The sequence below is a fragment of the Macaca fascicularis genome, chromosome 3 (assembly GCF_037993035.2).
Source record: "Macaca fascicularis isolate 582-1 chromosome 3, T2T-MFA8v1.1".
Lineage (NCBI taxonomy): Eukaryota > Metazoa > Chordata > Mammalia > Primates > Cercopithecidae > Macaca > Macaca fascicularis.
This window is the reverse complement of record NC_088377.1, coordinates 191677638-191744111: the sequence shown is the minus strand read 5'-3', so window position 1 is coordinate 191744111 and position 66474 is coordinate 191677638. Positions and strand designations below refer to the sequence as shown.

Below are 66474 nucleotides of genomic sequence, written 5' to 3'. Positions count from 1 at the left end.
TGAGGCAGGTTAGCTTGTGCTGTCTACCCCTACAGTTCCTCCACATTCCTCCACCCATATTGACTTTGTCTCCAACCCCACCACTCTCACCCACAGATTCCAGCTCATCTCTTTGGTGTTGCTCTGTAATTCCAAACCTCTCCCCTACAGCATCTACCACCCATTGCATTCACAGCCAGAGAGACCCAGGTTACTGATGGCCTCAATGACTGAAGAGACAAGCAAAAAGGGAAAATAAGCTGCAACACCTGAGCTCATGCTGGAGAGCAAGCACACAAGTCCCTCCTGGAAGCCATTGCACACATCAACAGGAACACCAGTGCCAATTGCTGAGACTTGACATTTCCTCAGCAGCAGGGGCTTTTAGGGAGTTGGTTTAGGGAGTTGTGAACAGATCTTAGCAGAGGCCTTGGTAGGAAATCACTTTTCAATATACTCTTGCCACGAACAAACAGAGAAAAGTTCTGCCATTGGCAGCCTGAAGAGAAAGGGAATGATCGTTGATGAAAATAAGTGTGAAAAAAGAATAGCAAAGTGCCCATTGTAAGCAGTTGAAGGTTTTAACCCTTGACCCAAATCAAGTGAGAAAAACTAGATTCTTGCTCTTTGGTTGAGGAGGAATGGGCCCAGACAATTCCTAAGGGGCAGTGACTCAGCTGGTGGGAATGTGGAAGGAGCACTCCAGGAATCCCAGAGAGGAAGTTGATTATCTGGTTCAACTGACACCCAGCTAGGGCTGAATGCAGGACCTGCTAGGGAAAAGGGTGTGTTTAGTATGCAGTGTGTTACAAGGCTGTCTGTAAGTAGTGGGATATACACAAAAGGATAAAGGATGTCATGAAAAATACCTGAAACAAATTAATGGGTAAAAACAACCTACAGTGCGGAGACAACTGTATATCCACATACGAAAGAATGTTGAACCCCCTACCTCACACTATATGCAAATATTAACTCAAGGCAGATCAAATACCCAAATATAAGAGTTAAAATGATTAAAGTCTTAAAAAGAAAACAGGTGTGTAGCTTCATGCCCTAGGACTAGGCAACAGTTTCTTAGATATGACACCAAAAGCACAAGCAACCGAGGAGAAATAGATACATTAGGTTTTCTGAAGTTTTAGTAAGGTGTACTTGACAAATAAAAATTTTATATACTTAAGGCATATAATTTGGTGTTTTGATATGCATATATATTGTAAAATATCACCACATAGTTACCTTTGTGCGTGGTGAGAACACGTAAGATCTACCCTTTTAGCAAACTCCAAGGACAGTAAGGAATTGCTTAATGACTGGTATGTGTTCGGAGATATGCATTATTAGGCAATTTTGGCATTGTGCAAACATTATAGAGTGTATTTACACAAACCTAGTTGGTATAGCCTACTACATACCTGGGTTATATGGCATAACCTATTATTTCTAGGCTCCAGAGAGAATGGAGTCCTCACTCTGTAGAGAAGGGAACAGAGGTGGCACACCTTTGAGAGATATATCAAGCTCTGCTTCCATCATAGTGTAGGGTTATATCCAGATTTCTCACCAGAAACCATGGTGGCCAGAAGTGACACATTTTTCAAGTGTTGAGAGAAAAGGGTTGTACAGCATGTTACTGTACCGAATACTGTAGGCAATTATGACACAATGGTAAGTATTTTTGTATGTAAACACATGTAAACATAGAGACATAGAAAAGGCATAATAAAAATACAGTATAAAAGATAAAAAATGGTACACCTGTATAGGGCATTTACCATGAATGGAGCATGCAGGACTGGAAGTTGCTGTGCGTAAGCTAGTGAGTAAGTGAATGGTGAGTGAATGTGAAGGCCTAGGACATTACTGTACACTACTGTAGACTTTGTAAACACTGTACACTTAGGCTACAATAAATTTATTTTTAAAATAAAGTAATTGCACTATGATTTTATGACAGCTAACATATTACTAGGCGATAGAAATTTTCAGCTCCATTATAATCTTAGAGGACAACCATCATATATGTGATTCATCATTAATTGACCAAAACATCATTATGCATCACATGACTACAACACTGTTAACTATAGTCATACAACTTTGTTAACTATACACATGTTAACTATAGTCACATTGATTACATTAGAGCTCCATAGCTAACATTTTTCACTCTTTGACCAATATTGCCATATTTTTCATTTGCTTTAGCCCCAGGCAACCACCATTCTATGAGTTTGACTATTTTAGACGTCACAAATGAGTAAGACCATGCACTATTTGTCTCTCTGTGTTCAACCTATTTCATTTAGCATAATGACTGGATTTCTTCAAAATTAAAAAATTTCCCTATCAAAGAATGCCACTAGGAAAATGAAAAGACAACCCCTAGAATAAAGCAAAATATTTGAAAATAATATATCTGTAAAGACCAAGTATCAGAATATATAAAGAATTCTTACAACTCTAAAAATGACAAATACTTCAATTTAAAAATGGGCAAAAGATTTGAATAGACATTTCTCCAAGGAAGATACAAAAATGGCCAATAAACATATGGAAAGATGCTCATTATTATTGGTCATTAAGCAATGCAAATCAACAACCAAAATAAGATGCCACATCAGATCCACTGGGATGGTTATAATATTTTTAATGAAAAAATTAACAAATATTGATGAGGATGTGGGGAAATTAAACCCTTATACATTTCTAGTGGCTATATAAAATGGTACCACTGCTGTGGAAAACAATTTGGCATTTCTACAAAAAGTTAGACATAGACTTACCATATGACTCAGTAATTCCATTCTTTGTATGTGCCCGAGAGAAGTGAAGGCATACGCTCATACAGAAACTTCTACATGGATATTCACAGCAGCACTACTCATAATAACCCCAAAGTGGAAACAACACAAATGTCTATCAACTGATGAATGGACAAACAAATATGGCATATTCATACAATGGAATGTTATCTACCCATAAAAAGCAATGAAATACAAGTACATGCTACAATATGAATGAACCTTGAAAGTATTATTCTAGGACAAAGAAGACTGACACAAAAGATCATATAAATACATTATTCCACTGACATGAAACCTCCAGAACCAGGGTGGACTCATAAGAGTGTTCTTCAGAGGATTTTAACTTTAGTTTCTTGCATTCTGTTGACATTTATATTCTGCTTCACTTTTTAAGTTTTTCTCTACTCTTATGGTTGAATTATGTTCCCCGCAGAAAAGATATATTGAAGTCCTAACTCCCATGCCTGTGAATGTGACCTTTTTGGAAACAAGGTCTTTGCAAATTTAATCAATTTAATCAAGTTCATATTTAGTTGAGTTAAAATTAAAGTCATAAGAGTTAGACTTAATTCAATTTAATAGGTATCTTTATAACAAGAGGAAGATTTGGACAGAGACACATGCAGAGAAAAGACAGCCATGTGAAGTCGAGGCAGAGATTTAGAGTTTTACTACCACAAGCCAAGAAACACCTGGATCTATCAGAAACTGAAAGAGGCAAGCAAGGATTTTCCTTCGGCGGCTTCAGAGGGAGCACAGCCTTAACAACACCTTGATTTCAGACTCTGGACCTCTTGAATGGTGAGAGAATCAATTTTTATTGTTAAAGTCACCAAGTTTGTGATACTCTGTTATGGCAGCCCTAGGAAACCAGTATATCCTCCATGTTGAGATTCTCTAGTTAATCCTGGTCAACACTAATAATTATATGTTGATGCCATTCCGGGGATGAAAGGGAGGGTAGTATATAAGTGTGGGTAGGCAGGGCAGTGAGGGGAATACAGGCTGCCTCCAACCACCCTCCTCTGAGAAAAGCACGATGGTAGCAGCAGTGACCAAGGGAGCACATTGATCCTGAAGGACCAGGTGATGACCAAAACCAAAGCAAGGCAAGGCCCACTATAGAACTAAGGGACATTCAAGCACAAAGTGATCCTGGAGAAGCAAATACACAAGGAAAAACTTAAAAGTCCTATGACACTTATACTCCCGACACATAAATATATTGGGATGGGGAAAAGGTGCCTAAAATCTGTAGAGAGAGAACAGAGGTGGCACACCTTTGAGAGGTATATCAAGCTCTGCTTCTATCATAGTGTAGGATTATATCCTGATTTCTCACCAGAAATCATGGTGGCCAGAAGTAAGTGACACAACATTTTTCAAGTGTTGAGAGAAAAGGATTGTCAACCCCAAATCCTATAGCCAGAGAAAATATTTTTCATGAATAAAAGAGGAGTCAAGGTATTATTATATGAAAAGAAATTACGAGAATTTGTCACCAGCAGACCTCTCTGCAAGACTAAGAGAAGTCCTGTACACAAATAGGAAACAATGCAAGAAGGAACTTGGAACAGTAGGACGGAAGAACTCAGTAAGCAACAATATGAAGAAATGCAATAGATGTTATTCTTTTGAGTTTTCTAAATTATGATTGATGGTTGAATAAAATATTACAACACTGTCTGGTGTGGTTCTAAGTTTATGTAGAGAAAACATTTATGATAATTTATATTGTAAATAGGAGAAGTTAAAGGGATGTAAAGGAAAGTAACATTTGTGTGTTTCACACAAACTGGTAAAATGATAGCATCAGTGGACTGTGATACGTTATGTATCTATATTTTAATACCTAGAACAACCACTTAAAAAGTTACACAGAAAAATACATTGAAAAAACATGATATATGGGGTAAGCATACATAATTATCACTTGTCAATTGAAAATAAATTTTAAGGCTGGGTATGGTGGCTCATGTTTGTAATCCCAGCACTTTGGGAGGCTGAGGCAGGCATATCATTTGAGACCAGGAATCTGAGACCAGCCTGGGCAACATGGTAAAACCCTGTCTCTACAAAAAAAATAAATTAACCAGGCCTAGGGTTACATGTGTGTGGTCCCAGCTACTTAGGAGGCTAAGGTGGGAGGACCACTTGAGCCTGGGAGGTCGAGGCTGCAGTAAGCCATAATTGCACCACTGCACTCCAGCCTGGATGACAAAATGACACCCTATCTCAATAAATAAATAAATAAAAATAAAATTTAAAAACACTGTATATTAATCAAAATAGAATTCTAAAATGTATTCAAGTAACCCATAGAAAATGTAGGAGATATATAAAGAAATGAAAATCAGAGAAAAATAAACTAAAATTCCAGAGAAAAATAAACTAAAATTCCAGACTTATGCCCTAATACGCCAATAATTATATTAACTATAAGGTGTCTAAATACACCAGTTAAAAGACAAAAATTGGTAGCATAGATATAAAAATATGACCTGATTCCATGATTTTACAAAAAAAATGTTTCTAATACAATGATAGAGATTGAAAATAAAAGGATGAATATATATATTTAATATATGCTATTTGAATAATATATATTATTCAAAAGAAAAAAATGAATGCTTATATTAATATCAGATATAGATAAAGGAGACTTCAGAGCAAATAAAATTACCAGATACAGAGAGAGACATTTTATAGGCCAACCCACCAAAAAGACATAGCAATTCTAAATGTGTGTTACCAAACAACAAGCTGCAAAAGATATGAGGCAAAACTAATAAAACTAAAAGGAGAAATAGACAAATCTACAACTATAATGGGAGACTTTATACTCCTCTCTCAGCAATCTGTAGAACAACTTCACAGAAAATGAGCAAGGATATAGAAGAATTCAACAACATCATCAACCAACAAGATCTAATTTTTATTTGTAGAACACCCCTCCCAACAATAGAATACACATTATCTTCAAGTGCCCATGGAGCATATACCAAGATAGACCATATCCTGATTTTTAAAAAAACTCAACAAAATTATAAAAATTGAAATCATACAAAGTATGTTCTCTGACCCAATGGAATTGATAACAAAAATAAGAGAAATATACAAACACTTAGAAACTTAACAACACACTTCTAAATAATCTGTAAGCCAAGAAGAAGATCTCAAAAAAATAAAAAATTATATCAAACTCAATAATGTGAAAATAAAATATATCAAAATTTGTAGGACACATCTGAAGCAATGCTGAGAGGGAAATCTATAACACTAAATGCATACATTTAAAAAGAGGAAACTTCCCAAATTAATAATCTAAACTCCCATCTCAATAACCTAGGAAAAGAAGAGCAAAATAAGCCTCTTGCAAGCAGAAGGAAGGAAATTACAAATGTGAGATCACAAATCCATGAAATAGAAAAAAAAATACAGAAAGTCAATGAAACAACAAACAAATTTCTTGAAAAGATCAATAAAATTGAAAACTCTGTAGCAAGAGTGACCAAAAAAAGAAGATACAAATTACCAATACAAGTAATGAAACAGGGGCTATCATTATAGACCCTATAGACATCAAAAGGATAATAAGAGAATGCTATGAACAGCTCTACACACATAAATTTGACAACTTAGATGAAATGAGCCAATTCCTAGAAAAAAAGAAGGTGCTGCAACTCATTCCACTTGAAATGAGTAATTCGAATAGCTTTATAACAACTAAGAAAATTGAATTCATAATTTCAAAATACTAAAAATGACATCTGCATGTTCAAATGGCTTCACTGGAGATTTCTACCAAACTTTTAAGTAATTAACACAAATTCTACAATCTCCTCCAAAAAATACAGAGGAGAAGACCCTCTCTCACTCATTTTGTGAAACTAGTGTTAATTATTCTGATATTGAAGCCAGGTAAAACTAGTACAAAGAAAGAAAACTACAGACCAATATTCTTCAAAGATACAGATGTAAAAAAAGGTTAACAAAATATCAGCAAATAAAATCCATCAACAAATAAAATTCAGCAGTATATAAACATCATGAACGAGTGGAGTTTATTTTAGGGATTTAAGGCTTATTCAATATTTTAACATCAATCAATATGATCCACCACATTAGCAAGCTAAAGAAAATTATATAACCATATTAATCAATGAAGAAAAAGCATTTGATAAAATTCAACATTTAAACATAATAAAAACTCTCAAAAAATAAAGAGTATCTACCAAAAAAAAAAAAAAAAAAAAAAAAAAAAAAAAAAAAACCCTTACAGTTAGTATTCTACTTAATAGTAAAAGAATGAATCCTTTCTCCCAAGATTGAAAACCAGACAAGGTATCTACTTTTGCCACTCTTAGTGCTGGAAGTTTCAGTCAGTGCAATAAAATAAGAAAAAGAAATAAAGGGAAAACAGACAGATAAGGAAGAAATAAAACTGCATCTATTTTCAAATGACACCATTGACTATGTAGAAAAGGTCAAGGGACCTATTAAGAAAATCTCCTAAAACTAATAAGTGAGTTCAGCAAAGTCACAGGAAATGAGATAAAAATGCAAAAATAAATTGAATTTCTATACACTAACAATGAACATGTAGAAACTGATATATAAAATACAGTACCATTTCTAATTGCTTACAAGCATATGAAATACTTAGGTATGAATATAAAACCTGTACAAACTTTTTGTACACTGAATACTACACAAAACTAATGAAAGAAATCAAAGAAAATTAGGTAAATGGAGAAACATACCATTTGCATGGATTGGAAGACCCAACATAGTAAAGAGATCAATTCTCCCTAAGACACAGCAATATTTTTGTAGATACAGATAAGATTCTTCTACAATTTATATGCAAAGGAGAATGAAGTAGAATAAATGAAACAGTTTTGAGAAAAGAAGAATAAATGGGAGGAATCAGTCTACCGAATTTCAAGATGTATTATATAACTATAGTAATCAAAACTGTGTGGTATAAACAAAGAGACAGATACATAGATCAATGAAACAGAACACAGAATCAGAAATAGATTCTCACAAATATTCCAGACTGATTTTTGGCAAAGATACAAAAGCAATTTATAGGAGGAAAAGTAGCCTTTTCAACAAATGGTGCTGGAAAAAAATAAATACCAATAGGCAAAAAATGACCTTGAAGTACATCTCACACCTTATACAAAGATTAACTCAAAATGTATCACCAACCTGAATGTAAAATGTAAAGCTGTAAAACATTTTTTTTAAAGAAAGGAGAAAATCTTCTGGATCTAGGACTAGGAGAAACGTTCTTAGATGATATACCAAAAGCACAATCCATAAAAGAAAAATATGATATACTGGACTTCATCAAAACTGAAAAAAATATGATCTGCAAAAGACCTCCTTGAGAGAATGAAAAAATAAGCTACAAACTGGGAGAAAATATTTGCAAAGCACATATCTGACAAAGAAACGGTATCTAGACTAAATAAAGAACTGTCAAAACTCAACAGTAAAACAACAATCCAATTAGAAAGTAGACAAAACACATGAACAGACATTTCACTGAAGAGGATGTATAGATGATTTTTTAAAGTGCATGAAAAAATGTTCAATATCATTAGCCATTAGAAAATACAAGTCTCAATAAATTCAAAAATCAAAATCATATCTAGTATCTTCTCAGACCACAGTGGAATAAAATTAGACTCAATGCCAAGAGGAATTCCTAAAGCTACACAAATACACAGAAACTAAACAACTTGCTCCTAAACAACTTTTGGGTAAAAAATGAAGTTAAAGCAGAGATCAAAAAAATTATCTGAATCAAATGAAAATAGAAACACAACATAGTAAAACCTCTGGGATACAGCAAAAGCAGTGCTGAGAAGAAATTTCATAGCATTAAATGCTTGAATCTAAAAGACAGAAAGATCTCAAATTAATAACCTAACGTTGCACCTCAAGAAACTGGAAAAACAAGAATAAACCAAACCCAAAACTAGCAGAAGAAAAGAAATAACAAAGATCTGAGCAGAACTAAATGAGACTGAGACCAGAAAAAGGTTAATTTCATTTATCAAAGGTTTAATGAAATAAGTTTAGTTCTTTGAAAAGATAAACAAAAAATGAAAAACACTTTGTAAAACATTTAGTATGTAACTGCTGTTTCTAACATATAATAAATCCAATTATTGCAGACTTACTTTGTTTTTCACAATCTCTCTGTTATATGACTGCTCCTTTGGTGCTTAAACCTCAACAAGACGCATCTGGAGAGGTTCCAAGATGGCCAAATAGGAACAGCTCCAGTCTACAGCTCCCAGCGTCAGCAACAACACAAGATGGGTGATTTCTGCATTTCCAACTGAGGTACCGGGTTCATCTAACTGGGGCTTCTCAGACAGTGGGTGCAGGACAGTGGATGGAGCCCATGGAGCATTAGCTGAAGCAGTGCAAGGCATCACCTCACCAGGGAAGTGCAAGGGGTTGGAGAATTCCCTTTCTTAGCCAAGGGAAGCCATGACAGATGGCACCTGGAAAATTGGGTCACTCCCACCCTAATACTGTGCTTTTCAAACAGTCTTAGCAAACGGTACACCAGATTATATCCCGTGTCTGGCTCAGAGGGTCCCAGGCCCATGGAGCCTCCCTCATTGCTAGCACAGCAGTCTAAGATCAAACTGCAAGGCGGCAGTGAGACTAGGGGAGGGGCACTCGCCATTGCTGAGGCTTGAGTAGGTAAAAAAAGCAGCCGGAAAGCTCAAACTGGGTGGAGCCCACCACAGCTCAAGGAGGCCTGCCCACCTCTGTAGACACCACCTCTGGGGGCAAGGCATAGCTGAACAAAAAACAACAGAAACTTCTGCAGACTTAAACGTCCCTGTCTGACAGCTTTGAAGAGAGTAGTGGTTCTCCCAGCACAGAGTTTGAGATCTGAGAATGGACAGACTGCTTCTTCAACTGGGCCCCTGACCCCTGAGTAACCTAATGGGGAGGCACCTCCCATCAGGGGCCAACTGACACCTCATACAGTCGCGTGCACCTCTGAGATGAAGATTCCAGAAGAATGATCAGACAGCAACATTTGCCATTCTGCAATATTTGCTGTTCTGCAGCCTCCGCTGGTGATACCCAGGCAAACAGGGTCTGGAGTGGACCTTCAGCAAACTAACAGACCTGCAGCTGAGGGTCCTGACTGTTAGAAGGAAAACTAACAAACAGAAAGGACATCCACACCAAAGTTCCATCGTACATCACCATCATCAAAGACCAAAGGTAGATAAAACCACAAAGAAGGGGAGAAACCAGATCAGAAAAGCTGAAAATTCTAAAAATCAGAGTGCCTTTTCTTCTCCAAAGGAACGCGGCACCTCGCCAGCAACAGAATAAAGCTGGATGGAGAATGACTTTGACGAGTTGAGAGAAGATGGCTTCAGACGATCGGTAATAACAAACTTCTCTGAGCTAAAGGAGGATGTTGGAACCCATCGCAAAGAAGCTAAAACCCATGAAAAAAGATTAGATGAATGGCTCACTAGAATAAACAGTGTAGAGAAGACCTTAAATGACCTGATGGAGCTGAAAACCATGGCACAAGAATTACATGACACATGCACAAGCTTCAGTAGCTGATTTGATAAAGTGGAAGAAAGGGTATCAGTGATTGAAGATCAAATAAATGAAATGAAGCAAGGAGTGAAGTTTAGAGAAAAAAGGGTAAGAAGAAATGAACAAAGTCTCCAAGAAATATGGGACTATGAGAAAAGACCAAATCTATGTCTGATTGGTGTATCTGAAAGTGACAGGGAGAATGGAACCAAGTTGGAAAACACTCCGCAGAATATTATCCAGGAGAACTTCCCCAACCTAGCAAGGCAGGCCAACATTCAAAATCAGGAAATACAGAGAATGCCACAAAGATACTCCTCGAGAAGAGCAACTCCAAGACATATAATAATCAGATTCACTAAGGTTGAAATGAAGGAAAAAATGTTAAGGGCAGCCAGAGAGAAAGGTCGGGTTACCCACAAAGGGAAACCCATCAGACTAACAGCAGACTTCCCAGCAGAAACCCTACAAGCCAGAAGAGAGTAGGGGTCAATATTCAACATTCTTAAACAAAAGAATTTTCAACCCAGAATTTCATATGGAGCCAAACTATGATTCATAGGTGAAGGAGAAATAAAATCCTTTGCAGACAAGCAAATGCTGAGAGATTTTGTCACCACCAGGCCTGCCTTACAAGAGCTCCTAAAGGAAGCACTGAATATGGAAAGGAACAACCAGTACCAGCTGCTGCAAAAACATGCTAAATTGTAAAGACCATCAATGCTAGGAAGAAACTGAATCAACTAATGAGCAAAATAACCAGTTAACATCATAATGAAAGGATCAAATTCACACATAAAAATACTAACCTAAAATTTAAATGGACTAAATGCCCCAATTAAAAGACACAGACTGGCAAATTGGATAGTCAAGACCCATCAGTTTGCTGTATTCAGGAGATCCATCTCACGTGCAGAGACACACATAGGCTCAAAATAAAGGGATGGAGGAAGATCTACCAAGCAAATGGAAAACAGAAAAAAGCAGGGGTTGCAATGCTAGTCTCTGATAAAACAGACTTTAAACCAACAAAGATCAAAAGAGACAAAAAAGGCCATCACTTAATGGTAAAGAAATCAATTCAACAAGAAGATTTAAATATCCTAAATATATATGCAACCAATACAGGAGCACCCAGATTCATAAAGCAAGTCTGTAGAGACCCACAAAGAGATTTAGACGCCCACACAATAATAATGGGAGACTTTAACACCCCACTGTCAATATCAGACAGATCAACGAGACAGAAAGTTAACAAAGATATCGCGGAATTGAACTCAGCTCTGCACCAAGTAGACCTAATAGACATCTACAGAACTCTCCACCTCAAATCAACAGAATATACATTCTTCTCAGCACCACATCGCACTTATTCCAAAATCGACCACATAGTTGAAAGTAAAGCACTCCTCAGCAAATGTACAAGAACAGAAATTATAACAAACTGTCTCTCAGATGGCAGTGCAATCAAACTAGAACTCAGGATTAAGAAACTCACTCAAAACCGCTCAACTACATGGAAACTGAACAACCTGTTCCTGAATGACTACTAGGTAAATAACGAAATGAAGGCAGAAATAAAGATGTTCTTTGAAACCAATGAGAACAATGACACAACATACCAGAACCTCTGGGACACATTTAAAGCAGTGTGTAGAGGGAAATTTATAGCACTAAATGCCCATAAGAGAAAGCAGGAAAGATCTAAAATTGACACCCTAACATCAAAATTAAAAGAACTAGAGAAGCAACAGCAAACACATTCAAAAGCCAGCAGAAGGCAAGAAATAACTAAGATCAGAGCAGATCTGAAGGAGATAGAGACACAAAAAACCCTCCAAAAAATCAATGAATCCAAGAGCTTGTTTTGTTAAAAGATCAACAAAATTGATTGACCACTAGCAAGACTGATAAAGAAGAAAAGAGAGAAGAATCAAATAGATGCAATAAAAATTGATAAAGGGGATATCACCACCAATCCCACAGAAATACAAACTACAATCAGAGAATACTATAAACACCTCTATGCAAATAAACTAGAAAATCTAGAAGAAATGGATACATTCCTGGAAACATACACTCTCCAAGACTAAACCAGGAAGAAGTTGAATCCCTGAATAGACCAATAACAGGTTCTGAAATTGAGGCAATAATTAATAGCCTACCAACCAAAAAAAGTCCAGGACCAGACGGATTCACAGCCGAATTCTATCAGAGGTACAAGGAGGAGCTGGCACCATTCCTTCTGAAACTATTCCAATCAATAGAAAAAGAGGGAATCCTCCCTAACTCATTTTATGAGGCCAGCATCATCCTGATACCAAAGCCTGGCAGAAACACAACAAAAAAAGAGAATTTTAGACCAATATACCTGATGAACATCTATGCAAAAATCTTCAATAAAATACTTGCAAACCAAATCCAGCAGCACAGCAAAAGCTTATCCACCATGATCAAGTGGGTTTCATCCCTGGGGTGCAAGGCTGGTTCAACATATGGAAATCAATAAATGTAATCCATCATATAAACAGAAACAAAGACAAAACCTACATAATTATCTCAATACATGCAGAAAAGGCCTTCAACAAAATTCAACAGCCCTTCATGCTAAAACTTCTCAATAAACTAGGTATTGATGAGATGTATCTCAAATCAATAAGAGCTATTTATGACAAACCCACAGCCAATAACATACTGAATGGGCAAAAACTGGGAGCATTCCCTTTGAAAACTGGTACAAGACAGAGATGCCCCCTCTCACCACTTCTATTCAACATAGTGTTAGCAGTTCTGGCCAGGGCAATCAGGCAAGAGAAAGAAATAAAGGATATTCAATTAGGAAAAGAGGAAGTCAAATTGTCCCTGTTTGCAGATGACATGATTGTATATTTAGAAAACCGCAACGTCTCAGCCCAAAATCTCCTTAAACTGATAAGCAACTTCAGCAAAGTCTCAGGACACAAAATCAATGTGCAAAAATCACAAGCATTCTTATACACCAATAACAGACAAACAGAGAGTCAAATCATGAGTGAACTCCCATTCACAATGGCTTCAAAGTGAATAAAATACCTAGCAATCCAACTTACAAGGGATGTGATGGACCTCTTCAAGGAGAACTACAAAACACTGCTCAATGAAATAAAAGAGGACACAAACAAATGGAAGAACATTCCATGCTCATGGATAGGAAGAATCAATATTGTGAAAATGGCCATACTGCCCAAGGTAATTTATAGATTCAATGCCATCCCCATTAAGCTAACAATGACTTTCTTCATAGAATTGGAAAAAACTGCTTTAAAGTTCATATGGAACTAAAAAAGAGCCCGCATTGCCAAGACAATACTAAGCCGAAAGAACAAAGCTGGAGGTATCACGCTACCTGACTTCAAACTATACTACAAGCCTTCAGTAACCAAAACAGCATGGTACTGGTACCAAAACAGAGGTAGACCTATGGAGCAGAATACAGCCCTTGGAAATAAGACCACACATCTACAACCATCTGATCTTTGACAAACCTGACAAAAAGAAGAAATGGGGAAAGGATTCCCTATTTAATAAACGGTTCTGGGGAAACTGGCTAGCCATAAGTAGAAAGCTGAAGCTGGATCCCTTCCTTACACCTTATACTAAAACTAATTCAAGATGGATTAAAGACTTAAATGTAAGACCTAAAACCATAAAAACTCTAGAAGAAAACCTAGGCAATACCATTCAGGACATAGGCATGGGCAGGTACTTCATGTCTAAAACACCAAAAGTAATGGTAACAAAAGCCAAAATTGACAAATGGGATCTAATTAAACTAAAGAGCTTCTGCACAGCAAAAGAAACTACCATCAGAGTGAACAGGCAACCTACAGAGTGGGAGAAAATTTTTACAATCTACCCATCTGATGAAGGGCTAATATCCAGAACCTACAAAGAACTTAAAAAAATTGACAAGAAAAACATCAAGCAATCCCATCAAAAAGTGGGCAAAGGATATGAACAGACAGTCCTCAAAAGAAGACATTTATGCAGCCAACAGACACATGAAAAAATGCTCATCATCACTGGCCATCAGAGAAATGCAAATCAAAACCACAATGAGATACCATCTCACACTAGTTAGAATGGGGATCATCAAAAAGTCAGGAAACAGCAGGTGCTGGAGAAGATGTGGAGAAATAGGGACACTTTTACACTGTTGGTGGGACTGTAAACTAGTTCAACCATTGTGGAAGACAGTGTGGCGCTTTCTCAAGGATCTAGAACTAGAAATACCATTTGACCCAGCCATCCCATTACTGGGCATATACCCAAAGGATTATAAATCATGCTGCTATAAAGAGATATGTACATGTATATTTATGGCAGCACTATTCGCAATAGCAAAGACTTGGAACCAACCCAAATGTCTAACAATGATAGACTGGATTAAGAAAATGTGGTACATACACACCATGGAATACTATGCAGCCATAAAAAGGGATGAGTTCATGTCGTTTGTAGGGACATGGATGAAGCTAGAAACCATCATTCTGAGCAAACTATCACAAGGACAGAAAACCAAACACCACATGTTTTCACTCATAGGTGGGAATTAAGTAATGAGAACACTTGGACACAGGGTGGGGAACATCACACACTGGGGCCTGTCATGGGGTTGGCGGTGGGGAGAGCATTAGGAGAAATACCTAATGTAAATGACGAGTTAATAGGTGCAATACACCAACATGGCACATGTATACATATGTAACAAACCTCCACGTTGTGCACATGTACCCTAGAACTTAAACTATAAAAAAAAATTAAAAGTACTCACATGGTATCATTGAGATGAGCTCAGATAAGAAGATCCACAACATATAATTTCTTGTTACTAAATTAAAGTAAGCCCAAACAAGATACTATCACTTTTAATGTATTCTCAGAATGTAGTTTGTGTTTTGGGAAAATCTGATTAATGAATGAATAAAATCAAGCAAACAAAAAAAAGAAAAAAAGAAAATGTGGCACATACACACCATGGCATACTATCCAGCCATAAAAAAGGATGAGTTCATGTCCTTTGTAGTGACACAGATGAAACTGGAAACCATCGTTCTGAGCAAACTATCACAAGGACAGAAAATCAAACACCACATGTTCTCACTCATAGGTGGGAATTGAACAATGAGAACACTTGGACACAGGGTGGGGAACATCACACACCAGGGCCTGTCGTGGGGTGGAGGGAGGGAGGAGGGATAGTATTAGGAGATACACCTAATGTAAATGATGAATTAACGGGTGCAGTACACCAACATGGCACATGCATGCATATGTAACAAACCTGAACATTGTGCACATGTACCCTAAAACTTAAAGTATAATAAAATAAATAAATAATAAATAAATAAAATATTAAATAATATTTTAATATTAGTATTTTAATATTAATAAATAAAATATTAAAGAAAGAAAGAAAATATAACTGTCCTCCATAGAAAAACACTTAAGTACATAGATCACTGACACTGTAAAGCAACTAAACAATCAAGTCTGCATAATAACCAGCTAACATCACAATATCAGCATCAAATCTGCACATATGAATATTAACTTGAATGTAAATGGGTTAAATGCCCTACTTAAAAGGTGCAAAGTAGTAAGTTGGATTAGGAAACAAGACCCAATGAAAACTAGAAATTAATAACAAGAGGAATTTTGAAAACTATATAAATACATGGAAATTAAATAATATGCTCCTGAATGACCAGTGGGTCAAGGAAGAAATTAAGATAGAAATTGAGAAGTTTTCTGAAACAAATAATAGTGGTAATACAACATACTAATACCTATGGGATACAGCAAAAGCAGTACTAAGAAGGAGGTTTGTAGCTATAACTGCCTATATCATAAAAGAAAAGAAAAAAATTTAAATAAACAATCTAGTAATGCATCTTAAAGAACTAGAAAAGCAAGAGCAAACCCAAAATTAGTAAAAAAGAAATAATAAACATCAGAGCAGAAATAAATGAAAATGAAATGAAGAAAACAATACAAAAGATCTATGAAACCAAAAGGAGATTTCTTTGAAAAGTTAAACGAAATTGACAAACCTTCAGCCAGACTAAGAAAAAAGATAAAAGATCCAAAAAAAATAAAATCAGAATGGAAAAGAAGATATTACAATTGATACTGCAGAAATTCAAAGGATCATTAGTGTCTACTCTGAGCAGCTATAAGCCAATAAATTGGAAAATCTAGAAGAAATGGACAAATTCCTGGACACAACCTACCAAGACTGAACCAGGAAGAAGTCCAAAACCTGAACAGATCAGTAACAGCAAATGAGATCAAACCCATAATAAAGAAATGCCTGGGACCTGATGGCTTCACTGTTGAATTCTATCAAATATTTAAAGAATAACTAATATCAATCCTGCTCAAAATACTCCAAAAAATAGAAGAGGAGGGAAAACTTCCACACTCCTTCTTCAAAGCCAGTATTACCTTGATACCAAAACCAGACACAGACACATCAAAAAAAGAAAATTACAAATCAATATCCCTGATGAACATTGATGCAAAAGTCCTAAACAAAATACTAGCAAATCAAATTCAACAATACATAGAAAGATCATTTATCATGATCAAGTGAGATTTATCCCTGAAATGCAAGAATGGTTTAACATATGCAAATCAATCAATGGAATACATTGTATCAATAGAATGAAAGACAAAAACCATATGATAACTTGAATTTATGCTTAAAAATTATTTGATAAAATTAAACATCCCTTCATGATTAAAAAATACCCTCAAAAAACTAGCTATAGAAAGAACATATCTCAACGTACTAAAAGCCATATATGACAGACCCACAGCTAGTACCATATAGAATAGAAAAAAACTGAAAGCCTTTCCTCTAAGATCTAGAACACAACAAGAATGCCCGCTTTCATCCCTGTTCTTCAACAGAGTACGAAGTCCTACCTAGAGCAATCAGACAAGAGAACAAAATAAAAAGCATCCAAATTGGAATGGAGGAAGTCAAATTCTCCTTGTTTGCAGATAATAAGATCTTATATTTGGGAAAACTTAAAGACTCCCCCCACAAAAAAAAAATTGTTAGAACCAATAAACAAATTCAGTAAAGTTGCAGGATACAAAATCAACATACAAAAATCAGTAGCATTTCTATATGCCAAGAGTGAACATTCTGAAAAATGAAAATTTATAATTTCCACAAATAAAATGCAATACCTAAGAATTAATTTAACTGAAGAAGTGAAAGTCCTCTATAATGAAAACTATAAAACACTAATGAAAGAAATTGAAGGAGACACCAAAAATTGGAAAGATATTCCATGTTCATAGATTGAAAGAATCAATATTGTTAAAATGTTCATACTAACAAAGCAATCTACAGATTCAATGCAATCTTCATCAAAATACCAATGACGTTCTTCACAGAGATAGGAAAAAAAATCCTAACATTTATATGGACCAACAAAAGACCCAATATAGCCAAAGCTATTCTAAGCAAAACAACAACAACAGCAACAACAAAACCACACACACACACACAAAACTGGAGAAATCACATTACCTGACTTCAAATTATACTACACAGCTAGAGCTATAATAACCAAAACAGCATGGTACTGGCATAAAAACAGACACATGGACCAATCCAATTGAATAGAGATCCCAGAAACAAATCCACACACCTACAGTGAACTAATTTTCAACAAAGGTGCCAAAAACACACACTGGGAAAAACACAGTTTCTTCGATGAATGGTGCTGGGAAAACTGGATATCCATATGCAGAAGAATGAAACTAGACCCCTATCACTTGCAATAAACAAAAATCAATCAAAATAGATTAAAGACTTAAATATAAGACCTCAAACTATAAAACTACTACAAGAAAACATTGGGGAAAATCTCCAGGGCGTTGGTCTGGGCAATACACCACAAATATAGGCAACCAAAGCAAAAATGGAAGAATGGGATCACATCAAGTAGAAAAGCTTCTGCACAGCAAAGGAAATAATCAACAAACTGAAAAGACAACCCACAGAATGGGAGTAAATATTTGCAAACCAACCATCTGAAAAGGGATTAATAACCAGAATATAAAGGAGCAAAAACAACTCAATAGAAAAAACTCTAATAATACAATTTTAAAACAGGCAAAAGATCTGAATTTACATTTCTCAAAAGAAAACATACAAATGACAAACAGGCATATGAAAAGGTCCTCGACACCACTGATCATCAGAGAAATGCAAATCAAAACTACAATGAGATATCATCTCACTCCAATTAAAATGGCTTATAACCAAAAGACAGGCAATAACAAATACTGGTGAGGATGTGGAAAAAAGGGAATTCTAGTATGCTGTTGGTAGAAATGTAAAGTAGTAAAACCACTAGGGAGAACAGTTTGGAGGTTCCTCAAAAAACTAAAAATAGAGCTATCATATGTTCTAGCAATCCCACTGCTGAGTATATACCCAAAAGAAAGGAAATCAATGTACTGAAGAAATATCTGCACTTCCATCATTGTTGTAGCACTGTTCACAAGGGCCAAGATTTGGAAGCAACCTAAGTGTCCATAACAGATGAATACACAAATAAAATGTGGCACATATACACAATGAAGTACTGTTCAGCTATCAAAAAGTATGAGATCCTGTCATTCGCAACAACATGGATGGAGCTGGAGATTACTACGTTAAGTGAAATAAGCCAGGAACAGAAAGACAAACATCGCATGCTCTCACTTATTTGTGGGATCTAAAAATCAAGACAATTGAACTCATGGACACAGAAAGTAGGACAGTTACCAGAGGTGTGAGGAGGAGGTGAGGATAGTTAATGGGTAACAAAAATATAGTTAGAATAAATAAGACCTAGTATTTGAAAACACAACAGAGTGACTACAATTGATAACAACTTAATTGTACATTTAAAAAACAACCCAAAGAGGCTAATTGGATTGTTTATAACACAAAGGATAAATGTTTCAGAAGATGAAAACCCCCTTCTCCATGATGTGATTTTTACACTTTGCATGCCTGTATCAAAATATCTCACGTACTTCATAAATATATACACCTAACATTAAAATTTTTTTTAAGTTTTAAAAAGAACAGCAATGTTCTTTATCCACTCATAATAACTGGAGGGACTCCAGCTTTCTTTTCAGAGATGGCAGAGAGACTACTATTATTTTCTAACAGAGGCGGAAACTGAGGTCCAGAAAGCTTAGATGCATAAACAAAGCCACCCACTGTGCGAGATCTGGAACCCTAATCTAAAATGGTTCATTCTCCTTCTGTCCCTTCATGCATCTCTTCAGATCTCAACCCACCTACTTAGTAATAAGATTATGGGAAATCGGGAAATGATACCTCAAGTCAAAGATTGGTGTGCAGGAATCTGAATTATGAAACAGTTTCTCTTTGGTCATCTGTGCTCAATCTTAGGGAAAAAAAGTCCTTACAGATGTTTGGAAATAGTATACATGATTAAGAAAGTTATGGTGAAATCTCCAACTATAATTGTGAATTTGTCTGTTTCTCCATTTCTGTCAATTTTCACTTCTTGAATTTTGAAGTTCTGTTATTTTTTGAAGCTGTTAGTTATTAGTTAGGTGGATGCACAGCCAGTATTATTGTCTTGTTGATGAATTAATTTATTATTATTATACTATTTATTATTATGAAGTATTCTTCTTTATCCCTGGTGAAGAGATAGCACTGTTCTAAAGCCCACTTTGTCTGATAACTAATATAGCCATTGCCGTTTTTGTATGTCTAATGTATGCATCATATATATCTTTTTCAGTTCGTCTACATTTAACCCATTTGTGCTTTTATATTTAAAGTGACTTTCCTTTAGATAGCATACAGTGAAGTCTTGCTTTTTTATCCAGTCTGACAATGTGTCTCTAATTGGAGCATTTAGAAATTTACATCTAATATGATTATCAATATGGTTGTGTTTAAATCCATCATTTTGCTATTTGTTTTTATTTGTTCCAACTATTCTTTTTGATGCCAACTTTTTTGTTTATTTTAAAATGGAGTCTTGCTCTGTCACCCATGCTGGAGTGCAGTGGCGCGATCTCGGCTGACTGCAACCTTCGCCTCCTGGGTTCAAGCGATTCTCCTGCCTCAGCCTCCCAAGTAGCTAAGACTACAGGAGTATGTCACCACACCGGGTTAATTTTTGTTTTCTTGTTTGTTTGTTTGTTTTTGTTTTTGTTTTCTATAGTAGAGATAGGGTTTCACCTTGTTGACCAAATTGGTCTCAAACTCCTAACCACAGGTGATCCGCCTGCCTTAGCCTCCCAAAGTGCTGGGATTACAGGTGTGAGCCACTGCACCCAGCCTTTTATGGCAACTTTTTAAAATTTCTTTTTATTCCCACTATTACTTTATTAGCTGCACCTTATTTTATTCTCTGTAACATCACATTCTACCATCAGTAAATATTATGTCACTTCATCTGTAAGACCTTTATAATATTATACTTTCACTCCCTTCCTTCCATCTTCTGCATTATTGTTATCAAACATTTTACATTTACATAAAAGGTAAATACTATGAAAATGCTTTTAAGAATCTATCAGCTATCTTCCAAAGAAATGTTAAATGATAAAAATAATATTTTATATTTATCCAAGTATTTACTATTTTTGATCTCTTATTCTTTTGTGGAAATCTCAGTTGACATCTATTTTCATTTTCCACCCACTTGACCTATCTCATGAATCAGTCCTGAGCAGCCTATTGTCCAAGGTCTGGAAACAATTCCTTTATATATTTTACCATTTTTCTGGTTGTTTATGGAAGGAGGGTAAGTAACAATTCCCATTACTCTATCATGGCCCAAAACAAAAGATTCTTCCCCCATTTCTTTTCTTGCAACGTATTCATTTAAAAATACCATATAATTTGTACTACTGATTTTTCTCCATTCTGAATTTTTCTGTTTAATATCACTTGCCATGTTCCTCAGTCTCATACATTTTTATAAACTGGAATTTAGTTGTGGTTGATTTGATCAAAGAGGTCACAATCAAGTTCAATTTTTCGACAATATTACTTGTAGATGGTGTTGTATGTTTCCATCAGGGGGCACTTGATGCTTTGCTTTTTCTCTTTTTATGTTAGCAGTTATTCATGAGCGTTGTGTAGATGCATTACCTTATTGGATATTGTGAACTGGTGATATCATATTCTAACATGTCCTTTCTGTTAAGTAGCTAGAATATTTTTTATTAAGATATTCTCTTCCTCTTCAATTGTTTAGTAGCTAGAAGAACAGTTTATGCAGGCAAGGGAGAAGAATTGCTTGATAAACATCAGGATGAATTACAAATGAATAAAACATTTAAATGCTAGAAAAAAATGTCTTAAGTCCTAGAAAGAAACAAAACAATTCCATTAAAATCTATACATGTGGAAGGTATGACTCAAAAACCAGCAATACATATAATTTGATTAATTTGCCTGCATAATAGTGATACACTTCTACATAACAAAAACAAAGTAAAATATGACAACCTGAAAAATAATATTTGTAACTCACAGAATAGACAAGTGACTAAGCTCTTCTTGTGTAGAGTGTCAGGCTGTGTTTACTGCTTATTACAAATGTATCACTGTGGTGCTGGATGTCAACAGCTGGGGATGCTGGGCATGTGTGAGGATAGGGAGTGTATGAGAACTCTGTGCTTTCCACTCAATTTTGCTGTGAATCTAAAACTGCTCTAAAAAATAAAGTTTGCTGATTGTAAAGATACAAAAGTCCAACAATTCATTGTAAAAATGGATAAAATATGTGAAAAAATTTTAACAGAAAAACAAACTGATATTAAACATATAGAAAAGATGCTTAATCTCACTCACATGAAGAGAAATGCAAATTCATCAGATTTTCAAAACCCATAATAGGAGAACAAACACGCACCTTCACACTTCATTAGTGAAAATACAGGGTGGCACAACCTATGTGGAGGGAAATGTAGCGAACAATGCAGTACTGTTTGAAACTGCAAAGTTTTAGAAATATCCCAGATGAAACAGTTTAACACAAATGCAGGTATTGATAGACAAAGGACTACTATGCAGTTGTATGAAACTATAGATACTGAGATGGAGCAATCCCCATGATATGTTGTTAAGTGAAAAGAACAAGACATAGAGCCATATAAACAGTATACTACCTTTTATGTTTAACAAAAAAAAAAAAAAAAAGGAGAGAGAAGAAATTAAGAATCTATGGCCAGGCACATAGGCTCACCTATAATCCCGACACTTTGGGAGGTCGAGGTGGGAGGATTGCTTGAAGCCAGGAGCTCAAGACCAGCTTGGGTAGTACAGTGAGACCCTCCCTGCCCCAGTCTCTGCAAAAAAAATTTTTTTTAACTAGCTGGGCATGATGACACTTGCTGGTAGTCTTAGCTACGTGGAGGCTGAGGCAGGAGGACCATGAGCTCAGGAGTTCAAGGCTGCAGTGAGCTATGATCATGCCACAGCACTCTAGCCTGGGTGACAGAGGGGTCTCTGTATCTGAAAAAAGAAAGAAATAAATTAAGAACGTGTGCTGTGATTTGTTTATATTTTTAGAAAGAAGCAATGTAAGTATACCCAAGAAACAATGGTTATTTTTTAAAAACTGTGGGAGAACCAGGCAGACAAGGTGGAATCAATATATCTTAATGTTTGCCTTTTCATATTCTTTTGTTGTTTGAATCACGTAAATATATTATTTATTCAAAAATTAGATGTGAAAAGAGTCCCCAGTCTTCCTTATCACAAAGTCGTAATATATTTTTTACACTTAAATTTATTTTATTTTTTCCAAAGGAAGTTGAATGTAACATCTGTGCTGTGTTGCAGCTGCCCCAACAACCAAAGATTGCTGTTGTACCCTTATTTGTACAGAATATAATTCTCTAGCTGAACCTTGTCTGACGTTTACAGTCTGTTTTATTTTATCTCACAGATGCAAAGGGAGAAGTGGATTTTCAGAAACAGTCGTCCATTAATGAATAAAACTTAAAACAAATATCACAAGCCCCAGAGTTTGTCTTAAAAAATTATGTACTAAGAGTTAGTAGTAGCTAGAGGTGATTTGTTCATTAATTAAAAGGGGAAATAGTTTGTAATGCTAAGCTAATATCAGAGTACTTTTGGGGAAGATAAATATGATTGAAATATTTTGGTATGCTCTTGGAGTGAAACAGAAAAACAGATACCCCACCAGGCATGACCGTTGATATACTTAGACAAAACCTTGGCTTGCAATGTTGTTGGATTTATGCAAAGCCATTTTCTTAAAATATTTGAATCTGAATATTACCTTTATTTTTCTCTTGGCATCTCTTCTGTAACCAAACATATCTTAATTTCACCTGAGGACAGATGGGTGCCTCCAACAGAATTTAGGATGTTCATGTGCTTAGAAATACTAAAAAGTAAGCATGTTAATACTTTTCGAACCACTATTCACATTCCAGGTATTACTGTTTAGATTCAGAGTGCCGATGAGCCCCTTCTTTCCTCGATAGCTCTGAATAATAGCATATATGCATAAATAATGAAGTCAGTTGGGCAAATGATAACCTTTTCATCCAAAACACAGAACCCCCTAAGATGTTGGAGTGAAGAACACAGCAAGAATCAAAGTTCAAAATGAGGCTTCCCAAATCTTCTTTCTAAATGGAGTAGCATGAGCCCACAGTACAACTCAGCTAACATCCATACCACATTAGACTGAGAAAAGTAAACCTGAAGAGAAAAGGTTAGCCTGAATCTGCCGAAATAGACCTACTCCAGTCAGCTTATAACATGGAAACAGGAAGCCCCAGGCAGGCTACCTACACATGGGTGCAGGGAGATCTAGGAACCCAAGAGAAGGAACATGGAATCCTGGTTTGAGGCAAAGTAACATTAGTAGTGAGATCTAAAATACAATCTAAAAGTTAACGGTGAGCTGCTACTAGGTAGTACAGCTGCCGACAAAAAAATAATTTCCAAACCAGGAACAAAACAATACTTTCCAAAACAGGTTCCAAACCAGGAACCTGTTTCCTGGTTTGAGGCAAACTAACATTAGTAATGAGAACTAAAATACAATCTAAAAGCTACCGGTGAGTTGGTAATAGGTATGCAGATGTCGACAAAACCATAGTTTCCTACTGTCAATAACAAACATGTTTCTATATTGCAACAAATAAAATGCTATAATGTAAATACTGAAGAGTGATCCCATTTTTAATGAATTGGGCCTTCTAGGCAAACTCTTGTCAAAGCAGCAATTCTCTACTTGCTGTGTGATTGTAAACTTGACTTTGGAACTGGCTCTTGTAATACAGTCTACTGCAGCCTTCATACATATTGCCACTGTATTCATACATATTACTACTGTAGGGGTTTGGAAATCAAGGGGACAAATTGTGGGGTGTTAAAAACCACAGACTATTTTCCAAACCTATAGCTTCAAATTTTACATACTTTGCTTGGTGCCCAGATAAAGGGCAGTACAATGTTTATTCTGCATCCAATGAGATGATTCTGCAATTTTTGTCCTTCATTCTGTTAATATGGTGTAATACATGACTGATACTTGTATACTGAACCTGTCTTGCAACGATTACTACATGTGCCCCCAGGTTATGTGTGAATAATAGGTGCGAGATTTTGCATTATACTAGCTCTATCCTGCACAAGAATAGCATGCCATCAAGTGCAGAAATCCTTAGCGAAAAATTCTGGACATAGTATTTCCCATAAAATCAGTAACTCATCAAGCAGTTCTAAGTACCCTGTGAGGAGCCAATATTGCAATGACTTTTAGAACTCCAGTTAGAAGAAATGAACAAGTCATTGATCTTAAGCTGCATGAGGAGGGGCCACAGAGAATATGAAACTAGAAGGGCAAACAATAAGCCATTTCCCAAAACATCCCCTAAGAACAAAGGAAGTATGAGGCCAATCGCTGCAAAACAGGAAACACACCCCAAAATATCTTCTGTCAGCCAACATTAAGAGATTTTAAGATAGCAGGGAAAACATGAGAACCTAAGAAACTGAAAACAATCAAACAACTGAAATAATAAGCAGCAACCCGCAAACAGCTAGGAAAAAAAGCAGCTGGAGAAAATTCAAAAAGAAACAGCCCTTCTCCAGGAGCTAGAAGATTTAGAAACGAGTCTTTTAGATATTTCAGGAACATAAACGGAATGCCAGAAATCAGTATAAATATATCTTCTTGTTAAACCTAATGGGGTACTCTAAACATTCTTATGCCCATACTTGATGATCATTTATAATGTATCCAATATTCTGAATACATGGGGTTTTTAAATGTTTATTAAATTGACTTTTTCTACCTTTCAGTATAATGTGGAAGGGGGTAGGAATGAGTTTTCTTAACCAAAGCTTGACAGACTAAAAGAGAGATATTATTATCCACTAAAGAACAGTCTCTCAAAGACACAAATAAAAGCATCTTACACTTTTTTAAAAGAGAAAGGAGCAAAAGGAAGAGTGATCAAAATCAGGAAGGAAGGCTGTGTGCTGACTTTGCATGTTCTCTGCAGAATCTCCAGTAAAATTTCCTGAAACTAACACAACAGGAAAAAGAAAAAGTTGAATAGGAATAATTGTGCGTGTGAATACCAGGTTTTTTTGTTTGTTTGTTTGTTTTTTAAGTAACAGTAAAAACACCACATTTTAGGCTTTCGGAGTCTTGCACCAACAAAGAAACAGTGCAGAATTCCATAGGACTGAGGATGTAGAGGAAAGGCTGAGGAAAAAGAGGACTCTTAGAAAGTGGAGAGGATTTCAGGATTTTTCTTTCTTTTAAATTAATTCTATATTTATTCTTTTTCATTACATTGCTCCTTTTTTAATTTTTATTTTTATTTCAATAGTTTTCAGGGTACAGGTGTTTTTTTTTTTTGTTACATGGATAAGTTGTCTAGTGGTGATTTCTGAGATTTTAGTGCACCTGTCACCCAAGCAGAGTACACTGTACCCAATGTGTAGTCTTTTATTCCTCATCCCCCTCCCAATCTTCCCTGCTCCCAATTCCTCAGTCCATTATATCATTCTCATGCCTTTGCGTCCTCATAGCTTAGCTCCCACTAAGAAGTGAGAAAATACACGATTTGGTTTTCCATTCCTGAGTTGCAGGTGGGATCTCCCAGGGCACCACTAGACAGATCAAATAATGACGTTTTTCTAGAAATGGGACTTTTAACGGGGTCTAACTCCATTCAGTTCCCTTCAGTGGCTTCCAGGCTGCTAGTTTTCATAGTGATTTTAGTTTTTTGGTTTTCGAGGTTACCACGGAGTTGGGGGTAATGAGAAAGGGGCAAGTTGAAACATGACAGAACTCACTATTCTTACTATTTTTCTTGAATGAACCCTCTCAATATTGCTTCAAGCCTTGGATTGATACCCAGAGTTCTGGAAAAAAAAAAAAAAAGTTGATTCTGACTATTTTTGACAGTGTTCTCTATTTTTGTGGAGATTTTTGGAGGGCATTATTCTGCTATTCCCACTGACATCATCTCACAATTATATTTGTCTTATAAATATATAGCATTATGGTTGCAGTGTAAAAGATAATTTGAGAGAAGCAAGCCTCAAAACAGGTCCAATCCAAAGAAACAGTTGCAACAATCCAATCCAGAAATGATGGTGACCATAACTCGAGTAGAGATAAGGAAAAAAAAAATCTGGATGGGATATGAAGCCTTTATAATACACAACTCTTTGTTATTTATTGGAAGAAACAGTCAAGGCTTCTGGCTTGGACAACTTGACAGACTATGGCACCATTTGCAAAATAGGAAACCCAAGAAGGAAGGGATGAACAGCCAGTGGAGCCAAAAGTGGTGCCCATGAGAACCTCATTACCCAGTGAAAACACAAATAGAGGAAAGACCAAAGGTGTTTAGCGCATGCTCCAACACCCAGTAGACCTTGCAGTGTTGACTTGAAGCTATGGTGGCCAGCAGGATTAAAAGGCATGCTTTGTAGTTAACAGTGCCTAGTAAGCAGCACACAGTGGAGAAGGATTTGGATCAGGACAAAAGTAAAAGATAAATGCCACGTGACAAGTGACAGAAATTTTCGGTAGCTAATGTAACTCATCCATTGGGAAACCTCAGAAATAAATTGAGGGGAAACAGGAACTTGCTGGCAGCCCATAGTGCTGCAAGAGCAGGTGGGTTGTAAGCTGGGAAAACATTCATAATTATTATCGACACGATGTCATTTTAAACTTCAGGTTACTGATGATTTTCGAAGGACAAATTACAAATATATTCCCAGAGGGTCTTTTAGGCATGACACCTTGGCCCTGGCTTAACCCCTTTTAATCTAGCCTACACACTGCCCTGTAATCTGTGGGTCAGGAAATGCAAGCCCGCCACACCACCACCCACCAGCATACATGAGGACGATGTGAAGTGAAGAGCAATAAACAGGAGCTGTTTGTAGCTGAAGAGGAAAATACATCATGCTGATCAAGCTGTTCACAACTAGATTTTACACCAGCCTGTTGAGCATATCCTGTGTGTATTCACAGAAATACAGAGGTGCAAGAGTGAAAGCCACGGAGGTTTGTCACGAACATCAAGCTGCCTCTCATGGGAGAATGAGAGGTGAGGCCTGCCAATGCCTTCATCTGCTAGGGAGGAAGATAGTGCGCTAGTGGTAGAGGCTGGACCAATGGGCCCATGGAACAAACTAATGTAATGATGGGCTAGGAAGGAGAGGGCTTTTACTGAAAAGGTGGATGCTTCATTTGAGGTAGGAGGAGAAGAGGCTCATAGCTAAGTGGCCTGGGGATTCTTCTAGGGAAGTGAGCTTGCTGGCAGGCTTCACAGATCATGTCAGCAACTCAGCTGACTCCCTTGCAGAAATTTAGCCAAATTTTATGGGATTTTCTGTCTTTATGGTATCATGAAACTTTTTTTTTTTTTGCTCTTTATGCTAAGCTCATCACAAAAGCCTTGTCCTTCAGTACATCTTTCTCAGTGCAGGAAAAGAGAGAAATGAAGTGAAAAGGATTGCTATGAGGAAGGAGAGGAGGCTAGGGGTGCTGGAAGACACTTTGTGAAAAAATAAGCATGTTCTTAGTGCATTAGCAAAACAGAGACACTGTAAATAGGCAAAAACCACTTCCTTAGAAGTTACCTCTCCCACTGTCTAGTGAAAAGAGGTTTGGACCATCTGTATGTCCTGCAATCTATCACATTGTTCACTGTATCAGGGTCTCTCAGCCTCGGCACTATTGACATTTTGGTCCAGATAACTCTTTGTTGTGGGAGACTGTCCTGTGCATCTTAGGATGTTCAGTAGCATCTCCCGACTCTATTTACCACATGCCAGTAGCACCCGCTCCCTGTTGTGGCAACTAAAAATTTCTCCAGGAGGCTGGGCGCAGCGGCTCACGCCTGTAATCCCAGCACTTTGGGAGGCCTAGGTGGGCAGATCACGAGGTCAGGAGATCAAGACCATCCTGGCTAACACGGTGAAACCCCATCTCTACTAAAAATTAAAAAAATTAAAAATTAGCCGGGCATGGTGGCTGGCGCCTATAGTCCCAGCTACTCGGCAGGCCAAGGCAGGAGAATAGCCTGAACCCGGGAGGCGGAGCTTGCAGTGAGCCGAGATTGCACCACTGCACTCCAGCCTGGGCGACAGAGCAAGACTCCGTCTCAAAAACAAAACAAAACAAAAAATTCTCCAGGAATTGCCAAATGTCTTCTACAGGGCAAAATTGTTCCCAGTTGAGAACTAGCACATTACCTCAATAACGTCACATTTAAGAGGCAGGACAAGCAATAGGTGCCCAGCATGATAGCGGCCTTGGTAAGGCACATATGTTTGAGAGAGCAAAATATCAATTCTGGACTTCCAGCTCAAGGAGGGTCTTCAGTGAGACATGGAGGATGTCAGCCAATTACGCCAGTGAGGAAGGGATGCCACTCTTGAAGGCTTTCACTTCAAAAAGAAACTTGCCATTCAGCTCCAAGGAATGCAGCTAGCTGGCAGCCTCCAGCTGCAACGCTGTCAGGTTCCACCTCAGCTTCTGAGCTGAAGCCATGCTTTCTCCAGCCAGTCCCTAGCCTAAAGCTGAGCACAGCAGAGCTCCTAGTGTCTGTCCAATGCAGGACTTGGCTGTTGATCTGTCTTTGCCCCAGAATTCCCTACTGAGCCGGCCTGGGCTTTGCCAGGCTCTCCCTGCCCAACTCAGCTCCTCCCCACTTTCCTCTTGCAAGTGTCCAGTCTAAATGACAGTCTGAAGGCTTTCCCTGACCAATTCTGCTTCTTCCCTCTTTTATCTTCCATGGGCATTCCCCACAAATAAACCTCTTGTGTTCCTAACTCTTTCTCGGCATGTACTTCTCAGAGAAACTGACACAGCAGTATTGTCGCCCCGCTCAGACTCAGACCTAAAGAAAAACAGCAAGGTATGTTAGAGCCAACCTGTGAGAGGATGCCACATTGCTTAGCCCACACATCACCCGCCTTGTGCAGCTCCCAGTGTCACCTGCTCAGCCATAGGTAGCACACTGGGATTTGTTTCTGTCTTCAAGCAGACGGGAAACTCAGGGAAGAAGCACAAAATGCCTTTCAGACTTTATTCCTCCCATGTTTCTGGTTCCAATACTGGTTATGTTTATTTGTCCTTGCTATAGTAAGATGTCCAGAGTGAAAGATAACTGAGCTGTCTGGGACCTGCCACCCAAATGGCTGTCACCCAGTCTAAATAAATGTCCTCAGGCACCAAAAATACAAAAACCTCGCCTGAATCAAGGCATCTAAACATCTCAATTGTTTCTTCATGAAGGTATGCTCCTTCCCTAAATCAGAAAAATAGAAATCAGAAAGAGAATATGAATTCATAATCTGATTCGTCTTTATTATTTGATTCAACTAAATATATTTACACACTTTTTTTTTACTTTCCAACTTTTATTTCAGGTTCAAGGGGTACATGCACAGGTTTGTTACATGGGTAAGTTGTGTATCACAAGGGTATGGCGTACAGGTAATTTTGTCACCCAGGAAACCAGCATAACACCAAATATGCAGTTTTTCAATCTTCACCCTCCTCTCACCCTCCACCCTCAAGTAAACCCTGGTGTCATTGTTCCCTTCTTTGTGTCCATGGCACACACATTTTCTAGAAGTTATCATGTTAAGGGTTATATGGAATCCAAAAGTATTAATGGCAACAGTCCATGCTCTTTTAAATGGATTAATGTTGACAGTAACCTGATACTGTCGAGGGGAAGAAAATGGATGACAAAGATTATGCCCTCAAACCATGTACAAAATGCTCAACATTTAAAACATTTTACCCTATATCTACCCAGAAGAAGTTTCCAGATTTCTCTTCACATATCACCCATCTCTCAAAATAATCTGCTCAGCCATGGAAAGAACACCACTGTCTTGAAACCAAGAAGCAAACTCGAGTGTAGAAGCCATATCCCAGTGCAGGCGGGACAGAAAGATAGAACAAAACTGGGATGTTGACACCCACAGACCCAGACTGCCTACTCCTCGGCTTCCTGACATGAGATACAGGAAGCCCCTGATGTTTTTAAACCATTATTATTGGAGTTCTCTGAGTTTTAACCTGTTTCCTAACCTCAGCAGAAAGAGAGGGAAAAAGAGAAACGCAATGGAGATTCCAATTAACCTTCTCTAGAGGAAATCTAGAACAACACTTAGAATTATAGAACTTCGCAAGATTCTCTGATTTTGGCAATCTTACTGTGCTTCAAATTTCTGTTCTAGTCTCTGTCACTGTGATAATTAGCAATAAAATCATTCAGAACCTCCATGACTCATGTCTGTTTCCTCAGGGACAGCCAGCAAGAGGAGACTATGTCCCACTTCACACTTAGGCGTGGAATGTAAAGAGCAGTAAGGAATAGCTACCATGTGAAAAAAGGAACACTCTAGCTCTGAGTCACATCCCAAAGGAGACGGGAGAGCTCAGGGAGCCAACAGCCCTGGACAACAGAGAGGCCCTCTGGAGTCTACTGCCCACTTCTGCCATGCCCAGGAGTGTGCTGAACGCTGCCCTGGTCTCATGTATCTGGATCCCCCGAGTTGTTGCATGACTATCTATATTCTGATGCCAGGTGGCCTCAGCCTTGATCACAGTGGCTATCCTGATTCCAACCTACCTACACAGGTGAGGTGATTCTTGTGACTTGATTCTACCTCTTATTATCAGCCTAATGTCTGAAACCTTTTTCCAGATTTCCCCAACTTGTATCTTCTCTCTCCGTTATAATCCCCTATTATTCACCCCCGCCTGCAATTTATTTATCTATAAATAGCTGATACATCACAAGGCGGGATGTATTTGCCTCTCAGGCCCTTAAAGCCATGAACCCTCTTCCCTTCCCACAAGTCATACCATGTCCCGCCCCTCCCCCCAACCTGAGGGTGTCTCTAACTGAAGAGATCCCAGGCACTTCGGCTACCTATGGTAACTTATCTTTTAAATTTTTAAGGAGTTTTTTGGCTTGGGACATTTCCTGGACATTTTTGGTTAGTTTGCTGACGTTCTCCTGTGTATGGGGATACCCGGACCACCCATTCTTCTTTCTCAGATTATTGACCATTGTTAAAAGAGCTTTCACCTGGGTTTCCTGGGCCTGGCCAGTTTCTTTGTTGTTAAAAGCACAATAACGCCGCTCACACTTTTTAATAATGTTCTTAAGGGCTTTGTTATCTGAGTTCCCGATGAAGTCTTCCAGCTTCCCTGTCCCTAGGTCTTCCTTCCGGGTGAACAGCACAATCGTGTATTTCATAAAGTCTGCTCCAAAGATGGCCTCCAGTTGTGCCACCGCTGTTTTGTCCTCTTCAGTGAATCGTCCCAGCTGGAACACCAGGACAAAAAATGTGTCCCCTTTTTCACAGCAGGACAAACAGCGCTTGACCTCCTCTTCTAACTGGGATGGGTCCTTTTCGACATTCAGCATCTGGTTGAAGGAAGGAGTGTCCACAACCACCACCTCCTGTCCGTCCCAGGTCCTCCTGCCACTCTGGCTGGTCTTGGTGACCGGCTGGGCCCGGAGCTGAGAGGTGAAGATGAGGCTCCCCAGGATAGAGTTCCCGGTCGCACTCTTCCCAGTCCCACTTCTCCCCACGAGGACAATGCTCAGGGTTTCTGTCAAAGGAAAGTGGGAAAGATTCGTGACCATGGGCTGATCTGAAATTGGATTTTAAAGTTATCCCATGAAGCAACATTATATCACTAAAACAAACAGGATGTTCAAACAGCATCAAGGCCTCCTTCTCACCCAAGCAGGGGGATCTCCAAACACGGGAATGACTTGAACCAGTTTGCTTAGTCTGTGGACTCACGGCAGGACTTGGACTACAGTCTCCATCCAGGGTTCATCCACCAATGTGGCACTGTTCCTATCACTGAATTGGCTCTGCTCCCTTTTTGCAGCACCTTCCAGACTCCCTGGCACCTGTGAGTGCCCCCTGGCCTTCTTACTCTCTACTTCCCTCAGCCAGGTCCCGTCTACACATCTTATCCCTTTGTCTTCTGTTCCTGTTACAACTACATCTTCTCACTCCCAACTACTGCTAACTATAGCAACATCTCCTTACAGTATTTAAAGAATTATTCTGTAAAATTGACTTTCATGAAAAAGGAACTCTACATACCACTGATAGATTACCAGTTTCCTTAGTTATATAAAAATTCATTTCTCATTGAAACCACATTGAACTTAATTGCCTTTCACTGATGAGTCAAAGAAACTGCATGGTTATAATAATGAATATCCACTAACACTATTGGGTGTGTGGTGTCCATGACAGAGAAAGAGAATGAATTTCCCTATAAATGGAATTTACAGATGCATAGTGACCTTACAATATGTGTTCTTTGCAGATTGTCCTTATGCTTTTGCACTTGCACTGTGACAGTCCAGTGCTCATTCAAGTCTCTTCATAGTTCTCTTCCATTATGAATTTCATATCAAATAGCTAATATCTACTTCAATGCAAAGGAGGAAGAAAGCACATCTCATGCTCTTCCTTCAAGGGGAAATTATTAACCTGTTTATCCTGAACCTTCAACTTCATAGTTATGCTCAGCAGATAAACAATAGCTTAATCTTCCAACACTCCCATATTTGTCATATATTTCAGTCCCTACTTCTGTACCTACAGAGGGTATGATTCTCATATACCTCTGAAATCCGACCTCACTCCCCATCCCATATTCTCTAATTCAATATTCTTAATATTCAATGTCTTAATCTTCAACGTTCTTGGAAGATTTCCTTTAGAGATGTGAACCCCCATCTCCACCAAGATTATTCTTTTTTGTCCCCTAACAAGTGACATGCTTAGCCTGACATCTTTGCTTCAAATTGCTGGTGTACTCTCTGGAATATCTTCCAGCTTTCTGCTCAGCCATTTAATCCCTACCCATTCTCTAAAACCTGTTTCAAATTGGGTTTTCTACACACAGCCTCTCCTGAATTTCCCACCTATCTGTACTTCTAAAGGAGAGTTCAATAAGAAGATATGCTCCTTTGGGTTTTATACTCTTCCTGGATGAGGGTGTTTGAAGCAGAAAAAAAACGGGATGAGTAAGAATGGGAAGGACCTCAGCATAGGTAAACTGAACATGTAACACTAAGTGGGTGAGGAGTCCTTCTTAAGTAGTAAAAAGAGCAGTGTGCCAAGCTCTGGGCAACAGTACACTGTGGGGAAACAAAGGGTTGGAAAGCATCAGCTCCGTTCCTCAAGACCCACATCATCCAGTTGAAGAGATAGTAGGGATCATGAAAAAATTAAAGATCAGTTCAAGAGAATGCACATGGAAAGGCTCTAACTTCGGTACAATTTGAGAAGCAAAGAGAGAGAAAAGAGTTAGTGAATAGAACAGACCTGTCCTTCCTTTATTTTTCTGCCAGTTTCAATTTCTTTTCTTTTGTAATTCAACTTTTAGTTTAGGTATAGGTACATATGCACCATAGAATAATAGGCAGCCATAAAAAAAGAATGAAATCCTGTCCTTTGCAGTAACATAGATAGAGCTGGAGGCTGTCATCCTAAGCAAATTAACACAGAAACAGAAGACCTGTCCTTTTTATCTTCTCTATGCCTTTTAGAAAATAAAAAGTTATTGTATATTTTATACTTATTTTTAAATTATATATAAAAAATATATATTCTATTCACAGTTTTACCTTTTTCTCTGAAAACACAATGCTTGTTCCCATTCTGATGTACCATGCTCTCAATTTTTTCCAGGAGCTTGTCCACCTGCCTTTGCTCTTCTTCTCCTGTTGCCCGGTAGTTGAAGGCAATGTATCTGTTTTTGCATTTCTGAATGAGACTATGGGGAGTTTCACTGCTCCTTCTTAAGACTGTATCTAGATCCTGATCCCCTAAATCTTCTTTCCTGGTAAAGAGTATGACCATGTACTCAAAGAATTTTTCTCCAAAACTGCTTTGGATGGTGTTCAGCACTGCCTCATCATTCTTAGTGTAAAAGCCCAGTGGTGTCACCAGCAGGAAGGCATGGGGGCCTGTACAGATGTGTTTTCTAACTTCTGAGCCAATGTTCTTTAAAGTTGAGATGTCCGGAGTATCAATGATCAAAACTTTCTTTTTTCTCCAGCTTCTGCTCTCAGACGAGAAGCTCTGGGTTACTGACCGCTCACTAAATCCGGTCTGAAAGGCCCGCCTCCCCAGAATGCTGTTTCCTGCTGCACTTTTTCCAGCACCGCGTTTCCCCACGAGGAGAACTGTCAGTTCTGATGTCCCCAGATCCTGCTCGGGTCCTGTGGACTGCAGCTGCCTCTCCCTTGGGCCTGTGGGACAAATGGACAGGTTCAGAGTCTCTTCCTGCAGTTGAATATGGATGTGGGCAGGTTTTATGATTTCTCATCCCTGCCAACTTGTATAGAGAATGGCAACAACACTGTAAACCAGTAGAACTCTACTCTTGGCCAGAGGCTCTCCATCGAGGTAAAAGCCACAAACAGGGGCAGGAGTGAACTAAAAGATATTCATGGAGCTTAAGATTCCCCAGGAACACGAGCATGCCAACTTTGGCCTTCATTGATCTTGGTCCTCAGGGTTCCCCTCATTTTGTTATCAAAGGTAAGTACTGGGACCTACCAAAGGTAAGTACTTACCAAAGGTAAGTCCAGGGGCTAAGGCAGGAGCAGGGAGAATCTGATTTTCAAATGCCCCTTGGTGTTATAAAATCAAATACACTCAGCAATTTAAAAAAAAAAAAAGGTGAACTAGTGATATGCAATATAGATGGATCTCAAAAAACACGCTAAGTAAAAGAAGCAAGACACAAAAACTGCATACTATGTGATTCTACAATCTGAAGTTGAAGAACAGACCAAATTAATCTATGTTGATAGAAGTCTGGACAGTGTTTCTCTTTGGTGAGGGGCAGTAAGAATCTCTAAGAAGATGGAAATGTTCTATAGCTTTATCTAGATGGGGACCCCATACATATAGATATAGAAAAAGGTATCAAGCTGTTTACTTAAGATTTGTGCATTTTACTCTGTGTAAATCGTACCTCAGTAAATTGCTGTAAAAACCTACAAACCTGCACCCTACAACTATCTCTCCACACATCCCCTGGCTGAGGCAGCATCAACAGCAGACCCATGTACTGAGCAAAAGGGAGAGTCAGCAACTGCAGGGAGCTTTCTCTGAGGCTGAGTCATCAACAGCCTTCATGGGAAGGGTCTGAGCAGCAAGTTGGGAAGGTGGGATGGACACAGCATCAAAGGCCCTTGCTGTGTTGCCTTGGAAAACTTACTGCTTTGCGAATCTGTTTCCATGTTGGTAGAACGGGAATCTAATGCCCACACTGAGGTTCAAAAGACTAAAGGAAACAGCACCTGTAAAGCCCTTAGGACCTGACTGTTACGGAAGTGTGCATAGAAGGCTTCACAGGTAAGGAGGAACTTGAGTCAGGCCTGGAAGCACCCCTCCCTCCCTCACACTCCCCACCCCCTTCCTTTACAGCCTTCAGGACTTTTGCCCATATGATAGCACTTTCTTTGCCTCCCGTCCTAACTCCTGCTGGCTAATTGGGTTCCTGTGCAAATACAACTTCTTCAAGAGACCTTCACCTAAATTGCTCCCTGCAAAACCATACAAATTAGCTGCCATGTGTAATTCCTCTATTCTCACCAAAATAATAATTTTATATTTATTTCAAATATGGACTCTCTTCAATTTGGAGAGACCATACAGTGCAGTGGTTAAAAGTAGGAGTGAGAAGGGATAATAAGTAACCCTTGAGAGCCAGGAGCTGGTCTGGCCTCCACAGCAAGGCCATGGCACCCTCCTGTCTCTCATCCACAGTATTGCAGAAAATCAGACACAAGTCTGTGGAAGACTCGTGTCTTCCACAACCACTCTACAATCATGTCTGAGCACACAAAAACAACAGCATTGCCTAAACGTCCCCTGCCCTGGCTAAATAGATGACAGCTTCCTCCTGATAGCTTTAGCCTCGCTCCACCCTTGTCACTTTGGACAGAAGAATTATTCAAACACTTCATTGTGGAACTACCCCCCACTTCCTAAGAGCATCCATCCCGGAGCAAAGTCCCACTTCCCGGAACCTTCCTCAAAATCATCTAACAGGAGCCCACATCCTATAAAAAGTCCTTCCCAGCCCCGTCTTTCTGACATCCCTGTGACTCCCCATGGTGTGCTGGGCCCTCACAGCCACAGGTCAATAAAGGCACTTTTGTTCAGTCACATGTGTGTTCCTGGGGGTCTTGGCCAAAGGTCATTGCCAGAATTTTGAAATCCTTCTGCCTGAGTACACGTATTTCTGGCTGAGTGCACTCAGCTGTGAAATGAGGATGAGGCTCACAACATCTTCTTTACAAGATTGTTATGAGAATTGAACTGTGTATTTTAAGAGGATTATATATGAATATGCTATGAAGATTGAATTACATGTATATAAAAGTTATTTCCCAGGACATAATGTCAGCTGCAATTTTTTTTTTTTTTTTGAGACAGGGTCTTGCTCTGTTGCCCAGGCTGGAGTGCAGTGGCATGATCTCAGCTTACTGCAACCTTGTGCTCCCAGATTCAAGTGATTCTCATGTCTCAGCCTCCCGAGTAGCTGAGACGACAGGCATGCACCACCATGCCTGGCTAATTTTTGTATTTTTAGTAGAGACAGAGTTTTGCCATGTTGGCCAAGCTGGTCTTGAACTCCTGGCATCAAGTGTTCCACCCACTCGGCCTCCCAAAGTGCTGGGATTACAGGCATGAGCCAATGCACCCGACCTCAGCTGCAATTATTATCAATACTATTAAAATTATGATTTTATTATTTGGGAGATTTTCACGAGGAAAAGGATCTTATCTATCTTATTCGTGACTGGATACTCAGAGCTCTCACAGGGCTGACCCAGAAATAACCCACAAATCCATCAGTAAAGGCATGGTTGCATTGGTTGTGTGTGTCCACGTTGTGAAACGAACTGCATCTACTAAATAGAAAAAGGTAGATCTATACATATTGACTTATGCAGATGTGCAGGATCTATCATTACTGGCAATCATCACATGAATACTGCACCCCATCAGAGAATTCTCCAAGTTGGTGTTGTCCATGAAGGAGCGATTTCTGCTTTCCTAAGAGGAGTCAAAACTTGGGTAGGGCCGGATCCAAGGCCAAAAAGAAGAGTCTGAGTTAGGAAAGAAGACACAAGAGGCAAGCCCAGCTCTGTAATCCTTCAGAAAAGTCCAAGGACACCCTCGCTGGGACCAGGAACTTTGCTGGTGCTATACCTACTCACAAGTGTTAGGAGTTTCCTGGGGGACAGGTTGCGGGAACCAACCTCAGCTAGGTCCCCAGGGTGAATTTTTGTTCTGGTTTATATGGATAATGTTTCCGCTTCACTTTGGCTGCAGAATGCATTCAAAAGAATACAAGCGTGAGCTTAATGTTTCTTAAAGATCAACTTACCATGTGGCTTGTCTCCCTCTTGAGATGCAGCTTCATTTACACAATCCTAGAAAATAAAGGAACAAAATAGTGCACACAGATCTAAAACTTCATCTTCCACAAACTTAAAAAAAAAAAAGGGGGGGGGGCAGAGTGATCTGTTGAGTCAGATATGGTCAAATCAAGGCCCTGGTCATGGTCTTTGTTGCTCTTTGTGGACCTTTCCACAATGGCATTGGATCCTTAGATACCCTGAGGCTGCTATGACTGGTTCTCGGAGAAGGTGATGTTTCCAATGTCTCCTTCCCTCACTACTCCCAGTATGGGAAGGAAGCTTCTTCTAACCTGGGGTTAATTGTCCAATATAATTTGGAATCCTGTCCCCCACCCCGCCAAGTCTGGCCAATGGAGACAACAGGATAGAGAACCAAACACATAACTGACATCCCCTTCTCCTGCCTGGGGAATCCTTATACTTAGTTCCAAAATATTTATTGTTGTGGAATCAAGAAAGGAGGTGAAAAAACAGTATGCAATCTCGATGAACCTGCTAGTCTTAGAAGCTTCCTAGACTTCGTTTTAACCTTATCTTTGTTAAATCTTCATGCCAGCCAAGGAAACCTTTCCTCTGCTTTCTTGCCTGGCTTTGCCCAATATCATTGATACCCTCAACCATCCCTCTCCCTGCATCCTCTCCATTTAGCTGTCATTATCAGATTTCTTTAACCTTACATAGCCCAGTTCAAATTCTTTAATGTTCTCCAAATGCAAAAGATCGTTACGAGGTAAATGTCCATAATATAAAAATTAATGATCTTTGCATTCCCACTCCACCAGAAAAGTAACAGTTGTTAACTGGTATATATCCTTCTATCTTTTTCTATGTTCATACAAATACGTACAAGCATACATGAACATATGGAGATTTATTAAGTTATTCGTTCTATAATCTGCTTAACAATGCATTCTGTACATCTGTAAAAGTCAATATAGATAGAACTACATCATTCTTTAAGTAGATAGAATTTATTCCATAGTACGGACATGCATAACTGATGTAACCATCTTTTGATTGATCAATCTTCAGGTTATTTCTGGTTTTACTCTTTCAAATGATGTTGTGCTAACTATTCTTGTACATCTATCTTTATGTATACTAATTTTTTTTTTATTTCCAGGGCATAGAGTCCTCAAACTATGGCTCTGACTCAGTCTCTGGGTTGTTAAAGTTCTTAATGATTCCTTAATTTATTTAATCCTCAGGCATTTTCATAATCATAATAATAACAGCATAATTACTGAACACCTACCAAGTTTCAAGCATTTGTTAACAACTTTGTAAGCATTTCATTTAATTCTCAGAGCAATTCCTGACATACATGTGATTATTATCTCTGCTTTACAGAAGACAAAACTAAGATGCTGTAGTCAACAAAACTACAGTTATGATTTCTTCTGCCCTCATGGAGTTGGTAGGGAGACAACCAGTGAAATCACTTGATATGGTGGTGACATTGTCATGAGGAAAGGAAACTGTGGGGCTCATTCCAAGGCCTGAGAGCCAGGATGGTCAGGGAGGACTCCCTGAGGAAGTGACTTTTAGCTGATGCAGATGGAGAAATAAAAGGAAACCTGGTACAGGGTGGGAGGGGGGAGAGGAAGAGTCAGTGCAGAGAGAATCGCAGGCTTGAGACTCAGGAGTGGATGTGAGTGTAACTCAGGGGAAAACAGGAAGGCCAGCAGGGCCAAGGCATAGACAGCGGAGCACAGGGCAAGGAGTCAAGCCACATTGAGGATTCTGAACTTTACCTTACGATCAGCAGGAAGTCACTGGACTATGTTAAACAAGAGGGTTTCATTGTAGGAAACTTACTACATGCCCATTCTTCTCTCTACTGACATCCCTGTTCCATGCAGCCCTCAAGGAAGAGACAGATTGTCACAGAGGAGGGAGCGCTCAGGCTAGGAGATAAGAGAGCAAGTGTCGTCAGCTCTCTTGAGCCTCGGTTTCCTCATGTGTAGAGCATCTCTCCATAGGGTTGTCACGAGGGCTTAATTAATTCATGTCTGTGTCTGGAATTTAATGGGCATTCAGTAAATGATTTCCCTCTTATTTCTATGCTGCTTGGGCTTATTACTCTTCCCTCTGAACAGTCTCTCTCTGACCTGAACGTCCCCCAGGCTCAGCATGTGCCTGCTGTACACCCTCTGGGGCTTCCCCTTGCCGAATCCTCTGTGCTAGCATCCCCCTCACACTCAGCCGGGAGCGCTTTGTTTCTTATGCATCAGCCACTCCAGTTGAAGTGTAAGCACCTCTAAGGCACAAGACTGCATTTTTGTGTCTTCCTTAGTTACAAATACATTTTCCTTTCATGTCAAAAGCTTAAATAAAATCTCACCCTGGCTGTAATGTGTGAGATGGATTGCGGGATAAAGCCCAAGAATACATGAGGAGAAAATAATTACGTTAAAATAGTATAGGCAAGAAATGATGTAGGCTTGGATCAGGTGGTGGGAGTGGGATGGAGAGAAGCAGGTGGATTCTGGGTATATTGATCCCGCAAGACCTGATGATTTCTTGGCTCTCCAAGGAGAGCTACCAGGGTAGCAGAGCTGACATTGGGGTGTGTGAGTACAAAGAGCATGGTGAACATCACAGTCCTTTTCTGAAGTATGAAGGAGAAATCTTATAGATTTAAGAGAGAAAATAAAAAATGTGGACATGTTAAGTGTGAGAAAGTATAAGAGAGACAAGTGGAGATCTCCAGCAGCAATTGTGTGAAGGAAGAAGAACTCAGAGGACAGATTTGGACTAGAGTTACTACTCATTTGAAAACTGTTAGTAGTAGATGAAGTTCAATGCCATAAAAGTGTGGGATCATCTGAGAAGAGAGTACAAAGAATTGAGGAAGGCCAGAACCAAGCCCTGAGGATGTTCATTTTTAGAGGTCAGAGATAAGAGAAGGACTCAGCGATCTTTGGAATAGCCAGAAAAAGAGGGAAAAACAAACAAACAAACAAGGAGAGGGCAATTATATTGAAGTCAGGGGAAGAGAGAGTCTAACAAATCATTGTGTTGAATAATATGAGGGAACAAGTAAGATAAAGGTTTAAATTTGTCCATTAATTTGCTAACAAAGCCTAAAGTCCTCAGGCTGATACTTAAAGTACCCTACAGTCTGATACCTCTTAATCCTGCAAATTATGTATAAATACCTTATTAAACAAAACCCATGTTCTGTCACACAATGCAATATTTCATTTATTTGTACCCATTTTCATCCCACTAGATTCAGCAACATAGAAATCTTTCAAGATATTAACAAAATTCTTACTTGAAACCTGCTGCCTTCAGTTTTGAAGTTCACACGATAGGGTCCTCCGTTCATATTCACCAAACACTCAACCTTACAAAGGAGATCGGACACCTGGGTGATCCGCTCATCCTTACTATCGGCCTTGTTGTTGAAAATGCAGTATCGGCCCTCACAGTCTTGAACCAACTGCTTGAGAGATTTGTTGTTTTCAATGAAATCTTGCAGCAAGTCATCCCCCAAATCATCCTTCCGGGTGAAGACAATAATGATGTGCCTCCTGGCTTCAGCTCCAAACACTTGTTGGATGCCTGTGACTGTTTCCTCATCCTCCCTTGTGAAATGGCCAATGGCAATTACCAAGAGCAGAGCATGGAGGCTGGGGGCAGAGAGCTCCAAGCAGCGTTGGATGTTGCGTTGCTTGTCTTCAGCACAAGCTATTGAGGAGAAAAGGTCAGGGGTGTCAATGACCACAATCTTCCTTTCTCTCAGGACCTGACTCTCTCTCTGGCACATTTTGGTCACTATCTGATCACTGAACTTGGACTTGAACACATCTTTGCCCAGAATGGCATTTCCTGTGGCACTTTTTCCCGAGCGGCATTTCCCTAGGAGGAGGAGCCGCAATTCGGACATCTGGCAGCTCTGCTCCGACATGCTTTCCTGACACAGGCTCCCGCTGGTTCTGTTGGGACAGAAAGCAACACATTAATGTTCAACTCCCACACAGAGTGGACAGGAGAACAGCAAGAAAAGACATTCTCTTTTCGACTCAAATTGCCGCCAATGAATTTGAGCTACTGAAGTGCTAGACCCGGACTAGATTAGAACAAGAAACGCTTTCCCAGGATCTTCCTGTTCCATCTCTGAGACAAACCTAGAGACCTCTTTTAGTTCCTTGAATTTTTTTTTCCCATTGGGAGCCACAAGGAGCCAGATATGTTAGAAACCATAGTAAACAAGCATGTTTCAAAGTTGAAGGAAATCTCATAATTAATAGTAATGGTCAGATGTTTAAAACATACAGATCTCTGGGACCCAACCTAGACCTATTAAATCAGAATCTCAAAGGATGGAGCTTAGAAATCTGTATTCATCAAATGTCACAGTAATTCTAATGAGTAGCCAAGTTTGGGAAGTGTTGCCCTATAAAATGCAATGAAGTAGAAATGTCTAGAGCATACAAGCAAATATAATGTATGGTATACATGATACTCTGAAAGTACTGTCACAGAAGACAAACTAGAAAACTTCGTCTGTGGGACTCATGATGCACCCAGTGCCAGGTGAAGTTAACAGAGAAGCATGATGTGGTGGGTATGACCATGGTCTTGAACTCTGACCTGGTTCACCTTCTGCTCTGCACCCATTAGCTGATTTGTAGAGGCCACTTAACCATTCTGAGACTCAGTGTCCTAATCCATAAGATAGAAGTGGTATCACCTACTTCAATGATATTTTTATAAAACTCAAATGAGATGACACATGAGAAAGTACCTTGCAAGTTTCTACATATTACCTAAATGCAAAGTGGTATTATTTCAGTATATAGATAGTGCTGCTTAGATTTAATTTTCTCCCTGCAAAGGCTTCCACCTGCCAGGCAAGTCAAGTCCAAAACCCTTGAGCTAATGTGCCAAGCTCTTTGCGTCTGTTTCCAGCCCACAGATTCAGCTCTACTTGTAGCCACTCTCCTCAACACACTGTATGCTCCAGTCAAGTGAACTATTCATCTGTATTTATTTATTCAGGCCCCACCTTGTTTGACATATGTTTTGAGCTGATTTGCTGTGACTGTTCAATCATCCTGCCATGCACAATTTCTTCTGGATTGCCCAAGAGTCACTGACCTGAAATCAAGTGAGGCCTAGAAATGCATGGCAAAACTGCTGCTGCGAGGAAACAACTCCCCTCTACCATAATCACAGGTTTTCCCTTTAGGGCACATCAGCAATTAGCTGTGATTCCCACACAGGGTTACACCAGCGATCCTGTGTTCCTCTCCTTAAAAACTTAGTTTCCAAGACTGCAAACCTGGCCATAATGCCCTCCCCTGTGAGGGTTTACCTATGCAGATCTACAAGAGAGTGACTCTCCCTATGAAACCTTCGTACAGCACCCTCTTGGATGGCCACCCCTCCAGGGTCCATGGTGAAGTCAGAAAGTTCTTCATGTTATTTCACACCCTTGGGCAGTGTCTCTGCCCCTTGATGGGTTCCTTCCTCTTCCCACCAAGCCTGCTCCAGCATCCTTTTTGCACTGGTATGAAAAGACTGAACAACAACAAATAAAACTCAGAGATGCAGCAAGCAGATAAGAAGAATGTGACACACATGAGGACAATGTTGTGGGAGCCCAGGGAGGAGTCAGTCACTGGGGACAGATTGGTACCACTCCATAAAAACTGCTCCAGCAGAGAGCAAAGATCCCTTAGCTGCCAGTTCACAATGTGCTTATACTCATTATCTGATCACTCTGCACCATAACCTCTTCATTCTTTGTATTTTTCTGATTATGAAGTTTGGTGTTTATTCTACAGAATTTGGTATATTCTGAAAATTTTAAAGAAAAAAGTATGGCTCCATCTATGGCTCCATCATACATAAGTAGCGTTTGTTAAAATATGCATATAATGTCTTTTCTTTTTTTTTCTGTTTTAGAGACAAGGTCTATCTCTGTTGCCCAGGCTGTTGTGTAGTGGTGGGATCACAGCTCACTGTATCCTCCACCTTCTGGGTTCAAGTCATCTCCTGCCTCAACCTCCAGATTATCTAGAACTACAGGCACACACCACCATGCCTAACTACTTTTTAAAAATCTTTTGTAGAGATGGGGTCTCCCTATGTTGCCCAGGTGGGTCTCAAACTCCTGACCTCAAGCAATCCTCCAGCTTTGGCCTCACAAAGTGTGTGTTGGGATTACAGACATGAGCCACCATGTCCAGCCCATAATTTCCTCATACACACATATATTTGCATCATCTAGCAATAACTTCTCTCATAAAATATATTTTCATTAAATAAGAATAACATATTCCTTAAAATAAGTTGGAAAATAAACAAAATGATGATTGGAAAGTGATCTGCCATCTGCAAAGAATCATATCAATTCGTAGTGTTTTTATTACATGTAAATGAGCATTTTAGGTTTTTATCCATTTTATCATACTTATATGTATGTGTCCATCTGAAGCTAATATAAACTCTGTATGAGGAAAGTTTACCCTAGAAATTACTCCAAATATTGAAAATAACAAGTAGTAGTAAAATAATTTACTTTACCCAGCCTATCACAGCTGCCACCGATACCCATACACACTGCCCAGGGGCCCAGGTTCCAGTCAGCCCAGCCCACTACTGTCACCACCATGGCCCATGCATGCCACTTGGGGCTCTAAGGGCTGGCCCACCACTGCTACTGGCACTGCTAGTGCCACATACATCATCCAGGGTCCCAAGGACTGACCCGCCAAATCTGCTGCTGTGGCCAACACACACCACCTGAGAGCCCCAATACTGGCATACGTGGGTCCTCCACCTGCCACTATCAGTGTTTGTATATGCCACCCAGAGGACTGACTACTGACCCACATAGCCCATAGCCACCAATACTGGTGCCCATGTGCATCATCCAGGGTCCAAGGGTGAGCCCACTTGGTATCTCTGTCCCCAGGAAAACCTTACCACAGCCTTCACTAACAACCACAGGCTAAACCACTGAGGAACTTGCAGACATCACTGACATTGATTACAGTCAGAGAAATCATATGAAGACTGCACTCCTGCACCTACCCAAAATCAAAGCCAAAGCACCCTACCCAATCAACACCAGAGATACATGTACAGAAAAAAGTCCTTCCCTATGAAAGCCAATGCATAAAATTGAAAGAAGCAACTGTTACACCAGATGCACAGACTGCAAAAACTCAAGAAACATTAAAAAGCAAGGGAATATAATATCTCCAAAGGAACGCAGTAATTCTCTAGTAACAGATCCCAAAGAAAAGAAAATCTTGGAATGCTTGAAGAGGAATTCAAAATAATGATCTTAAGGAACATCAACAATATAAAAGAGAACACAGATTGACAATACAAAAAAATCAGAAAAAAAAATTCATGATCTGAATGAGAAATTCAATAAAGAGATAGATACTATTTTTTAAAAAAAGAGAAGAACCAAATGGAAATCCTGGACCTGAATAATTCAATGAACAAAATATATAACCAAGAGCTTCAAAAAGAGACTAGATCAAGCAGAAGAAAGAATTTCTGAACTTTAAGGCAGGTCTTTTAAAATAATTCAGTCTGAAAAAAAAAACTCTTTTAAGAATAAAGAAAGCCTATATGACACATGGGACACCATAAAGTAAACAAATACTTGAATTTTGAGAGTTCCAGAAAGAGACAAGATGGGAAAAGTCATAGAAAATCTATGTAATAAATAATAGCTGGAAACTTCCAAAGTATTGTGAGAGATATAGACATTCAGATACAGGAAACTTAAGATTCTCAAATAGTTTCAATCCAAAAACATCTTCTCTGAAGCATATTGTAGTGAAATTGTCAAAAGTCAAAGACAAAGAGAGAATTCTAAAAACAGCAAGAGAAAAGTGTCAAGTCACATTTAAGGGAATCTCCATCAGACTAACACCATGTTTTATTAGCAGAAACCTTGCAGGTCGGGAGAGAATGGGATGATATATTCAAAGTGCTGGAAAAAAATTTTTTTGGCCAAGAATACTATACCCAGCAACACTATCCTTCAGAAATGAGGGAGAAATAAAGCCTTTCCCATACAAGCCAAAACTAAGGTAATCTATTACCACTGGACCAACCCTATAAGAAATGCTTAATGGAGTCCTACTTCTGAAAGTGAAAGGACAGTATCTACCACCATGAAAATGCACAAAGTGCAAAACTCATTGGTAGAGCAGATATACAAATGAGAACAAGAAAGGAATCAAATGTTATTACTATAGAAAACCACCAAATTTCCAGGATAAACAATAAGAGTAAAATAAAGGAACACTGTGTCAGGCCTCTGAGCCCAAGCTAAGCCATCATATCCCCTGTGACCTGCACGTATACATCCAGATGGCCTGAAGTAACTGAAGATCCACAAAAGAAGTGAAAATAGCCTTAACTGATGACATTCCACCATTGTGATTTGTTTCTGCTCCACCATAACTGATCAATGTACTTTGTAATCTCCCCCACCCTTAAGAAGTTTCCTTATAGTCTCCCCCACCCTTAAGAAGGTTCTTTGTAATTCTCTCCACCCTTGAGAATGTACATTGTGAGATCCATCTCTGCCTGCAAAACATTGCTGCTAACTCCACTGCCTATCCCAAAACCTATAAGAACTAATGATAATCCCACCACCCTTTGCTGACCCCTTTTTCAGACTCAGTCTGCCTGCACCCAGGTGAAATAAACAGCCTTGTTGCTCACACAAAGCCTGTTGGTGGACTCTCTTCACATGGACGCATGAGACATTTGGTGCTGAAGACCTGGGTCAGAGGGACTCCTTCAGGAGACCAGTCCTCTGTCCTCATCCTCACTCCGTGAAGAGATCCACCTACGACCTCAGGTCCTCAGACCAACCACCCAAGGAACATCTCACCAATTTCAAATCAGGTATGCAGTCTTTTCACTCTCTTCTCCAGCCTCTCTCCCTACCCTTCAATCTCCCTGTCCTTCCAATTCCAGTTCTTTTTCCTCTCTAGTAGAGAGAAAAGAGACACATTTTATCCATGGACCCAAAACTCCGGCACCAGTCATGGACTCAGGAAGACAGTCTTCTCTCAGTGTTTAATCACTGCGAGGATGCCTGCCTGATTATTCACCCACACTCCATGGGTGTCTGATCACCAAGGTGACACCTGCTTTGGTCATTCAGCCACATTCCCTTAGTGGCAAGTCAATTGCGCGGATACCTGCTTTGGCTGCTCCCCACCCCCTTCTCTTTGTCTCTACTTTTCTCTTTAAACTTACCTCCTTCACTATGGGCAACCTTCCACCCTCCATTCCCTCTTCTTCTCCCTTAGCCTGTGTTCTCAAGAATTTAAAATCTCTTCAAGTCTCGCCTGACCTAAAATCTAAGCATCTCATTTTCTTCTGCAACACTGCTTGACTCCAATACAGACTTGACAATGGTTCTAAATGGCCAAAAAATGGCACTTTTGATTTCTCCATCCTATAAGACCTAGATAATTTTTGTCAAAAAATGGGCAAATTGTCTGAGGTGCCTGACGTCCAGGCATTCTTTTACACATTGGTCCCTCCCTAATCTCTGCTCCCAATGTGACTCATCCCAAATCTTTCTTCTTTCTCTCCTGTCTGTTCCTTCAGTCTCCACCCCAGTTCTGAGTCCTTTGAATCCTTCTTTTCTATGGACTCATCTGACCTCTCCCCTTCTCCCCAGGCTGCTCCTTGCCAGGCCGAGCCAAGTCCCAATTCTTCCTCAGCCTCTGCTCCCCCACCGTATAATCCTTCTATCACCTCCCCTCCTCACACCCACTCTGGCTTACAGTTTCGTTCCGCAGCTAGCCCTCCCCCGCCTGCCCAACAATTTACTCTTCAAGAGGTGGCTGGAGCTAAAGGCATAGTCAAAGCTAATGCTCCTTTTTTCTTTATCCAACCTCTCCCAAATCAGTTAGCATTTAGGCTCTTTTTCATCAAATATAAAAACCCAGCCCAGTTCATTGCCCATTTGGCAACAACTCTTAGATGCTTTACTGTCCTATAACCCAGAGGAAGGCCATCTTATTCTCAATATGCATTTTATTACCCAATCCACTCCTTACATTAGAAAAAGCTCCAAAACTTAGATTCCGGCCCTCAAACCCCACAATAGGACCTAATTAACCTTGCCTTCAAGGTGTATAATAATGGAGTAGAGGCAGCCAAGTAGCAATGTATTTCTGAGTTACAGCTACTTGCCGCCACTGTAAGACAACCCACAACCACGTCTCTAGCATACAAAAACTTCAAAACATCCAAGCCACAGCTCCCAGGGGCTCCTTCAAAACATTCTCATGGACTTTGCTTCACATGCCAAAAGCCTGGTCACTGGGCCTCAGAATGCCCACAGCCTGGGATTCCTCCTAAGCCATCCCTTGTCTGTGCAGGACCCCACTGGAGGTCTGACTGTCCAACTCACATCGCCACTGCTCCTAAACCCCTGGAGCCCAAACCCAATGTTCCTTGGCTGACTCCTTTCCAAATCTCCTTGGCTTAGTAGCTGAAGACTGACACTGCCTGATCACCTTGGAAGCCCCCTGGACCATCACAGATGCCAAGCTTCAGGTAACTCTTAGAGTGGAAGGTAAGTCCATCCCCTTCTTAATCAATACGGGGGCTACCCACTCCACATTACCTCTTTTCAAAGGCCTGTTTCCCTTGCCTCCGTAACTGTTGTGGGTGTTGATGGCCAGGCTTCTAAACCTCTTAAAACTCCCAACTCTGGTGCCAACTTGGACAATACTCTTTTAAGCACTCCTTTTTAGTTATCTTCACCTGCCCAGTTCCCTTATTAGGTCGAGGCAGTTTAACTAAATTATCTGCTTCCCTGACTATTCCTAGGCTACAGCCACATCTCATTGCCACCATTTTCCCCAGTTCAAAGCCTCCTTCGCATCTTCCTCTCCTATCCCCACACCATAACCCACAAGTATAGGACACCTCTACTCCCTCCCTGGCAACTGATCATATGCCCATTACTATCTCAGTAAAACTTAATCACCCTTACCTGACTCAATGCCAATATCCCATCCCACAGCAGGCTTTAAAAGGATTAAAGCCTGTTATGACTCACCTGTTACAGCATGGCCTTTTAAAGCCTATAAACTCTTACACTTCCCCCATTTTACCTGTACAAAAACCAGACAAATCTTACAAGTTAGTTCAGGATCTGCGCCTTATCAACCAAATTATCTTGCCTATCCACCCCAAAGTGCCAAACCCATATACTTTCCTGTCCTCAATACCTCCCTCCACAACCCCTCCACGACCCATTATTCTGTTCTGGATCTCAAACATACTTTCTTTACTATTCCTTTGTATCCTTCATCCCAGCCTCTCTTCTCTTTCACTTGGACTGACCCTGACACCCATCAGGCTCAGCAACTTACCTAGGCTGCACTGCAGCAAGGCTTTGTGGATAGCCCCCATTACTTCAGTCAAGCCCAAATTTCTTCCTCTTCTGTTACCTATCTCAGCATAATTCTTCATGAAAACACATGTGCTCTCCCTGCTGATCGTGTCCAGCTAATCTCCCAAACCCCAACCCCTTCTACAAAATAATGACTCCTTTCCTTCCTAGGCATGGTTAGGTACTTCCGCCTTTGGATATCTAGTTTTACCATCCTGACTAAACCATTATGTAAACTCACAAAAGCAAACCTAGCTGACCCCATAAATCCGAAATCCTTTCCCCACTACCCTTTCCATTCCTTAAAAAACAGCCCTAAAAGCTGCTCCCACACTAACTCTCCCTAACTCATCCCAACTTTTTCATTACACACAGCCAAAGTGCAGGGCTGTGTGGTCAAAATTCTTACACAAGAGTCAGGACCACACCCTGTAGCCTTTCTATCTAAAAAACTTGACCTTACTGTTTTAGGCTGGCCTCCACCCCCATGACTGTATCTCTCTAATCCACCTAGCATTCACTCAATTTCACCATATTTCCTCCTTTCCTGTTCCTCACCCTGATCATACTTGTTTTATTGATGGCAGTTCCACCAGGCCTAATTGCCATTCACCAGCAAAGGCAGGCTATGCTATAGTATCTTGCACACCTATCATTGAGGCTACTGCTCTGCCCCCCAACCCACTACCTCTCAGCAAGCCAAACTCATTGCCTTAACTCAAGCCCTCACTCTTGCAAAAGGACTACGCATCAATATTTATACTGACTCTAAATATGCCTTCCATATCCTGCACCACCATGCTGTTATATGGGCAGAAAGAGGTTTCCTCACTACACAAGGGTCCTCCATCATTAATGCCTCTTTAATAAAAACTCTTCTCAAGGCCACTTTACTTCTAAAGGAAGTTGTAGTCATTCACTGCAAGGGCCATCAAAAGGCATTAGATCCCATCACTCAGGGCAATGCTTGTGCTGATAAGGTGGCTAAAGAAGCAGCTAATGTTCCATCTTTTATCCCTTATGGCAGTTTTTCTCCTTCTCATGGGTCACTCCCACCTACTCTCCCACTGAAACTTCCACCTATCAATCTCTTCCCACATAAGGCAAATGGTTCTTGGACCAAGGAAAATAATCTACTTCCAGCCTCACAGGCCCATTCTATTCTGTCATCATTTCAAAACCTCTTCCATGTACATTACAAGCCTGCCTCTTAGAACCTCTTATTTCCTTTCTACCATGGAAATCTATCCTCAAGAAAATCACTTCTCAGTGTTCCATCTGCTATTCTACTACTCCTCAGGGATTGTTCAGGCCCTCTCCCTTCCCTACACATCAAGCTCGGGGATTTGCCCCCACCCAGGACTGGCCAATTGACTTTACTCACATGCTTCAAGTCAGGAAACTAAAATACCTCTTGGTCTAGGTAGACACTTTCACTGGATGGGTAGAGGCCTTTCCCACAGGGTCTGAGAAGGCCCCACGGTCATTTTTTCCCCTCTGTCAGACATAATTCCTTGGTTTGGCCTTCCCACCTCTATACAGTCTGATAACAGACTGGCCTTTATTAGTCAAATCACCCAAGCAGTTTTTCAGGCTCTTGGTATTCAGTGGAATCTTCATACCCCTTACCGTCCTCAATCTTCAGGAAAGGTAGAATGAACTAATGGTCTTTTAAAAACACTCTTCACCAAGCTCAGCCTCATACTTAGAAAGGAGGACTCTGACAAGGATAGAGCCCAAAAACTCACTAAACAAGCAAGTAATTATGCTGAATCCCCTTGGGCACTCTGTAATTGGATGTCCTGAGTCCTCCCAATTCTTAGTCCTTTAATACCTGTTTTTCTCCTTCTCTTATTTGGACCTTGTGTCTTCCATTTAGTTTCTCGATTCATCCAAAACCATATCCAGGCCATCACCAATCATTCTATATGACAAATGATTCTTCTAACAACCCCACAATATCACCCCTTACCACAAAATCTTCCTTCAGCTTAATCTCTCCCACTCTAGGTTCCTACATCACCCCTAATCCCGCTCGAAGCAGCCCTGAGAAATGTCGCCCATTATCTCTCCATACCACTCCAAAAAATTTTTGCTGCCCCAACACTTCAATACCATTTTATGTTATTTTTCTTATTAATATAAAAAGGCAGGTATGTCAGGCCTCTGAGCCCAAGCTAAGCCATCATATCCCCTGTGACCTGCACGTATACATCCAGATGGCCTGAAGTAACTGAAGATCCACAAAAGAAGTGAAAATAGCCTTAACTGATGACATTTCCCCATTGTGATTTATTTCTGCCTCACCCTAACTGATCAATGTACTTTGTAATCTCCCCCAACCTTAAGAAGTTTCTTTATAGTTTTCCCCACCTTAAGAAGGTTCTTTGTAATTCTCCCCACCCTTGAGAATGTACATCGTGAGATCCACCCCTTGGCCATAAAACGTTGCTCCTAACTCCACCACCTATCCCAAAACCTATAAGAACTAATGATAATCCCACCATCGTTTGCTGACTCCTTTTTTGGACTCAGCCCACCTTTACCCGGGTGAAATAAACAGCCTTGTTGCTCACACAAAGCCTGTTCATGGACTGTCTTCACATAGACACGTGAGACACAATGGATATATAAAACAATCCAAAAACAACAAAATGACAGGAGTAAGTTCATCTATCAGTAACAACCTTAAATGTAAATGGTTTAAATTCACCAATTTAAAGGTATAGACTGGCTGAATGGAATATAAAACAAGACCTAACTATATGCTGCTTACAAGAAATTCACTTCCTCTGTAAAACACATAGAATGAGAGTGAAGGGATTAAAAAAAAAGATATCCCACCCAAACAGAAACCAAAAACATGCAGGAGTAGCTATACTTAAATCAGACAAAACAGACTTTAAATCAAAAACATAAAGACACAAAGAAGATTATATTATGATAGATCAATTGAGCAAGACAGTATAATGACTATATTTGTGCACCTAATACAGAAATGTCAAGCAAATATTGTTAGGGCTACAGAGAGAGATAGACCCCAATACAATAATAGGTAGAGACTTCAATACCCCAGTTTCAACATTGGACAGATAATCTAGATAGGAAATTAACAAAGAAACATAGGACTTAATCTACACTGCAGATCATGTGGACTCAACAGATGTTTACAGAACATTTCCTCCAACGCACTTTCTTCTTATCAACACATGGAGAATTCTCCAAGCTAGACCATCTGTTATGTCAGCATTATCCTGATATGATTTGAGCATATAATTTATTAGCTCCAATGGTGCTTAAGGTATCAGTAGCCAATATGGGTTATTGTGTGGAGCCTTTGGCAGGCCCTTATAGATAACTCACAGTATAAACCCTAAAGATTTTGGAGCAAGGCCCTGTTATCGTCTATGAATAACTAGTCACCTTTTGGGAAACAACTTTTGGCCTGCCACTGGGCCTTAGTAGACACTGAACACTTAACCATGGGCCACCAAGTTGGCATGAGTATATAGTAAAGTATATAGTAAAGTTGGGTGTGCACGGAAGGACTCCATCATCAGCTGGAAGTGGTATATATGAGACTGGACCTAACTAGGCCCTAAAGGCACAAGTTACATGAAAAAGTAGCCCAACTGCCCATGATCCCTACTCCTGCTACACTGCCTTATCTCTCCCAATCTGAACTCACGACCTCATAGGGGAGTTTCCTACAATGAATTGACAGAGGAAGAGAAAATTCAGAGCTAGTTTACAGATAGTCCTGCACAATATGCAGGCACTACCCAAAGTGGACAGCTTCATCACTATAGCACCAATCTGGGACATTTCTGAAGGACAGTAGTCAAGGAAAATCCTCCCAATGGGCAGAACTTTAAGCAGTGTACCTGGTTGTTCATTCTGTTTGAAAGGAGATATGGCAAGATACAATTATATACCAATTCATGGACTGTGGCCAATGGTTTGGCTGAATGGTCAGGGACCTTGAAGAAACATGATTAGAAAATTGGTAACAAGAAAGTCTGGGGAAGAAGTATGTGGATAGACCTCTTGGAATGAGTGAAAAACATGAAGAAAACATGAAGACATTTAGTCCCATATGAATGCTTACCAAAGGGTGATTTCAGCAGAGGAAGATTTTATTAAAATAATCATCAAATTGATAAAATGACCCATTCTGTGGATAGCAGTCAGCCTCTTCCCCCAGCCACCCCTGACATCATCCAATATGCTCATAAACAAAGTGGCCATGCTGGCAGAGGTGAAGATTATACATGGGCCCAGCAACATGGTCTTCCATTCACTAAGGCCAATCTGGCTATGGCCACCACTGAGTACCCAATCTACTAGCAGCAGAGGCTAACACCAAGTCCCTGATATGGCACCATTCCCCAGGGTTATCAGCAAGCTACCTACGGCAGATTGATTTCATTGGACCACTTCAAACATGAAAGAGGGAGTGTTTTGTTCTTATCAAAATAGACACTTACTCTGAATATGGATTTGCCTTCCCTGCATACAATGCTTTTGCCAAAACTACCATCCTTGGGCTTACATAAAACTTTACCTATTGTTACAGTTTTCCATACAGGCTTACTTCACAGGAACTCACTCCAAGGAACTCACTTCACAGCAAATAAAGTGAGGCAATGAGCCCATGTTCATGGAATTCACTGGTCTTACCACGTTCCCTGCCATCCTGAAGGAGCTGAATTGATAGAAAAGTGGAATGGCCTTCTGAAGATTCAGTTATAGCACCAGTTACATGACAATACCACCTTGTAGGACTGGGGCAAGATTCTCCAGGAGGCTCTACATGCTCTGAATCAGCATCCAATATATGATGCTATTTCTCCCATAGCCAAGATTCATGGGTCCAGGAATCAAGGGGTAGAAACGGGAGTGGTACCACTTGCTATTACTCCTAGTGACCCACTAGTAACATTTTTGCTTCCCATCCTCAAGGCTTTATGCTGGTCTAAAGGTCTTAGTTCCAAAAGAAGAAATGCTTCCACTTGGAGATACCACAATGACTCCATTGAACTGGAAGTTAAGAATGCCACCTGGCCACTTTGGGCTCCTCATTCCTCTAAATCAACAGGCCAAGAAGGGAGTTTTGGTATTGGGGGGGTGATTGATCCTTACTACCAAGGGGAAATTGGACTACTACTCTACAATGGAGGTAAGAAAGAATATGGAATACAAGAAATCCCTTAGAGCATCTCTTAGTATTGCCACATCCTATGATTAAAGTCAATGGAAAATTACAACAACCCAATCCAGGCAGGGCTACTAATAACTCAGATTTGTAAGGAATAAAGGTCTGGGTCAGCCTCCACCTCCCCAGATAAAAAACCACAACCAGCTGAGCTCACTGATGATGGTAAAAGGAAAACAGCATGGGTAGGAAAAGGAGGTAATTATCAAAACCAGTTATGACCACATGACCAGTTACAGAAATGAGGATTATAATTCTTGTGAGTATTTCCTCCTTATTTTGTAATGAATGTATGTGTGTCAAATATATTTGTTTTCTTCCCTCTCTTATCTCTTTAACATGTAACATAAGACGTATTGATTTTACATTATAATATTTAAGTATGGTTAACTTTACATCATAGTACTTAAGTTATAGGATATCAAAGAGAAGGATAAAAGAACTTTATTTCTTTTTCTGGAGAAGGAATTAGTGCATATCAGTTGTATGCAGGACAGTTGTATCCTGTTAGATGGATTTATGACCTTGTTATTGTCTTTAATTGGGAGATTAAGTGTAGTTTAAGGAGAAGTGTATGGATTCCAGGTGGATAAGGTAAGGACGTGTGCTGGTTAATTTTATGAGTCAATTCGTCTGGGTTATGGAGCCTAGATAGTTAGTCAAACATTATTCCGAATGTTTCTGTGAGGGTGTTTTGGGATAAGATTTACATTAAAAATCAGTGGACTCTGGGTAAAGTAGATTGCCCTCACTAGTGGGGGTGGGCCTCATCCAATCAGTTGAAGACCTGATTAGAATAAAAGGCTTACCTGCCCCAAGCAAGAAGGAATCATTTAGCAGATGGCCTTTGGACTTCATCTGCCACATTGGCTCTTCCTGGTTCTACAGCAGGCTGCCTTTGGACCTAAACAGCAATTCTTTCCTGAGTCTCCAGCCTACCAGCCTCCCCCATCAGATTTTGGTCTCACCAAGTCTCCACAATCATGTAGGCCAATTCCTCAAATAAATATCTTACACACACACACACACACACACACACACACACACACACACACACCATTCATTCTGTTTCTCTAGAGAACCCTGGCTAACACACATGGGAAATGTGCTAAAGTGCTCAGTGCCTTACATCTGAGCAAGACAGAAATGGTGAGGAGTTGAAGGAACCAGGCATGTGGCTCTCTGAGGAAAGAGTGTTGCAGGCAGAGGGAGCAGCAAGTTCAAAGGCCAGGGCCTGTTGGGGAAGGAGCAAGGAAGGCAGTGCAGCTGGAGTGGAGAGTGGCCGAGTGCAGCTCAAAGAACTGCCCATGAGCAAGGTAGAGCCTGTGGGACTTGCTGGGACTTGGGCCTCAGGGTGTCTGCATCTCTTCAGACCTTAATCTCATCAGATCTTCAAGATCTTACCAATCTGATAGGGGTAAAACAGTATTTCACAAATGTTTTCAGCTGTCAGAATTTACATTTTACATTTTTTCATGTGCTTGTTGGCTATTTGGGCTGGCCCTTCTGTGAATTTTTAGTTAATATTATTTTCCCACTTGTCCCTATGGGTATTTGTATAATTTATTGATTTGTAGAAATGATGTATATGTTCTGGTTACTAAACCTTTGTTGATTCTACACATTTCATAGATCTTTTCACAGTCTGTGGCCTATTTTTAGGTTTCTAAATATGTCTTTTGTCATACACACAAAAACACTAAATTTTAATCTACTCTTATCAACCCTTTGTTTCATAATTTAAGCATTGTTGCTGGGAACAGGCCCCAAGCCTAGCCATAAATAGGCCATGAGAAACTGGCCATAAACAAGATCTCTGCAGCACTGTGACATGCTAATGATGGCTATGACACACATGCTGGAGATTGCTGGTTTACCAGAATGAGGGCAAGGAACACCTGGCCCACCCAGGGCAGAAAATCAAGGCATTCTTAAACCACAAACAATGGCATGAGTGATCTGTGCCTTAAGGACATGTTCCTGCTGCACATAACAAGCCAGAACCTGTCCCTTTGTTCTCCGTAAAGAATACTTTTAGTTAATCTATAAACTGCAGAAACGACGGGCTTACTGTCAATAAATAGGTGGGTGAAACACTGTTTGAGACTCTCAGCTGTGAAGGCCGCCAGCCCCCTGATCCCACTCTGCACTCTATTTCTGTGTCTGTGTCTTCATTCCTCTCGCACCACTGGGTTGGGGTCTCCACGACCGAGCTGGTCTCAGCGCATTGTGCATTTTTTTCTTTAAAAATTCTGTTTTTACTAAACCAGGAAGAAGTTGAATCCCTGAATAGACCAATAGCAGGCTCTGAAATTGAGGCAATAATTAATAGCCTACCAACCAAAAAAAGTCCAGGACCAGATGGATTCACAGCTGATTTCTACCAGAGGTACAAGGAGGAGCTGGTACCATTCCTTCTGAAACTATTCCAATCAATAGAAAAAGAGGGAATCCTCCCTAACTCATTTTACGAGGCCAACATCATCCTGATACCAAAGCCTGGCAGAGACACAACAAAAAAAGAGAATTTTAGACCAATATCCCTGATGAACATCGATGCAAAAATCCTCAATAAAATACTGGCAAACTGGATTCAGCAGCACATCAAAAAGCTTATCCACCATGATCAAGTGGGCTTCATCCCTGGGATGCAAGGCTGGTTCAACATTCACAAATCAATAAACATAATGCAGCATATAAACAGAACCAAAGACAAGAACCACATGATTATCTCAATAGATGCAGAAAAGGCTTTTGACAAAATTCAACAGCCCTTCATGCTAAAAACGCTCAATAAATTCGGTATTGATGGAACGTACCTCAAAATAATAAGAGCTATTTATGACAAACCCACAGCCAATATCATACTGAATGGGCAAAAACTGGAAAAATTCCCTTTGAAAACTGGCACAAGACAGGGATGCCCTCTCTCACCACTCCTATTCAACATAGTGTTGGAAGTTCTGGCTAGGGCAATCAGGCAAGAGAAAGAAATCAAGGGTATTCAGTTAGGAAAAGAAGAAGTCAAATTGTCCCTCTTTGCAGATGACATGATTGTATATTTAGAAAACCCCATTGTCTCAGCCCAAAATCTCCTTAAGCTGATAAGCAACTTCAGCAAAGTCTCAGGATACAAAATTAATGTGCAAAAATCACAAGCATTCTTATACACCAGTAACAGACAAACAGAGAGCCAAATCATGAATGAACTTCCATTCACAATTGTTTCAAAGACAATAAAATACCTAGGAATCCAACTTACAAGGGATGTAAAGGACCTCTTAAAGGAGAACTACAAACCACTACTCAGTGAAATAAAAGAAGACGCAAACAAATGGAAGAACATACCATGCTCATGGATAGGAAGAATAAATATCGTGAAAATGGCCATACTGCCCAAGGTGATTTATAGATTCAATGCCATCCCCATCAAGCTACCAATGAGTTTCTTCACAGAATTGGAAAGAACTGCTTTAAAGTTCATATGGAACCAAAAAAGACCCCGCATCTCCAAGACAATCCTAAGTCAAAAGAACAAAGCTGGAGGCATCACACTACCTGACTTCAAACTATACTACAAGGCTACAGTAACCAAAACAGCATGGTACTGGTACCAAAACAGAGATATAGACCAATGGAACAGAACAGAGTCCTCAGAAATAATACCACACATCTACAGCCATCTGATCTTTGACAAACCTGAGAGAAACAAGAAATGGGAAAAGGATTCCCTATTTAATAAATGGTGCTGGGAAAATTGGCTAGCCATAAGTAGAAAGCTGAAACTGGATCCTTTACTTACTCCTTATACGAAAATTAATTCAAGATGGATTAGAGACTTAAATGTTAGACCTAATACCATAAAAACCCTAGAGGAAAACCTAGGTAGTACCATTCAGGACATAGGCATGGGCAAAGACTTCATGTCTAAAACACCAAAAGCAACGGCAGCAAAAACCAAAATTGACAAATGGGATCTAATTAAACTAAAAAGCTTCTGCACAGCAAAAGAAACTACCATCAGAGTGAACAGGCAACCTACAGAATGGGAGAAAATTTTTGCAATCTACTCATCTAACAAAGGGCTAATATCCAGAACCTACAAAGAACTCAAACAAATTTACAAGAAAAAAACAAACAACCCCATCAAAAAGTGGGCAAAGGATATGAACAGACATTTCTCAAAAGAAGACATTCATACAGCCAACAGACACATGAAAAAATGCTCATCATCACTGGCCATCAGAGAAATGCAAATCAAAACCACAATGAGATACCATCTCACACCAGTTAGAATGGCAATCATTAAAAAGTCAGGAAACAACAGGTGCTGGAGAGGATGTGGAGAAATAGGAACACTTTTACACTGTTGGTGGGATTGTAAACTAGTTCAACCATTATGGAAAACAGTATGGCGATTCCTCAAGGATCTAGAACTAGATGTACCATATGACCCAGCCATCCCATTACTGGGGATATACCCAAAGGATTATAAATCATGCTGCTATAAAGACACATGCACACGTATGTTTATTGTGGCACTATTCACAATAGCAAAGACTTGGAATCAACCCAAATGTCCATCAGTGACAGACTGGATTAAGAAAATGTGGCACATATACACCATGGAATACTATGCAGCCATAAAAAAGGATGAGTTTGTGTCCTTTGTAGGGACATGGATGCAGCTAGAAACCATCATTCTTAGCAAACTATCACAAGAACAGAAAACCAAACACTGCATGTTCTCACTCATAGGTGGGAACTGAACAATGAGATCACTTGGACTCGGGAAGGGGGACATCACACACTGGGGCCTATTATGGGGAGGGGGGAGGGGGGAGGGATTGCATTGGGAGTTATACCTGATGTAAATGACGAGTAGTTGGGTGCTGACGAGTTGATGGGTGCAGCACAGCAACATGGCACAAGTATACATATGTAACAAACCTGCACGTTATGCACATGTACCCTAGAACTTAAAGTATAATAATAATAAATAAATAAATAAATAAATAATAAAAAAATAAATAAAAATTCTGTTTTTATCATGATATCAAAGAGATATTCTTTACTTTCTTCTAAATATTTCTTACTCAATTTAGAACTTTAATCTCTCTGGAATTTGTTTTTGTGTATAGTATGAGGTAGGCAACTAATTTTATCCTTTTTCCATCTTGAACAAAATGACACTGTTGATTGGCCAAACAAACTAACCCCCTTCTCTTTTACACATCACCCACTATAAATGTTGGGGAGGGGGATCTGAGTACTCTCTGTTGTAGACAGAATGGTCACCAAGGTGTCCATGTGCTAATTCCCAGAATCTGTGGCTGTGTTACTTTACATGGAAAAAGGGACTTTGCCAATGTTATTAAGAATTTCGAGACAGATAATCTTGGATCATCCAGGTGGGCTCAGTGGTCTGTAGGAGGGTCCTTATAACAGGGATACAGGAAAGTCAGAGTGAGAAGGAGATGTGAGGACAGAGGCAGAGGTCACAGAGACAGAGGGACTTAAAGATGCCACATTGCTAGCTTTAAAGATGGAGGAAGGAGCAGGCACCAGGAGTCAAGGGGATGCAGGTGGCTTCTAGAAGGTGGAAAAGGCGAGGAAATGGAGTATTCCATAGAACCTGCAGAAGGACCACATTCCTGCCCAGAAAACCTTGATTTCAGGACTTTTGACCTCCAGAACTGTAAAATAAATTGGTGGGCTTTTAGCCACTAAGTTTGTGGCAATTTGTTACAGCAGCAGTAGGAAACTAATACACTCTCTCTCCCAGCTTCCCTTCTAACTAGGGTTGTCTATGTGACCCAGCTCTACCAGATGATAGTTACATGAAAGTCTGCTTGGAAATTCTGGAAATATTAGTACTATTTCCTTGGTGATAGAGACAGACTCAAGTAGACAGCTCCTGTTGTCATCTCCTCCCCCTTCTTCTTGCATGGGATTGAAGTGTGATATCTGGGATTGTGGCAGATAGTATGGGGCAATAAGGTCACAAATATTAAAACAAAAAGTCAACATTGCACCACCAAACACAAAGATAAAAGGCACCTGGATTTCTGCTGCTATCATTGAGCTCCCAGAACATCCCAGAGACCAACCCTTTGTTAAATGAGCACTTAATATTCTAATGATTTAAGAGCTTGTTAATCAAAGTGCAATTCACAGAGTAGCAACATCGCCAAGAACTGGGATCTCATTAGAACTGCAGAATCAGACCCCGCCCCAGATGTACTGAATCAGAATCTATAATTTAACAAGACCTAGGTTATTCTCATGAGCATTTATGTTTAACAAGCTCTGGTTAAGCCACCTTTAGTTAAAACTGAGCATTCCTAAATGATCCCACATGAAGAGCCAAGCTTCCCAGCAGCATTTACTGAATAGTCCATGCTTTCTCCAATAATTCTATCAGATGCCAAGTGCCCGTAGGTCCACAGTTCTATCCCTAGGTTCTCTGTTTCGTCCACTGGACTCTTAGTGTATTCCTGAACCAGAATGCCTTCATTACCAAATGCCAATATTACTTAATTAGTATAACTTTAGTATAACTTTAAAATAAGTCTTAGTTAACTGATTGAGCAACTCCCAACACCTTGCTATTATTCGAAACTGTCTTGGCTCCTCTCAGCTTTTTAATCTGATATAGGACTTTTAAAATCAGCTGTCAATTTCTTTAAGTCCTGTTGAAATGCTGAATGCCATTGCATTGCATTTATAGCTTTGTTGTTGTCTTTCCCTCTATTCTTTGTTGTCTTTCCCTCCATTCTTTTTTGTTGACCAGTTTTAAATATGTTCTAATTTCAATTATGATTTCTTTTTGACCCAAAGGTAAAAGAAGTGACTACTAAATTTCAAAATGTATTGAGACATAGGCTACCTTTTTACTTATTTCAAATGCTGCAATGTGACCAGAGAACAATGTCTGTATAAACTCTTTGTCATTGGTTGAGATTTACTTTTTGGCTCAGTAAAACTTTTGTAGGTGTTCCTGTAGGCTCTTAAAGAATGTGCAGCCTGTTACTGTGGTACCTTCCACAATCAAGGCCCCATCCCTCCGCTGCCACCTTAGCTACAGCTTCTCAGATGGTCCAGCACACCCTTGCCTGCACCCCATCCTCCTGTCTGCCTGGAACGTTCCTACCCATTCTCCATCGCTTAGTCCAAGGACTCTGAGGCTCCATGTCAAGCCTTCCCTGACTTTTCCAGATTGAACTTGTCATCAGCTCTTCTTTGGACTTCTGCAGTAATATTAACACTGCTCCCCTGTTTCCACCCTTCTCCTGCTGTCTAATGTCCATGAATAGCCACAGTTCTCCTCTCCTGTTAAAACAAGAGACAGGTGATGTCACGCTTCATTCCAAAACCCTCCAATGGCTCTTCACTCATTCAAAGTAAAAGACAAAGCCTTTATAGTGGTCACGAGACCCTGTCTTGCGCCCAGCTGCCCTCTGACCTCATTTCCCACTCCCTTCCCCTCACTTTGTCTGCCGCAGTCATGTCAGCCGGCGCTATTCTTCAAACATGCTTGCTGTTCATCTGAACTGGGGCATTCTCCCTTGCAGACACGTGCACTTCCCTTAGGTCTCTACCACACTGTCCCCTTGGTACAGGAGACCATCTCCATCCTCCATCTGCTATTAAAGAGCTGTCCATGCCTCTGTGCCCCACTGACACCCCCGCCCCATACCCATCACCCACCACTGCCACCCTAAGAGCTGTCCACCCCTCTGTGCCCCACTGGTACCCCCTCCACATACCCAGCACCCACCACTGCCACCCTAAGAGCTGTCCGTGCCTCTGTGCCCCACTGACACCCCCGCCCCATACCCATCACTCACCACTGCCACTCTAAGAGCCGTCCACCCCTCTGTGCCCCACTGGTACCCTCCCCATACCCAGCACCCACTACTGCCACCATAAGAGTCGTGACTCCTCTGTGCCGCAGCTGCACCCCCGCCCCATACCCAGCACCCACTACTGCCACCCTTCACATCTGCATTTACTTGCTTAATGCTTTTTAGTCTCCCACCACTAGAGGTGAGTTCCGTGAGAATAAGGACTTGCTCTGTTTTTCTCACCACCATATCTACAACATAGAGAAAGTATCTGATAAATACTTGTTTCCGGGTTGATGGTTATTGACTTGAAAAACAAGCAAAATGCAGCAGATACGCCAAAGACAGTGAAGAGTGGGAAAGTCCTTTAGCCCTTTTTCTGTGCAGTGATTTGGTGGTTCATACCTTTTCAAAAAATGGGGTCTGTGGCACTCAGGGAAGAGGCCGCACTGCAGGGAATGACCCAGGGAGGTAGTAAAGGCAGTGGCACAGCTCACTTTCAAAAAGGGCGAGGCGAAGCCCATGAGGGCCTTGACAGAGGCCTCTCTCTGGAATCATCTGGATGGCTGCACGGCACGAGGCAGAGCCCACCACAGCCTCAAACACCTCAGAACCGCAGAACCATCCACCAGGGGAAAAATACTTCTGGTGGGTTCAAACCTAATCAGCACCAGGGTCTTCTAAGATCATCTTTCACCCAGATACACCCTATGGAGAGAAGCTTTCACGCTAATGCCCTATCTGTATCTCCTGTCTGTCCTCAATTTTCTAAATAACATTGATTCTATCTGATATTATTTATTATTTTATAATTATTTATTAATTTTATTTTTAAATTTCTAAATTTTCTCTGTACTACCCCTGGTACAAAGCTCCATAATGGCATATGCCAAAACTCCAAACATGCCTGTTTTGTTCTGTGTCCCCAGGCCCTAACATTGTGCCTGGCATGTAGTATATGCTCAATACGTGGTGTTAAATGAATGGTCGATCACAGGAGAGACAGAAATGTGAAGAAAAGAAGAAAAACAGTTTTTAGAACTGAGAGGAAGGCCGAGCACAGTGGCTCACTCCTGTAATCCCAACACTTTCGGAGGCCAAGGCGGGCAGATCCCTTGAGATCAGGAATTTGAGACCAGCCTAGTCAACATGATGAAACCCCATATTTATTAAAAGTACAAAAATTAGCCGGGCATGGTGGTGGGTGCCCGTAGTTCCAGCTACTTGGGAGGCTGAAGCAGGAGAATTGCTTGAAATCTGGAAGGCAGAGGTTGCAGTGAGCTGAGATCACACCACTGCACTCCACCCTGGGCGACAGAGCGAGACTCCGTCTCAAAGCAAAAAAAAAAAAAAAGAACTGAGAAGCAGACAAAAGAGATGTCACTTTGAATAGTAAAAGGGAAGTGACTTAAATTGTGTGTGTGTGTGTGTATATATATATGCAAGTGAAGTGAGATGTCTCTGCAAATTAATGTAAGAAAAAAAGACACTAGTGAGTAAACAGCAAGCTGAAGGAAGCAGAGGCCTCCCACAGACCTGAAGAAGAAAGAAATTTCTTTCCCAATTAGGCGGCACAGCCTTGCATGGTTCCCCAGCAGAGTATGACCAAACCGATGAATCTTTGCTGGACTCCTGCCTGCAGCTCCACATGATGTCAAGACCTACACACACACGCACACACACAAGCACGCACACATGCACACTCCTACCACACATACAGCTTCCCAGCTGGTAGCCCTTCAGCCCAGCATGTAGAAAGTGCACTTAAGGACAAAAAGGAACCCAAACTCACCCTCCCTCGCGCTCTGCCAGCCCACGTTTCCCTCTGCTCAATCTCCCAGGCCACTCTGGAGGCCCCAGCAGAGCAACTGAGAGAAAAAGAGAGCGTTCTTCCTGTAATTCACTGAAGACTGTAAAGGCAGCCTCCGCCTCCTTCTCAGGAAACAGCCCAAGGCAAATGTGGACTCAGGCATCTGAGCACAGCGTCCAGCCATGCGAGGATTCATCCCACATCTAGTCACAGTTCCCACTTATAGAGCAGGGTGGTCGGAGATGGCTCCAGAGCCCAGCGTGGGGGAGACCTTAGGCCCAGCCCAGCAGGGCAACCATCAAGAGGAAGGGAAGGGGTTAACTGCTGAGGGCCAGGTTGGCTGAAATGTAGATGAAATGAGAAATACTGTTTTTGGTAAGGTATTGACCCCTCCAATGCCCAGTTCACAGAATCCTAACTGTGCAAGGGGCAGGAAATACCAGAAAAGCAGACATGGAAAAATCAGCATCCCCCCACCCCCTGCTTTAGGAGCGCCGCTGGCTTCCTCCTGGGGGCTGCTCTGCGGCACCATCTAGCTTCATGGGACTTCTGACAGGCTCCTTCCGCCCGCTTCTTCCTCCCTTCTGCCAGCCTCAGCCCTCCTCCTCTTCAGGGCTCACGCCCACTCCCCCACGCAACTTCTCTCAGGACAGCCACTCTCACCGATGTCTGGGAATGTGCCTCTGTCCCCATCCTGCGGAATCTGCTCCCCACCAGGCTGGGGAGACACGCTGTGGACCAGGAGGAAAGCTTTCCAGGGTCCCTGCGATCCAACCCCACAAGCAGCCTCTTCTCCCATGGCTGAACAGGCGACCTTCCCGGTGCCAAGCCCATCCTCCCCCACAGCTATGCACCAGCACACACATCTACACACGTGTGCACACGTCACACATGCACTGCAGTCCTGTCCCATGGCGTCCCAGTCTCCAGGCTCTGCAATCCACCTGGCTCCATCCCTCCATCTCTCACCTGGGTGGAAGCAGCTGCTGGTCCCCTAGGGCACAGGATGTGAGGAGGGCGAGGAGGGTGAGGGGAGAACACTGGAGAGCAACCCTCTTCCCAGGCCTGGTCCTCCTGGCAGGAGGGTTTCGGGTGTTTCTGCAAAGGAAGAGATTTCTAGAAACAGCCTTCACAATCACAGAGGCATGCAGTTGGAGAGGAAGTTCCGTGTGCAGGCCACAGGCTCAGCACGTCAAGAGCCATCAGGGCTCAGGGAGGAGCCAGCATTGGGGACACACGTGCCTTCCCTGGGTGCTGAGTGCCTTGTGGAGTCACAACACAGCAGAAACTGAGGAGCCTGGCCTCTCCCGCAGCTGTAGACTGAGAGGAGGGAGGAGAAATGACAGCAGAGACTTGGCCAGGGGCTGGGGCACCGGGGCGGGTGCCAGGCTGAGCTTCAGAAGGGCTGCAAGAACAGGGGCTTGGATAGGGCAGGAGAAGGACGTCAAGCCGGTTCCTGTTCCTGAGAGGACAGAGATTGGGGCTCCGCTACAGGCTCCGAGCAAAGCCAGCTCCTGGCCTCTGTGTGCTCTGAAGTGGCCTTTAGGACTTCCTCTAACAAGTCCTTCCTCGCTTCCCTTGCCTTCCCTAAAACCCACAACCCAGGGAACTCCGAGCCTGACAGACCAGCGCTGCTTCTCAGGGAATGAATGCTTTTCCCCAGCTTGCAAAACATGTGAAATGCCATGCTTCGATGCTTTCAAATATTTCACAAAATGAAACCC

General features: G+C 40.4%; 1 protein-coding gene across 5 annotated transcripts; it reads right to left on the bottom strand.

Annotated features, from left to right (window-relative positions):
- Window positions 1-30306: 30306 nt before the first annotated feature.
- GIMAP8 (GTPase, IMAP family member 8) lies at window positions 30307-65921 on the bottom strand. Of its 5 annotated transcripts, none has more exons than XM_045388130.3 (6): window positions 65720-65921; window positions 64733-64808; window positions 41749-42412; window positions 38435-38480; window positions 34650-35276; window positions 30307-32602 (listed from the first exon to the last, which is right to left on the bottom strand). In XM_045388130.3, exons 3-6 carry the CDS (start codon window positions 42382-42384, stop codon window positions 31914-31916), a joined length of 1998 nt encoding a protein of 665 aa, XP_045244065.2. In that variant the 5' UTR covers window positions 42385-42412; window positions 64733-64808; window positions 65720-65921; the 3' UTR covers window positions 30307-31913. The 5 variants fall into 5 exon arrangements, with proteins under 5 accessions (XP_045244065.2, XP_073892447.1, XP_005551200.2 ...); XM_074036346.1 differs by lacking the exon at window positions 65720-65921 and adding an exon at window positions 62247-62425 and having other exon boundaries at window positions 64733-64810; XM_005551143.5 differs by lacking the exon at window positions 64733-64808.
- Window positions 65922-66474: the final 553 nt, after the last annotated feature.

Coding starts and splice junctions, on each gene's coding strand:
- GIMAP8 (XM_074036346.1), bottom strand. Junction 38,481..41,748: donor CTGAAGGCAGCAGGTTTCAA/GTAAGAATTTTG, acceptor TTTATTTTCTAG/GATTGTGTAAATGAAGCTGC. Junction 32,603..34,649: donor TTGTGTTTTCAGAGAAAAAG/GTAAAACTGTGA, acceptor TTCCTTTGACAG/AAACCCTGAGCATTGTCCTC.